This window comes from Camelina sativa, chromosome 3, assembly GCF_030686135.1.
Source record: "Camelina sativa cultivar CO46 ecotype springtype chromosome 3, ASM3068613v1".
Taxonomy (NCBI): Eukaryota; Viridiplantae; Streptophyta; class Magnoliopsida; order Brassicales; family Brassicaceae; genus Camelina; species Camelina sativa.
In genome coordinates this window covers 16,768,009-16,838,344 of record NC_141882.1, presented here as the reverse complement: position 1 = coordinate 16,838,344, position 70,336 = coordinate 16,768,009, and the positions used below count along the sequence as shown (strand labels likewise).

Here is a 70,336-nt window from a genome sequence, read left to right as displayed (position 1 = left end):
GGACATCGCGAAACGGTTCGCAGAGATGAGCAACAAGATCGACTCAGGATACAATGATTTGAATGCCAAGTACGAATCACTCAACACTAAGGTTATATACCTAGAAGGCCACCACAACAACCAACCAGCTCCAAAGATTAACCAACTCCCAGGTAAGGCTGTTGAAAACCCCAAAGATTATGCCACTGCTCAAACCATCTTCCTTGATGATGACTATGAGGACTACCTCACTGGGGACAGTGACGATCAAGATGGGGAGGATGTGGAACACCCGATGAAAAATGAGGCCAAGTACTATATATCCGAGTATGAATCCGAGCCTTCACTCGAGGAGCCTGATCGAGTTGATGATCGAGCACTGGTTCGAGGATCACAAACTGAAGAACAGCCCGAAGTGGAACCCGATGACCTACACGATGGTGGTGATCAGATTATGCATCGAGTAGATGTTGAGAACCGAGATCAGCCTCAACCACCTGCAACAACAGAAGAGGAGTTAGAGGAGAGATTCAATGCTGCACTTGACATCTAGCTGGAGGCGCTTGCAGAGCGAATGGCTAAGCGTAAAGCTCCACCACCTAAACTTTTGCCACCACACGAGCTTTAGGAGGAAGCTGCCAAGGAAGCAGCTCGATTGGAGAAAGAGGTTAAGGAAGCTGTCAAGGAAATTGGGTTTGAGATTCTCAGAAGTGGAGTGTGCCTGGATCCTGAGCTGCGAATTGAGAAAAAACTGGAAGATCCTCGCTCTTTCACCTTTTTGTGTTCGATAGGACTTCGGATCTTCAAGAACTGTTTGTGCGAACTTGGAGCTTCAGTTAGCATTATGCCGCTGTCAGTTGCCAACAAGATGGGATTCAATGATTTTAAACCAAGTAATCTATATTTGGTTCTGGCTGATAGAACAATGAGGCATCCAATTGGGATCCTGGAAAATTTGCCTCTCTGGATTGGAAGAGTGGAAGTCCCTACTGACTTCATGATCCTTGATATGGACAAGGAATCAGACGATCCAATGATTCTAGGGAGACCATTCTTGGCAACAGTTGGTTCTTTGATCGAGGTGAAACAAGGTAAGATCAGAATAGAACATGGTGAGCATTTCAAGATGGAGTTCAATGTGAAGAAAGGGATTAAGAGGCCAACCATTGATGGTCAAGCTTTTTCTACTAAGACCAAACAAAGGAAGGTGCAACATCTTGAAGAGGTCAACAACACATTTGCCTTAGAACATGGACAAAACCTGGAAAATCTGTTGAACCAGCCTGCTACAATGGAGAGGATTCCAGAACCTCTTCCACATGGACCCAATGCTTAAGGAGCATGAAGAGTCAAGTTTAGTGACTTTAAACAAGCTCACTTGGGAGGAAGTCCCAAAGGTATCTTTTGTTTTGTTTTAATTTTGATTTATTTGTTTTATCTTATTTTTCTATTTTTGAATTTTCATAAATAAAAAAATAAAAAATAAAATGGAAAAATTGAAAAGAGGAAATTGGGGAATCCGAGGGTCAATCCGACACCGTACTCTACGCGCCCGATCGTGTCCCTGCTCGGGTGGCGAGTGGAGTCCGAATTCCACAAGGAAGCCCACTCTCGGTGAAGCCCACCAACCAAACCCTACTCTATTTAAACGAGTCGAACCCTTCTCCCTCATTATCACCGATAAGTTGTCTCTAAACACTAGAGTTTCTTTAGTTTCCATACTTTCTATTCTCTCTACAACTCGAGTTTTATTCGATTTCTTTGGGACTAACCCTATTAACCTCGAGAGTTAGCCTTTTTCTTCTCAAGGAATTTAAACATGGAGCCAACCGCTAAAACCTACCAAAGGAAGGAAGAAAATCAACCTCCACCGCTGCTACAACCGGAGGTGATGCCGTCGAAGCTCGAGAGTCTCAAGGGATAGGAAACGTTCCACATTCCCAACCGCTGGCTGGACGTTATGCCTCCCCAACCCGATGTTCAACCCGATCCACCACCCGATCTGATTCTCGAGTAACCGATCGAGTGGGCCACCAAGTTCGGTCACCGAGTCCAATGGCGAGTGCTGTCCGCCGTTCTCCTCAACATAGGGACCTGTCTACGTCCGAAAGAACCGTAACCGACCCCATGGAGGTCTATTCTGATGCTGGAGGAGAAGAGCTAGGGTAGATCCAAATCTCTCGATCAAGGAGCAGAGCTGCGGTTGCAAGAGGGAAGAGACCAGCTTCAGAGAAGGGTGAGAAGGTAGCTGAGAGAGCAGCTGAGGAAGAGTATCAACAAGGTGAGGAGGAGAACCAAGAGAGAGAAGAGGAGCAGAGAGAGAGGACACGCCAAGCCTCGCGGAGGCTGAAGCAGATAGAGGTGGACACTCCGGCAGATAGAGTTGGTACCCGATACCCTCACCGTGAGACCATGAAGTAATTGGGCATTGCTAGGGATGTAGAGTTTCTGTTCGATATTTGCCACCTGGGCCATATGATGTGAGCTCGCCTTGAAGCATATGAGGAGGAGACGGTCCATTTCCTTTTGACCTTGAAGCTGCATTATTTCGAGAACCACCCGACCCGACTACCCGATGGGGGGATCGGGTACATCACCTTCTCCGTGAGGAACAAGGAGTACCAGCTCACTTTCAAGGAGATGGAGAAGCTATATGGCTTCAAAGCTGGTAGTGGAGAAGGAATGGAGGTTAGCAAGAATGCGATGAGGTCCCTATGGCTGACAATAGGAGACAAGCTCCCCTACAAGTCCACAAGCTCCAAATCCGCTCAAATAGGGAGCCCTGTTTTGAGGTATTTTCAGAAGTCCCTTGCATCCACTCTTTTTGCTAGAAAATAGACTGGGAATGTGAACGATCATGAGCTCCAGCTGTTAGACATTGCACTGTGTGGAGTTTTGGATAGCACTAGGGATGGCTCACCACTAGTAGGAGATGTTGCGGATACTAGTATGGTGTTTGTGCTACTCGATCAATTCCTCTATCTGAAATTGTGGGCCGTGAAAAGAAGAGAAGGAGGCGGAGAGATCTCCATTGGAGGACTGATTACACCGATCCTAGTGGCATGTGATGTGCCCTTGAAAGGAATTGTGCACGAACCAAGATGGCTGGATGCGGATTACCTCGTGTTGGCGAGATTTTTGGCCCATGAGAGGCCTAATAACATGATGCTGTTTAAGTTCGTCCATCCAACCGCAGGAGCTGTCCAAATGGTCTTACCTAATGTCATATGCACCAAGGTTCGGCTGGGAAACAACATTGATTTCGCACCACCTTTGGAGGAGTTGTACAACCCGGAGGAAGAGTCCGAAGCTGAGAAGAGAGAGGAGACCGGGCAGAGACAGGGAGATAGCTCGGAGGACTTTGATTTTGAAGAGTATGTTTGCTCTCAAAAGCAACCGGTTTGAGTAAGGGAAGCCCACAAGAGGATCGGATGGCTAAAGAGGATGAACAAGGTTTTGGTGAGAAAGGTCAAGGATCTTACCGGTTCGGTGAAGACAATGGGAGGTCAGATCAAGGAGCTGCAAGACAAGGCAAGCTGTGCCTCAGCTCCTACCTCGGCACAGGCACCAGCTTGGATGGGGAGAAGCGGACCGCTAGGAGGAACTCTAGGACTGCCACCTCCGGAACCTTACAGAGCATCATCATACGAACCCCCAAGCTGAGGAGAACATCACCCGACCTGAAGCATCTCGGAGAAGCCATTCAGACGCCTATCCGACGCCCAACCCGATGGGATACAACATGAACTACCCGATGCACCCATCGCGCACCCAATCGGGTGATTACTCGGGTATTTTCCCTCCGCCTTACCAGATGCCATACACGATGCCGTACACGATGCAACCTGCGAGTGGATACACGGGTGATCATTCTGGACCTCTTCCACCATTTCCGTTGTACTACCCGATACCCTACCCGATGAGCTACGCGATCCCACCCTCGATCAACCCCTCGGATGTTGGTCCGAGTAAGTCGTCCGTGCGCTGAGCTCTCTGACGAGCAAACATCGGCACCTGCTGAAGTCGGAGACGACCCAAGCTACACGTTGGCGAGTATGGAGGCTGCTGCAACCTCCTTCTTCACCAACCCATGAGGTACCACTTTCATATGATCCTTGTAAATAACATTGCATTTAGTTTATTTCATTTTGTGTGGTTCTTGGATTCTTTTTCCAACTTTTATTTACACAGAGACTGTGTAATTTAAGTTTGGGGGAGGGTCCTAGAATGTATTTAACATTGTGTTTTATTTTTTTAATTTTCTTATTTCTAATCTTTGCATGCTAGTTTTATTTATTTGAGTCTGCATCTATTTGCATTAAAAAACAAAAACAAAAATTTGAAAATTAAAAAAAAAAAAAAAAAAAAAAGAGTGTTCATGTAGTTGCATTTACATATTAGGATTGAGTCTAGTTAGTTTCATATAGGATTGTTGCATTTGCATCTTAGGGGACAATGATTAATACTACCTTGTTTAAAATCAAACCTTAGGATTGACGCTATAGCCCTTAGTCACAGTTCATTGTTGCTAGATCAATCTTTGGAAAAAATGAAAAATCTTTGCTAAGAACCTTGTGTCTTTTGAATGCTTCCTCTACTTGCTTGAACATTAGAACATCTCTATATTATTGGATTTAATTTGAACTTTAATTGTCTTGCTTATGGAACTTGAATACTTGCTCATGGTAACTCTAAACTCGGGTTAGCACTCCATTTTTACCAATCTTTTCGTTTAACCCGATTCATTTGTCCTACCCATGAACCCAAACTTTTCTTTCAAACCTTGTTGTGAATTATTGAGTGAGGCCTCTTTCATTGTGCTATAGGTTGTGAAACCTTGAGAGTATTGAGAACTACAAAGAACCGCCTCTTGATTTAGCTAAGTTAGAATTTGAACTAGCTAATAGATTCGATTTTGAAAGATAGGTGGTTAGAATGTTTATTTGGGGTTGGGCCATGGAATTAAAAAAAAAAGGAAGAAAAAGTCCCTAAGGTTAGAGTCAAGTAGTTCTAAGTCTCTAAAAAAAAAAGAGGAAAGCTCTTGCTATAGTCTCCTAGAAAGAAAGAAAGAAAGAAAAAAATATATATTCATATTAGGAGTTTAGCAAAGAAAGAAAAGAAAAGAAAAGAAAAAAAAAAAGAGAGAGAGCTAGAAGTTTAAAGTCTAAAAGTCTAAAATTTAGGGAATATAAAAATAAAAGTTAAAATCAAGGATGTGGGTAGTTTAATTCTAGGGGGTTTAATAAAAAAAAAGTGAATGAGAAAAGGGTAGATCATCAAGAGTTAAGCTTTGTATGTCCAAATTGTTCTCAGTCTTAGATAGTTTTCACAACTATCTAGCATTCCTTCTTTTGAGAGAAAACCACCCAAAGAATTTGTTTGAAACCACCTTACTAAAAAGCCTTACCCTTAAACCGATTGAGCTTGATTCACCTTCCATCTGCAAGAATTCGCCAAACACTTAATTGAATGTGAAAGAGATGTTCTTTATCTTTAGTTGGAGGTTGAACTAGATTGATGCATGGTAATAAGCATAGAAAAATATTTGTAAGTATGTTGATTGATCTTAGCACCATTAAACTATCTTTAAGGACAATAGCTTGAATCTTTCGCTTAGCATCTTAAGGTTATGAGTCCCCACTTTAAAACCGCACCCTCTTACTTCCTTGCTAGAGGACTAGCAAGATTTAAGTTTGGGGGTCTGATAACTCTCTAATTTATATGTTTTTAGCATCCTTTTTTGTCCATATTTTGCATTGTTCATACCTCTAACTTAGCATTTTTAGGCCATTAACTGTAGGAATTCACTTTTAGACCATTTAGGGTGTTGCATTTCTGCATTTGCATATTTTGGATGAAAACAGGTGCTAAAGAGCCAAAAATGGGGAAAAACAAGGACAATCTGAGCATGTACCCGAAGGAGCCATCGAGCTCCAAGAACAAGTCCGAACCCCAACACGATTGAGGAGGATCCGAGAGCATGAAGAACAACCAGAAGATCCACCTAAGGAGTAACCCGACTTCACCCTCGTGTACCCCATCGAGTAGACCATCGGGCAGGTCTGGGAAGCTAGGTCAAAAGGGTTTCTATATATAAACCCCCTCCTCTCCTAGCTCGCAAGGGAGCACGCCGCAGACCCTCAAACCAGAGAGCGAGAGCTTCTGTGAGAGAACTGAGCGACTCAAACATTTTTCTTTTCGTTTTGCATTTTTATTTCATAGTTTTTATAGTTTTCTTAGATTTCTATCTTGTACTCTTTCTACTCTACTCTATCTTTTAATACAATGCAAGTTTCATTCATTTTCGTTATTTTGTTCCTTGTTATCATGTCCGAGTAGTGTAGTAAAGTTTCTAGGGATGAGATAGATGATTTTGTGTTCTTGATCGGTTAGGATGCCTTAGTTTGATTGTAAATGATTGATAGATTTCCTTCTAGGTTGGTGTTCTTAATGTTGTCAACAGACCGAGAGGTTGAGATTAGATCTAGGGCGTTTCAACGACCGAGAGGTGTAGATGAGATGCATGAATTAGCCAATGCTAGAGGTTTACTTGACTCTGAGTAAGGGATCAGATGAGTTTGAGTTTACTGACAATAATGAATCGTTCTTAATGTCTGCTTGTTCATATTGCTATTGCGAGAGTGTGGTAAGTGATCAAGGTTGATTGTTGCTAGTGCGAGAGTGTGGTGACAAGGTTTTAGAGATTCATTGTCTAGGAAATAATTGCTTGAGGCATGTAAGGCATCTGTACTGGTCTAGAATACTTAGGATTCGATTACCCCATCCTTAGGAGCATTCGTATTTTATTTGTTTACATTTTCTTTACTTACTCGACCACTTACCCGATCAGGTACACGATAACCTGCATCGAGTAATACCTCGAGCTGTTCATATCTCATTTGCTTACTCGATCACCCCACTTGATCTTGTACTCGACTGCTTGCATCGAGTGCTTTGGTCGTGTGGTTTCTTTGTTTATATTCCTTTCTTTTATTTATTTTAGGACTGTTAGAACAAAAACCATATCTGCTTGGCTTGACTTGTATTGTCCTGATCATATCCTTCCTTCTAGCAATAAACAACCATTTGGATTGATAACCCTTTGTACTACAACTGCATAGGGAATTGATACTATGGGTGAAAACCCTATTATCAGCTACGTAATCTCCCTTGAAATATTTTCTCTTTACGAGCTGGATAGTCTTCCTCTATTTTGTTGTGACGCTCTCTAAAATTGTTCATGATATATTTCTCTTCAATTTCGACTGCCTTTTGTAAGCTTCAATATCAAAAGAAAATTCAGATGGATCCATTGATATTTTTTTAGTAAGATGAGATTTCTATTATTGAGTTTTCATTTGTAAGAAATTGAATGGTTGAAATCACCAGACTCCAAACAAACATTACATTTCTTATGAATATGGATTAAATTCTCTCATAAAACTTGAAAGTCATGGATTATATTGTTGGAGAAAGAGTCAAACACATAATATTAAAAAAAAACATATTATTAGAACAGAAAGAGACATAAATGCATTATTAAAGCATAAAGAGACAAAAACGCATTATTAAAAAAGACAAAAACATACACACAATTTTAAAGCAGAAAGAGACAGACACACATTATTAAAATAGAAAGAGACATACACACAATATTAATGCATAAAGAGACAAACATATTCCCAACCAATTGGCTCGTTTGAGCTGATCTTTTGTTGTCAAAAAAAAAAAAAAAAAAAAAAAAAAAAAAAAAAAGAGACAAACATATATTGTTAAAGTAGAAAAAAAATATTTAACCCAACTAGACAATTGACAATAATTAATTTCCAAATAGATTATGGCTCACTATCTCCAACCACTCTTTACTCGGTCATCGAGGTACTCTTTTTCACTTAGCTTCAGAAACACCTTCATCTTCTTAGCTTCATTTCTTTCTTTCATTAATTGGTTTGCCTCCTCTTGCCTCATGGTTATTTTGTCCAATTGTTCCAACTCTTGCTCTTTGAATTGTTTGAATTCATTCCACTCTTCGTTGACCATTTCCAAAGCTGCCCCCTTACCATTCTTTTTCCCTTTTTTAGTTGCATCTCTTCCCATTGGACAAGCATTAGATCTTACAGAATTGGAATCATTTGCATCACTCTCACGGGATCTCTAAAATCCACTACTTCTAGAGCCAATATTTCTACCTACCTAACTACCATAACGTGGTTGATCACGAACAGCGTGTCATTCTGACATTTAATTGAAATGGCCTTTTGTAGCACTTGAATATAATTCATGGGCTTTTGCCAATATATCATTGTCTGATCACCCGCTTTGTTGTATACGATTGGTGTTATCATAAGCGCCAATCCATTTTCCTAGTTTTTGGTTCATGTTGTTGTAACAATTTTTGTATGAAACTCCATTGTGGAGGAGATGAATTGAGCAATGTTCATTACAATAGTCATCAGTTTTACCCTAATAAGTTGATGACTATATTTAACACCGTTCATTACAATAGTGAACAGTCAACAGTTTTACCCTAATATGATATGTTCCATATTTAATTCACCCACTCAATAACACCATATTTTGTTTTGTGGTTCATTTGGATCTTTTTCGTTGAGTTAGAGTTGAATCCTTTGTATCTAGAGTGGCGTTATTATCACCGTTCGTTTCACCAAAAGCTATTTGTGTAAAAATCCAAAAAAGTCATTTACTCCAACATTTGAAACATTACCCATTGGAGTAGAAGATTTAGAAGGTGTTTCAGATGGATATAGCATCATTTATCCAAAATATAGAGGATAATTTGGAACAACTGACAGTATGAAAATTTTTGGTAAACCCGTAATTTGGTATATTTTGGGGTTGATGGTAGATTGATTTTGAAATTCATGATTGTAGGGATTTGGGTAGTTGAACAGATTACTAGAATAATTTTGGGTGTTAAAAAATTATTATTGGGATCCATTAAACAAAAAAACGGTTTAAATAAAAAAAAAGTTGATCATAGGATAATTGAAATGATATAGTGAAAAATGAAGTTTTTTTTCCTATGTCTAAATGAAACGAGACTAGTATCTATATATATATCTTAAAAAATGATGAGTTTTGGTATAAAGATCTTTTTAAAAAAATTGATTACTACAAAATAATTGAGCACAAATAACTAGGAGGAGATAAAAACACACACAAATCTGTATAACCAATAGACAAACAACAGATATCTAGTCACAGCTTGCCACTTGACATCAAAGGTCCCATTTCTTTTGTATTCAAGGTGTTAAATGTATTCATGTGGAGTTTTATATCATTAAATATTTTAGTTTGAAGCATATAAATCAAAATTTAAATTACATTTTCAACTTCCAATATGACACATGCATTATTTTTACTTTATTCTCTTTTCAAGAATTATCATACTTTTAGATTTTTGTACATGCCAAAATATTTTTTTTATGTAAACATAATATCTATGTGAAAAGAATAATGATGGGATATGTTAGAAAGGAAAAAAAATGACGTGATATAATGAATAGACAATTGATTAAATACAAAAGTTAAATAATTAATGTAATGGATGAAAGATTAATTTAAATAAAATAAAATAATATATTTCATTAATTTAAATAAAATAAAATAATATATTTCAAATAACACTTTTATAGTTTAAAATTTTTAAGAAGAAATCAGATTTCCATTTATAGTTTATACTTAATAAGGGTTTTAGCTTTGGCACATGAGCAATGAGTGACGTAATAGAGTTTTTGGCACATGAGCATTGAGGGCATCCTCATCGTAAATCATAATTTGAGTGTTTTTAAAAACAAAAAAAAAAATAGAAACAGTATAGATCTGTATAGATCTTGTGTCTTCTCAGCCACTTTTATGTCTTGGCAGAGATATTTTAGACCTTGGATCTATATTGTTCTCCCACTAAAACTAATTTTTGTCCTTATTTTTATTTATTTATTGTTTCAAGACCTTTTCACTTGTATAACCAATGAGAATGGTCTGAGAAGTGACTTAAGAAGATTTCTATAAGTCTAAGAGCATCTCTACTGGTCAGATATATTCAACCTATCTCAAATAAAGAAAAATATATTTATTTATTACATAATTTTGTTTAAGACCATCATTAGTGATCGTTACTCTCCCAGATTTCTTTTATTAACAATTAAAAAAAAAAAAAGAGAATGAGAGAGAACCGATACTTTAATTCTCGGGGTAGAAACGATTCTCACCTTGATTCTACACCTGTCAGCTTTCTATTAACTACAAAATAAAATATTAATTTTTTATTTTTAAGAAACAGGGAAGAATTCTCCGAGTAATGATGCTCTTAGGGCAAGGCCATCTGTGATCCTTTAAAAGTGGGATCTCAAATTTATTTTAATAATATTTTAATACAATAGTATTAATTAATTTTATTAGTTATTTGTGTTTTTAAATCGAATCAATCAAAACATGACACATAAGCCAGAGAGGGTCAGAAGAGTGTCTGGCTGAGTCTGCTCCGCGATCTTTTGTCTATTTTTTTGCTCAACTTTTTAATTTTTTTTTTGTTTTTTATTAAAAGACACTCATATTGAGATGTGTTTTGGCCATGCTCTTAATAACGTCTCTCGTTTTCTCTTCTCTCTTCCTTTTATTAATTTTAATAAGGGTATTTGCATTACATACTCTCAATGGAGGTGCAAAAGACCAATACAGAAACGGATTGAAATAAAGACAAGACCAGGGACAATTTTGTACATTCCTAATATTGAGGCTCTCTTGCCTATAAAATCCATTGATTGATCACTTCAAGAAAACATGGAATTGCCAACTACAAAAACAGTCGCAAATACCTAGTAACGACTGTTTGACGACTGAAAATCGTAGTCGCTAAACAGAACGTCGCTAAAATAATCAGTCGCTAAAGAGCCGGCAAATTTCTACGAATTGGCGACTGATAGTTTTGGTCGTTGTTCCCTCGCGAAACAGTCGCTAAAATGGCGACTGAGTTGCAACGCTTTAGTGACTGATTTGGTTACTCATTTGCGACTGTTTTGGTTACTGATCCGTGTATATTTTCGTGACTGTTTTACGACTGTTTAATTATCGATTTATCAGGTTTTTTCTTGTAAATCCGGTCCAATTGAATTATTTGATTTTATAATACCAAAACAGATTATGAAAAGGCATTCGGTTATTTCGGGTTATTCGGTTTTGGTTTATTCGAACCGAATTAGAACAAAATAATGATAATGGACCTTAAAAATTTACAATTACAACCCAATAAATCATGGGCCCTATACAATACACAAGCCCAAATTAGATAACAAAAACAAGTCCATAAAAATTTAGGGCTCATGGACTCCACAGCCCCCGGATCTGCAACGGTGATGATGGCATCCGATAGTAAGATCTCCCGGTGAAGAAATCTGCCATGTCGAGATCACCTAAAATCATCAAAAGAACATGCAATCCAGTAGATCTGAGAACATCTAAAACTGGAAAAAAAAATAGGAAAACAACAACAAACAAAAAATGAAAATCGAGTAGATCTGAGAACTTACCAACCGTGGGTGGGTGTGGTGATGAGGAAACTAGTTATAGAGAATCCAGAGACAAGGCCAACAACGTTTCAACTCTCTCTTGAAAAACACTAGCCATGGATGAGGACGAGTGAGAAATGATGTCGCGACGAAGGAGAAGAAAAAGATACATAAAAAGGTGGAATTTGGGGAGTTTCTTCTTCCTCCTCCTCTTTTCTTTACTCCAGCCATCAACAACAAAAGAGAAACAAGAACGGGATGAAGATTTAGGGTTCTCGATTGAGAGCAATTGAGATCTAGGGTTTTCTCGGGGAAGAAGAGAAATGAGGGATTAGGGTTTTCTCGGGATGAAGATGAGATCGATTTGGGTTTGGGCCGTTTTCTTACGGACCAAATTTGGTTTAAGGCCCAAATTAAATAAATCAGTCGCTAAATAGTAGCTGCTTAGTCGCAACGACTGGCGACTGAAAAATAGGTCGCCAAATTAGTCGCAAATTGGCGACTACAATGCGACATTATACATTAGTCTCGAATTAGTGTCTATTTGGCGACTGTTTTATTTGTGTAGCTATTGAGTAGCAAAACAATCACAATTCAGTCGCTAAATTTAGCGATTGTGTTTTAAGTCGCAAATTGCAGTCGGCAATTCCATGTTTTTGTTGTAGTGGATGTTTGAGTGAAAAAATCGACATGCAAAACACTCTCTCTCTCTCACTCTTCTCCGTTTGTGAAATCGCTTTTACTCTTTATTATGTTTTTTTAATGTTTGAAGAGAGTTCATGGATTCTGTAGGGTTTCATGGAGATATTAACTTGGGACGAGCTTCAGATCTTCCTGATGGGTTTCTTATGAGTCTTGAGACAAACTCATTTCTGAAGAATCAGCGTTACAACACAAGTAATGGTGAGGCACTGGATTTGTGTAAAAAGCTTAACAAAGTGGGTATCTCTTGTGACATGAGTATGTGGAGCAGACCCGAAGAACAGTTCCGGGTCGACCCGGGTGATTTTGTGTTTAGACCTAGAGCTGTTCATGAATTTTCTAGGTTCGACGACCAGAATCTGAGTGAAGCTTCCTCTGCTCGCCAAGGCTTTCCGCAAAACAAAAACTTTCATGGAGTCTCTTCTCAAGCAGAGCTTAGATTTCCTGGCTTTCAATAATCCTTTGAAGTTTCTCAAACCCTAGCCACTATGGAAGGTTCTACAGCATCCTATCCAGTGGAGAGTACTCTGTTTAACGGAAGGAGAAGACATTTAAAGGAAGATGAGCCAAAGATGACGACTGGTTTCCCTCCTAGTCTTGCGTCCATGGTTATGAGTTACGGATCTGTGTATTTAATGGCCAAGGATCAGATTGGTAGTCGAGTTCTTCAGAAATTGGCTGATCAAGGAGCGTTTCTTGATTGCCACGTTATTTTCCTTGAAAACATTGACCATGTCACTGAACTCTCTAAGGATCCATTTGGAAACTACTTCGTTCAGAAAATATTAGAAGTTTGTGATGAAGACCTTATTAGAACACTGATTGTGAGAGTGTTGACCTTAAAACCAGTGGAGTTCATCAAGATCTGTCTCAATACTTATGGGTACGTACGTTTACTTCTCTTTAGTCTATCACTGTTGCTAATATAGTAAATGTAACAGTCGTTTTATATGTCACAACTCTGGCTAATGCGTTTTTGAATTGAAACAGAATAAGGGTTATACAGAAGTTGATTGAAACTATGAAAACAAGACAGCAGATTGCATTAGTGAAGTCTGGTCTCAAACCGGGCTTCCTCCCCCTAGTTAAAGATCTGAATGGAAGCCATGTCATTCGGAGTTGTTTGCAATTTCTGGGCCCTAACGACAACAAGGTTTAATTTATCTCCATCTTCTGTTTCTAACTTAAACTCTGTTGAGTACGTAAAACATATGTCTGATGAATTCTTGTGAAATTTGGTGTCAGTTTGTGTTGGAAGCAGCTACAAACTATTGTGCTGAGATTGCAACTCATCTCCACGGATGCTGTGTGCTTCAGTGTTGCCTTTCAAACTCTGTTGGACCCCAACGTGAGAGACTCATCGCTGAGATATCAAGAGACTTACTTCATCTTTCACAGGATCAGTTTGGGTAAATTCAAATCTACTGTAGACTCAAAAAAGCCACTCATGATGAAATTGGTATGTTCTCTCTTTATGATTTTGTGGAAATGGGCAGGAACTATGTGGTACAATGCCTAATAGAGCAACAAGATTCTCCAGTGAAGTTGCTGGATCAGTTTAAAACGCATTACGACGAGCTAGCGACTCAGAAGTTTAGTAGCCATGTGATAGAGAAGTGTCTAACTAAGTATCCAGAGAGCCGAGCTGAGATTTTCAACGAGCTCCTCTCTTTTCCAAACTTTGAAGATCTTCTGCAAGATCCATATGGAAACTATGTGATCCAAAAAGCTCTCTCTGTAACCAAGGTAAATCCAATATCATACATATTTTATACAACCAAAAATCTTTCAAAAATAGAATTTGAAATGGGTTTTGGGGTTCATTGAAACAGGGAGCTGTACGAGCTAGATTGGTAGAGAAAGTTTATCGGTTTGGGAGACTAAAGTCGAGTCCTTATTGCATGAAGATATTCTCCAAAAACATTTTCAAGAAGTGACTTTGATTAGTAACAAAAAAAAACTGTTGTTGTTAATTTTGTATTACAAGATCCGAAACAAAGCTCGACACTGCCCTCTTCGTTTGTCGTCGTCGGTCTCTCTTTTTTTTTTTTTTTTGTAGTGCACGAGGAACAACTTTTGCTTAACCAGAACGTCGTACGTGTTAGTATGTGCTTTTATGCCATTATACTCTTTATGATATATATAACTTAAGACACAATGGTTCTCCCCTCTTTCTCTATATATGTTATATGGGTCCAATCAATTTCAATATCAAAGGAACGAGGACATGAGAAGCATTAAGACTAAATAAGAAGATCTGTAAATTCTAAAAAGTTTAGTGATACATTTAATTAGATGATATAGAGAGCTTAAATAGTAAGAAATCTATTGAAAATGATGTTTATTAAGTTGAGCTTGTTTTTTATTTATGGCTAGAAAAATGATGAAAATGTATATCAAAAGTCTTTTCATAGTCATCATTATGAAAAAAATAAGACTTAAATCAGCTTTTCAATTTCCAGTATAATTTATTTATTCTTCCAAAACTCATTATTACTTTAAATTTTTTTATACATAACTCATTATTGCACCATTCACTCAAATTCTAAAACTTACTCCATTATCATTCCACAATTCTTACACTACATTCGAGTCCTTATTGTAAGAAGATATTCTCCAAAAACATCTTCAAGAAGTGACTTTGATTAGTAAAAAAAAAAAAAAAAAACTGTTGTTGTTAGTTTTGTATGTCAAGTTCGGAAACAAAGCGACACTGCCCTCTTTGGAGCAATGACGAACAACTTTTCCTAAATCAGTACATCACGTAGTCGTACGTCTTAGTATATTTGCTTTATGCCATTACTCTTTATATATATTGTACTTAAGAGACCACAATGGTTCTCCCTCTTTCTCTTTTAACATTATTTGATATGATCATTAGATCAAGGAACGAGGACATAGAAATGAAACATTAGGACTAACTAAGAATATGGATTGCAAGTTCCAAAAAGTTGAATGATACATTTAAATAGATGATGATAGAGAAATTAAAGAAGAATAAATTCATTGGGAATGATGTCTATTAAATCCAGTTTGTTTTTTATTTTTATAGCAAGTCCAAAACATCATAAATAGTTGTTTTTCATTTATGACTAGATAAAATGACTAAATTGTTATAAAAAGTATTTTCAAAATCATCATTATAGGAAAAAGTAAGAGTTTAATCAACTTTTCAACCTCCAATAAGATTTAAACATTATTTTTAATTTATTGAATTTTTCAAAACTTATTATTGCTTTTAATTTTTATTCACATTAATATTTTTTTAATTCTAATACCAATTTTCAAAAATCATCCAACTTCTTTAACTAAATATATAATATCAGAATAAATAATAATAAAATGAAAAAACTATTTAATATGTTGAAAAGAAAAGAAAATATAAATGTTTTTAAAAAATTGATATGATGGATGAGAAAATAAATAATGATATCAAAAGAAAATAAATGAAACCAGATAAATATACAATACTGATGTGCTTAAACAGAAAAAAAAAAAATGTTTAATGTATTATATGAAATACTAGACTAAATTGTACTCCTTGTTTCATAATATATGGTATTTTAACTTGTAATATAAAGTTAATTATCTTTAATTAGTTTTAACCCTTTTTCTTCGTCAACCACACAATTGATTAAAAAAGTTTAATATTGATTTTGATCATTTATATTCTAAATATTATTATTATCATTGGTCAAATTATGTTTGAGTAGATAACAAATGAAGTTTTAGTTAAAAAACAAAAAAAAAAAAAACAAAAATCAAGTATACATTGTAAATCTCATTATTAGTTTGCCGATGTAATCATATTATAAGCATAAATGATTCAGTTAGCTTAGCTTCCCAAGAGTGACGTAAAAACCAAAAACTTGACTACGACTGATACAATATGTGTCAGTTGACTAAGATTATTATCATCTTCTCCGATTGAATAGACAAATTTCGTTTCATCTTCTCCGACTAATATCCCAGATTCGTGAATCGCTCATAGTTTTGAACCCCATCATGTGAATTGCTTCAACATCTTCATGTTTTCTTTGTTTACTTTTCCCTTGGGTTCACCGTTTACTAGTCTTCTTAGGGTTTAGTTTCCATTGCAAAGGAGGAAGACTAAGATTCACAATCCGTTTTAGTTTTCTTCCTTGGGTTCACACCATTTACTAGTTTTCTTAGGGTTTAGTTGCCATTAAAGTACACCTTGTATATAGTTTGTATATATGTCGTATTGTTGTGTGTGTTTACATATGTACTTCAAGTTTTATGTTGAAAATAGTTGGTTCTGAATTTTGTTGGACCACGAATAGAAACACAAGATGTTGAATCAAGGAGTATAAGTTTACATTTTATAATGACCTCCATAAACTATGCAGCTTTATTGATATAATATGCCTCTTTGTATCATTCTTGTGTTGATCCTACAGATGAGTGACCATGTTTGTTCGTGCTAGTTAGTAGGTTGATAGGTTTACTGGAGATATAAAGTGACCCACCATGTTGTTTAGGCGTGGATATATTAGCCTCCGTAGATAAAGTTTTGCTATGTTACTTAGTTTATACATATATCTTAGTTCTATATTGTGGATATGTATGCTTAGTATCAAGATACAGTTTTGCTATGTTGTTCAGCTGTCGATCTTGTGGATATAACTTCCTCTGTTATCCCTGGTAGTTACAGTTTTCCTCTTTCTATCTTTTTTTTTTTGTTCTTTATGTGTTATACTTGGGTTCCTTTGGTCCCATTTTTTTTAGGGTATAGTGTTGTATATAGTGTTCGTTTTATATGATTAGTTTGGGTGGGTTCCTTTGATTCTATTTATGTTATATGGTTGGGTTATTTTGGACCCATTTTTTCCTACCGTAGAGTGATGTTTGTTCAGTTTGTGTATTAAAATTGTATCTCCTTTTAACTTTCAAGTCGCTCAACCTTATTATTTTGCTTCTTTTGTAGGATTGTGGGGCATTCACCATTGCTCAAGCTCCAAAGGCCATTCAATATGTGGTCAAGTTTAGACATGTAATCGATTACTCTGTTTTTTGAAGTGAAGGTGGATTTTATTCATAGACGAAGCGCCAAAAAGCTCACACATTATATTAGCAGGGTACAACCGTCATTTTGCTTCATGGACAAAAATGCCTAATTTCTAATTTTTTATGGCATAAAGGCCCAATTAGACAATTGCCCCTTAGTTTAGTTGTTTTTCTAAGAACTCTTGTACCATTCAGTCAAATTTAAAGAAACTCTTGTACAGTATTAAAAGGATCTTACACGAGGAAAATATCCAAAAATCATGTTAAGTCTATGCTATTTTATGCCTAATCCAAGCTAAAAAAGAAATCCAAAACAGTTGTACATCAATTGTGGCAAACAAAATTGATGAAAAGTTTGGGAAACTACAGTCGAGTCCTTATTTATTCTCTAAGAACATCTTCGAGAAGTGACTTTGATTTGTAACAGAAAAAAGCTGCTGTTGGTGTTAATTTATTGTCGGCCTTATTTTTTCTGTACTGTGCAGGACTAACAACTTTTGTCAAACCAAAACACAACGGGTTAGCATGTGCTTTAGGCCATCTCTATAAAAATTTTATAAAATCTTATATAAACCTTATAAAACTTTTATAAAATCATTGTAAATGCCATATAAAATTTTTATAAAAACTTTATTAAAATCTTATAAAACCTATTTATAAGGTATAAATTTCAGAATTTTTGGCGAGAAAATCCAATTTCATAATTTTGGCGGGAATTTTTATATTTTTTTGAGGAAATTTTTTTTGATTTTTGGCAAAAAAAAATTGATTTTGACAGGAATTGTTTTTTTATTTTTTGGCGGGAAATTTTTTCGATTTTGGTGGCGCTACATTCTTACGATCACTCCAAAAATGTTAATTTGTTCATTTTATACATAAAAATAGGTAGTTTTGAAATTGGTCAAATGGAAAAGTATTTTTGAAAAGAAGTATAAAAAAAAAAAAGACATTTTTGATTGCAACGTTACATTCCTTGAAATCATTGATCATGTCACTGAATTCTCTAAGGATCCATTTGGAAATTACTTTGTTTAGAAGATATTAGAAGTTTGTGATGAAGACCTTAGAACACTGATTGTGAGAGTGTTGACCTCAAAACCATTGGAGTACATCAAAATCTGTCTCAACACTTATGGGTACGTACACTTACTTCTCTTTCTAGTCATCTTTAGTCTATTTTCGTTGCTAATATATAGTAAATGGTGACAGTTTTAACTTTTAAGTCCAAGAATAAATAATATTCTGATTTTTGGCTAATGTGTTTTTGAATGAAAACAGAACAAGGGTTGTACAGAAGATGATTGAAACCGTGAACACAAAACAGTAACTTACATTGGTGTCGGTGAAGTCAGGTCTCGGACCGGGCTTTCTGCTCTTGCTAAAGATCTGAATGGGAAACATGTGATAAAGAGTTGCTTGGAGTTCCTTGGTCCTAATGACGACAAGGTTAAGTTCGATGACCATTTCCTACTTAAGCTTTGATGAGTAAATCATATGTCTGAATTTTATGTGAAGTTTAGTGTCAGTTTGTCTTGGAAGCAGCCGCAAAGTATTGTGCTGAGATTGCAACTCATCCCCACGGATGCTGTGTGCTTCAATGTTTCCTTTCAAACTCTGTTGGACAGCAACGTGCGAGACTCGTCGCTGAGATATCGAGAGAGTACTTACTTCATCTTTCACAGGATCAGTTCAGGTAATTCACATCTCGACTGTAGACTCAAAAAAATTCTTATTATGAAACTGGTAAGTGGTAACTCTCTTTATGGTCTGTTGAAATGGCCAGGAAATATGTGATGCAGAGCCTAGCTAGTAGTAGTAAAGCAAGAAGTTTCTCCAGTGAAGTCGCTGGTTCAGTTTAGAACGCATTACGTCAAAGCTAGAGACTCACAAGTTTAGTAGCCATGTGACAGGTCGTCTAACTACGTATCTCTTTTCCAAACTTTGAAGATCTTCTGCAGGATCCATACGGAAGCTACGTGATCCAAAAAGCTTCCAAGAACAGAATTTGAAATGGACTTTTGAGTTGATTGAAACAGGGTACGAGCTAGATTGGTGGAGAAAGTTAATAATAGGTTTGGGAAAACTACATATTGATCAAGCCTAATAAAATAGAATACTGTCTTCTATTCTATATGCATGCATGGTAGAATAGATACGATCGTTTATTCTATATTGAAGCATGATAGTATTGGCCATGATAGAATTGAATACTATCGTCTATTTTATACATTTTGGTTGTGTTAAGATAGAATAGCTTCAGACTTGTTTACTTTTGTATTACGATAGATTCTCATTGTAAACCTAAAATGTTAAGAGAAGAGAAATATATCTCTCATCCTCTCCAATTCCAAATTCGTCACTGTTCATCATATCCTTCATTCTCCATATTTTTGTTGTTAATCTCTCAATTCTAAAACTTACTCCATTCTCATCCACAATTCTTACACTACAGTCGAGTCATTATTGCAAGAAGATATTCTCCAAAAACATCTTACTTTGATTAGTAACAAAAAAAAACTGTTGTTGTTTATTTTTGTATTTCAAGTTCGGAAACAAAGGGACACTGCCCTCTTTGTAGCATGATTAACAACTTTTGCTAAACCAGTACATTAGGTAATCGTACGTGTTAGACCATCTCGAATGGTTTCCTATTTTTTCCTCTATAATAGAGATCTTTATGATAGATGTGAGTTTTACTCCAATGGTACTCTATTCTCACCTTTATAATAGAGTTCCTCTATTTATAGAGGAACCCTTTGTAAATAAAGTTCCTCTATAGATAGAGGAAAAAATAGCAATCTCTATTTTAGAGGTGAAAATAGAGGACCATTGGAGTAAAATTCACCCCTATTATAGAGGATCTCTATTATAGAGAAAAAAAATAGAGGACCATTGGAGATGCTCTTAATATATTTGCTTTATGCCGTTACTCTTTATAAAATACTTTTAACTTAAGAGACCACAATGGTTCTCCCTCTTTCTCTTTTACATTATTTGATATGATCATGATGAAATCGAAGGACTGGGACATTAGAAATAAAACATTTAGACTAATCAAGAATATGTATTGCAAGTTTCAAAAAGTTGAATGATACATTTAATTAGATGGTATAGAGAAATTAAACAAGAAAAAATCTATTGGGAATGATATCTATTAAATCTAGTTTTTTTTTATATAGCAAGTTCAAAACATCATGAACAGTTGTTTTCATTTATGGTTAGAAAAAAGACGAAAATGTATATTAAAAGTCTTTTCAAAATCATCATTATGGGAAAAAGTAAGAGTTTAATCACCTTTACAACTTCCAATAAGATTTAAACATTATTTTTAATTAATATCTTCTTCTAAAACTTCTTATTGCTTTTAACTTTTATACACACTAATATTTATTTGATTCTAATAGCAATTTTCAAAAATCATCCAAATTCTTTAACTAAATATATAATATCATAATAATAAACAAACGAAAAAAAACTATTTAAAATGTTGAAAATAAAATAAATTACAATTAAAAAAACAAAAAATTGATATGGTGGATGATAAAATAAATAACGATATCAAAATAAAATAAATGAAACCAGATAAATATACAATACTGATGTGCTTAAACAGAAAAAAATGATAAATGTATTAGATGAAAGACTAGACTAAATTGTACTCCTTGTTTCATAATATATGGTATTTTTAACTTGTAATATTAAGTTAAATATCTTTTTTTGGTTTTGACCCTTTTTTTTTGTCAACAACACAATTGATTTAAAAAAATTTAATATTGATTTTGTCATTTATATTCTAAATATTATTTTTATCATTGGTCAAATTATGTTTGAGTAGATAACAAATGAAGCTTTAGTTAAAAAAAAAAAACAAAAATCAAATATACATTGTAAATCTCATTATTAGTTTGCCGATGTAATCATATTATAGCATAAATGATTCAGTTAGCTTAGCTTCCCAAGAGTGACGTAAAAATCAAAAACATGACAACGACTGATACAATATATTGCTGGTAGCTTTAGCTTTGTTGGTTTAGTTGTTTTTTTAAGAACTCTTTGTATCATTCATTCAAATCTAATGAAAGTCTTATGATGATACACCAGTAAATAAATGGATTTTTTTTTTGACAGGATTAAAAGGAGTTTACACAAGGAAAATATCCAAAAAATCATTAGGAATAAAACATATGTTAAGTCTATGCCATTTTTTTTTAAAGTCTGCCATTTTATGCCTAATGCAAGCTAAAAAAATATAGAAAAACAGTTGTATTTTAATTGTGGCAAACGAAAGTAACGAAAGGTTTGGGAAACTAAAGTCGAGTCGTTATTGCAAGAGGATATTTATATATGGGTAATATTAGTAGATACCACAAATATTGAGTAAAATAAAGAAAATACCACAACAACATTTTTTTATAGGAAAATACCATAGAACCCACGTTTTTTGGAGTAAAAAGACATAAATACCCTTTTTGTTTTTTAATGTTAAATAGAAAGAGTAGAAGATTTGGTGAAATTTTTTAAAATAGCATGTACTATTTATATTTTACATGTTATATTGAACTAAATAGCGTTAAGTTGTAAACCCAAACCAACATATAATTTTGTTCCAATTGTAAAATCGAAACCCTAACCATCTCATTTATGAACCCAAACCAACATATAATTTCGTTCTAATTGTAAAATCTAAACCCTAACCATCTCATTTGTGAATCCAAACCGACATATAATTTTGTTCTAATTGTAAAATCTAAATCATAATCATCTCATTTGTGAACCCAAACCGACATATAATTTCGTTCTAATTGTAAAATCTAAAACCTAACCATTTTATTTGTGAACCCAAACCGACATATAATTTTGTTTTATAATAAAATAACATGATATTTAAACAAAGAGAATCTAATTATAATATATGAAATGGGTATAAGTGTAATTGTATTTGAAAAGAGAGAATACTCTCTGACAACCACTGTACAATTATGGTATTTTCTTAATTATCTTTTGTTTTTGTGCTATACAATTATGGTATTTTTTTAATTATCTTTTGTTTTTGTGCTATCTAGTGCATATTCCATTTATATATTCTCTTAAAACATCTTCAAGAAGTGACTTTGATTAGTAACAGAAAAAGCTGTTGTTGTTGTTATATATCTTAGTATGTGCTTTAGGCCATTATTCTTTATAATCTAGTACTTTCTCAGTTTTATAAAGAATTCTTTCATAAAAAATTTTGTTTTGTGATTTTAATTTTGCATCAAAAAGTGTTGTTTTATATTTTTAATACAGTTTTTAAGACTAAATCTCCTTATTATCTCTGCTATTTCAAAAAGTATTATGTAGTGTGTATTAAGAATAAAATGAATTTTTTAAAAAAATTTGTGTGAAAAATGGTAGAATGAAACTCTTTGCAAAACATAACTTAAAAGCTGATTCTCCCTCTTTCTCTACATTATTGATATGATATGAATGGAATGAGCAACTTAGAAACATCATATATATAAAAGTAAGGTTTCACTTTCTCCTTATTGGTCCACTTAGTAATTCACCTTTAACACAAAAAAATATTTATATTAAATCACAAATTAAAACACATTTAATCTTCACATTTAACTAACATTTCATACAAAACTGAAATCATATAAATTATGCATTAACTTTATTTCTCAACTTTAACAAAAAAAAAATATTTATATTAAATCACAAATTAAAACACATTTAATCTTCACATTTAACTCACATTTTCATATAAAACTGAAATTATATAAATTATACATTAACTTTATTTCTCCATTCAATTGTATTTAAACAAATAATAAATGAGAATTGTAACTCCTATTGTTCTAAATGTAATTTTCTATCACTTGTCTTCCTATAAATACTCATTCTCTTATTCTCTTAGTCTCTCATTCTTTCATTCTCTCATCTTTTCCCACTATAACTCTTTTTCTTTTTTGTTTTTTTTTGTTATTGTTGTTGTATGAGTTAAAAAATTCAATTCAAATATCATTGAGTTTGTATGATATGTATAGCTTACATTGTTTACTTTTATGTTTTAAAAGGTTTATCTCTATTGTCTATATTAGATTAACATCTAATAAGTTATTATTTTTCATACTCTTCTACAATATTCACCACACAATAAGTCATGAAGTTGAAAAGATTCATCTCTAATTCTCTATTATTTACTCTGATTATCTCACATATTCATGTATCATTTTTAATAATTTGTAAAGATCAATATAATAATTTTTTTTTGGTGTGAATCAATATAATAATATTTAAAGATCAATAAAATTCTCAATTTATAAAGTCCATTTTGTTTAAAGTCTAAAAACTCTATTTATAAACTCTATTTTGTTTTGTGATCCAAGAGATAAATATGTAAAGATCAATATAATATTTATTTTATTTAAAATTTGAGGTTTTTGAAAACAAAAAGAACTTCAATTAAAAAAAATTGGTCTTTGTGATTTAAGAAAAATGAAAAAATTATCCCAAAAAGAATATAGAAAAAACAATATAATTTAACACCATTTAATTAAATCCTCCAAAGATGAAACCATTAGTATAAAATCTAGCACTATAAATTAAACTGATGGGTGAAAAACAAAAAGACAAAACCAAAAAGATAGAAGTTCTCCTCGGGGTTTTTAAAAATATTTGGATTGAAGTTCATAAAATTTTATAAGAAAACTAATTTAGTTTGTCACTTTAAAATTAATATTTTCAATTTGAAAATTATGTGTGATTGTTGAGTTTATATCAACAAAACAACCAAATCATGTGTAAGTTAAAATTTTGAGCCCCTTAGTATTCCTTTTCCTTAAATCAAAACAAATTAAAAAATTTATTTATATTAAATCACATATTAAAAAACATTTAATCTTGACATTTAACTCACATATTAATATAAAATTGAAATCATATAAATTATGCATTAACTATATTTCTCCACTCAATTGTATTAAAACAAATAATAAATTAGAATTGTAACTCTCATTTTTTTAAATATAATTTTTGAATCACTTCTCTTCATATAAATACTCATTCTCTTATTCTCTCATTCTTTCATTCTCTCATCCTTTTCCACTATATCTCAATTTTTTTTTGTGTGTTTTTTTGTTATTGTTGTTGTATAGGTTAAAAAAAAATTAATTCAAATATCATTGTAAACACGTAATTCTAAATTTTAGTTTTAATGTTTGTATGATATATATATCTTACATTGTGTGTATATATATATATATATATAAAGTTCCACTCTCTCCTTATTGGTTCATTTAGCATTTTATTTCTAAAAGAATCATATTTATTTTTTATTCAATAAAAATATAATAATGCACATTAATCTATACTTTAAATCCACACTTTACTACTAAATTGTAACTGAAATTACATAAATTATGAATTGACTATTTTTTTCATTCATTTTCATTCAAACATGCTAAAAATTATAATTAACTCTTCTATTTAATTATTTTCTAAATAATTTTAGAAATTTAACTTTCATCCCTTCAAATACTATAAATAACTATTCTCACATCATCATCCACCATATCTCACATTCTAAATATTTTCTTTGTTTTATTTATGTTCTTGCATTGGTTCAAAACTCATGGTAATAGTGATTATATATTTTGTAAGATTTATCTTATATTTTGTTCAACTTTATTTCTTTGTTTTTATGTATTTCTTCCTTCCTTCTTTTTCTTCTTATTATGTTCAATTTTCAGTTACATATATAATAAAATTTTGGTGGCTGTAAGAACATTTATCGATGCAGATTCAACAACACTAATTTTGATCAAAGCCCAATGAGGAAATTAAGCTAAAGAAATCATCTTCATTCATGTATATTTATTTTATTTTCTTAAAGTATTCAATATTTTAACAAAATAAACTATTATAATAGAATTATTAAATCAATTTTTTTAACTCTCTCTTGCCTCCAAAAAAAATTGTAGTACACTTTTTGGTATACTCATCATTATATTTAATTTTTGTGACCCAAAATATACTTATATAAAGATCATTATAATGTTTATGTAATTCAAAATTTTGTAATTTACTGATTTTCTATATAAATTTTTTTTTTGATATTCTATTTCCAAAAAGTTTTTACTACAAAGAGGAAATCATTAGAATTTAACCTAGCAATATAGCTTAAATTAAGGTGAATATAAAAGAGATTAAAAATTAAATTAATCTTTGGGATTTTTTATTGCATTTCATATAATTTTATAGGAAATATATTTAATTGATACTTTAAAAAATAATTATGCAACTTAATTATTAAATGTTTTAGGTAAATTTTGAATATCATAGTAAGTTTCTATTTGTATCATTAACAATATTTTTTAAATAGCTGGTATATTTTGATATTGTATAATTTGACTAAATAAAGTGTATTATTGACATTTAGAAAATTTATTTGTTATATATGTATTTTTAGGAAGAATTTCAAAAATACATCTTTTTCAATACCACTCAGAAATAGCATTCGAAAAAAACTTTATTAAAAAAATCTTCTCAGAAATTTTTCATAATTTTGGTGGTTTTGTTGAAGAGACTTTAAGTGCTTGGTTATATATATCAAAGACTTGATCTTTTTTTTTTGTTTTGTGTGTTTGTAGTTTCTTCATCTCTGATGATGAAGAGGGGCTACTCGTACCATGGTTGACATGATGAACTCCCGATCTCGCATAAGGTAAATTAAGCAAGCACTTAAGAATAAAAAAAATAAAAATAATAATAGAATCATCTCTACTAACCTAAAATGAATTAACATAACTAATATAACAACGTGCGCATATGCGCGAGATATTAAGACTAATCAAGAAGATGAATTCCATGTACCAAAAAAAAGTAATTATATATTTAACTAGATGATCATAGAAAAATTAAATGAAAAATAACTATTGGAAATGAAGTCTATTAAGTTCACTTAATTTTATGATTTATAACAAGCTCAAAACATCCAACAATTGTTTTTCATTTATGGCTAGAGAAATAGTGAAAACGTATATGAAATGTATGAAATGTCTTTTCAAAGTCATCAGAGAAAAAAAAAAAAAGTTGATTCAACTTTTCAACTCCCAACATTATGTCTAATTTTCTTTTAAAACTAATTTTTCTTTAAATATATATATTGATCAAATTAAAAACCCAAACATGACTAATCTCTTTAACTTATACTTCCTCAGTTCTTTAATTCATGATGTTTTAGTTTAGAAAAAAAAATTATTAATTGATTCTTCAATCTATATCTATATGCACAGATCTCACTATTAGTTGACGTAAGAGTGGGTCTTACTAAAGACTTATTTTTAGGTAAAAATTTTAAGCACCAATAAAAAAATCAAATTAAAAACCCAAACATGACTATCACTGAGTCGATATATCTCGGTTCAGCACTTAAGCTACATTGGTATTGTTGGTAGGTTTAGTCTTGGACCTCTTGGTTTAGTTATTTTTATAAAGAAGTGTGGTACGATTCATTCATATTTAACAAAAGTTTTCTCCTGATATTATATGACGAAAATGATTTCTTTTTTCATAGGATTAAAAGGATTTTGCATGAAAATAATCCATCAGAATTACAATATTTTAAGTTTATGCCATTTGATGCCTAATACAAGCTAAAGAAAATTGGGAAAAATGTCAAAAAAATCCCCAACTTTCAAATTTGGGACGAAAAAAGTATGAACTTTCGAGATGTCATTTTAATCCTAAAGTTTAGTTTGACTTTTTGATAAAATAATAAAGTTTCGTTGACTTAGCCATTTCAAGCACGCCGTTAAGTTTCTGTTAACGGAGTTAATTTTCCGTTAACAATCTCTGTTTACTCGACTAAACACAAGATATATAAAGTATGATTACTAAAGTTTATCGAAAGCATGTTGTGGTCCATCGGTTAATGTGGGAGTTTCGTATACACCTGCCCTCGGTTCGACTCGGACTAGACGAAGATTTTTGTTGAAGATTTTTTGTTTTTTAAAATAAAAGTTATTAGGTGGATTCGAACTCGAGACCTCGACGCCGCAAACATCAATGCGTAACAAACTACGCTAGGTTGATTTATTAACAACTATTGAAACAAAGATTGTTATATTGTGTAATTATATGTGTTTTTTAACTCCTTTCATGTCCAAACCATATCCCTCATAACTGTGACCTCGAGAGAACGTAGCCTCCTCTGTTAGATAAAGCTCCAGTGGAAATTAGATTTCGACAATAACTAGATTCCGTTTTCTGTTGGAGCAAGTTGCGGATAGTTATTGACGAATCTTTGCGGCGAAGAAGGGTTCTGATGCGGCGGATGTCGAGAATATATAATACACAACGTCGAGAAGTTAAAAAATTATCCATGTCTCGGCGGATGTCGAGAAGAAGGATATGGTTGGACAGGGAGGAAGTTAAGAACACACATATAACACAAAATATAAGAATATGTGTTTCATTGATCGTTAATAAATCTATCTAGCGTAGTTGGTTACGCTTTGATGTTTGCGGCTTCGAGGTCTCGATTTCGAATATTCCTATTAACTTTTATTTTAAAAAGCAAAAGAATCTTCGTCTAGAATGAGTCGAACTCGGGGCAGGTATATACGAAACTCCCACATTAACCAATGGACCACAACAAGCTTTCGACAAACATTAGTAATCAAACCTTATATAGCTTGTGTTTAGTCGAGTAAACAGAGATTGATAACGGAAAATTAACTTCGTTAACAAAAACTTAACGGCGTGCTTGAAATGGCCAAGTCAACGAAACTTTATTATTTTATCAAAAAGTCAAACTAAACTTTGGGATTAAAATGACATCTCGAAAGTTCATACTTTTTTAATCCCAAATTTAAAAATTGGGGATTTTTTTGACATTTTTTGCAAAGAAAATTTCAAAATAGTTGCATTTTAGTTATGGCAAACGGTCGAAAAGTGACGTAAATGAGCATCATTTTCTTTTCCTTTTTAAGTCAGTATAATAGAGAGAAATTTAAGAGTCATATCACATTTTCAACTTTCAATATAATCTTATTTAAACGTTATCTTTATTTCATTGCTCTTTTCACCCATTATTACCTAAACATTTCTATACAAGTTCATCTTTTCTTTCAATATTTTGAGAGAGATTATCCAACTTTACAGTGAAATGTTATTTTGTGAGTGATAAATATAAATAAAGAGAATAACAACAATTGATATATGTTGAAAAGATGATTAGAGTCTACAGTATTTCGGTTATATTTGCAGCACTGTTTATTATTGATTAATTTATAAAATTTATTTAGTTGTTGTATTTTCGTTGTATTTGGAACAAATAAGAGAACAAAAAACAGGACCAAAATAACAAAAAAAAAAAAAGGAACAAAATTGCAAAGCTTTAATATTTTATTAGCATGCAGGCATTATTGTAACCAAAAAATTATTGTTGTTATTTTGTATTTAAAGATCGGATAGGAGATTGCCCTTTTTGTTTTTGTTGTCGGTTCCCTTTTAACAACAACTTCTGTCAAACCAGAACAGTGACGTGTTAGTGTTTGTTTTAGGCTAATATGCTCTTTATATATAACTTTGATCACACACTGGTTCTATTAACAATCAAAGTTTGAGAATTTTCAAAAATACACTTTATTAGATTTTAACTTGCGGTACACCGTAGGCTTCTATTTTATTTATAATTAAATTTTATTTAAATTGATGTTATATGTTGTAGATTTTTATGATATAATTTTTCAAAATAACTAGAATACAGGTACATTTAACTTTTTTTGTCAACAGAATTCTGTACCTTTTATGGGTGTATATGCGGGTTAATCTGTATATTGAATATAAATTTAGTTAATATATAAGTCATCGCGGTGAATATTAGTGTATTGTGTGTAAAGTCTAGCCAATTATACAAATTAGAAGGCGGAGTGTAATAAAACTGAACGAAGATAAAAACACAAAATTTAAATTATTGTAATCAAAGGGATACACTAACACTTATAAAATAAAGTGAAACATATTTTTTACCTAAAATCACTTTACTCTTTGTGTTCATTTTCTTACAATTTTTTTTTTGTTGTTGTCTAGTTATGTAAACTTAGAAGATCTAAATTTAGTGTATATATAAGGAAATTAAAAAGGCAAGTGTGGTAGGTGTTTTATATTAAAAAATTATAACAACGTATGTTACAGATTGTTTGTTTGGATAAAAAAAAAAAAAAATTGTTTGTTTGGAAAATGTTTACGAACGTTAATATGTTTCAGAGTATTTCTAATGAACAATATAAGAAAATAGCAAGAGGATTAAAAAAAACAAAAAAATTGAAGAGGCAATCGGTTTTTGTTCATCAGTTGTTTATACCCGGATATCTCATACCGATTCACGATTTGTGATCTAGCAATATTAACCCCGATGAAATATGAAGGTATGTCAGATTTCAATTAGTTAATTCTCTTCTTTGATCCTTCGTCATCAATGACTTCATGTGGGATTTAGGTTCGCAAGATAATTTTTTTGGAACTTCCGCTTCCGTCTAATTTCTTATGAATATGGATGAATTCATGTATGAGTTTGGGCTGATTTTATTAAAATCGAAATTCCCAATTTCTACAAAACAAATCTGATATAGTGATTCGTAGTATTGGTCTGATTACTTCTTTCCATATATGACTCATATCCTTAATTGACGACTTTTTTTTTGTTTTTTTGATTCATAACGGAGACGATGTTGCTGGTCATGTACGGAAACTATGAAGCCAAGGGTGAACTACGGTTGATTATTGTCGACAAAAGATAAGAGACTAACATTACTGTTCCTTTTTTTGGCTGGTTTTATCTTCCACACAACTGACGCAGTTCAACATTTTCTCTTGCAGTTTACTTTGTGTTGTTTTCATCTTCACGGGTTAATAAGAAACATCAATATATGATTCATGAACAGATAAAAATCCTGATATCACCTCTCATCTCTCAACTCGGAAGTTGACTTGTTGTTAACTTCAAGCAGCTCCATTTCACCAATGTTCACAACTTGTCCAACCACATCTATAAGTTTATTTCAGGGATTGTTTAGGACATAACGAAATAGTCATTGCTAAAAAGGTATGTATATTGACGCAGTATGTGTTGTATATATTACTTACCAATCAACATGTTGGTCTTTACATCATCTCTGTTAATCTGCTCAAACTTAACCAAGCTTAAAAAGTTGGAGTTAGATTTAGGATCACTGACTTGCATGTGTTAGAGAAAATGTCTCTATGAACCTCCATTCACCAATAGGTAGATGGTTAACATACCTATTAACCAAATCTTTTTTGAGTGATGCGTGGATTTTCATTCCCTGAAATGATTAAAGTAGATAATAGTAAGATTCATGTGAGTAAGAAATTAAAATTATGAAAATTTACAGTTTCGTCAGCCAAGATCAGCTCCAGGGTTTCTGAAGTGTTGCTTGTGTATTGACGCCACAAGTGAATGACTTTCACTTGCACTCTCCATGTCGTCTTGTAAGGGCGGACATCTCTCACAAAAACAAATGTTGTAGCCATTTCTCTCAATGTGTTTAGCTATGAGGATGTAAGTTTTGGTTGTGGGTGTTGTGTTTCTCTTTTGAAGTTGATATTTATACTTGAATAAATGTTTGTTGAGCAAGGAGTCAAACGATCCTTAGCAATAAACACAAGATTTTTCTGCATGCCTATTTGAGTTGTCTGAATATTGCAGAACAATATTCAGTTTCTAAAGGAGATATATACAGAAATAAATGTATTTCTTACTTACAAAGTTATATAATTGCTAAAATTTGATTTTCTTAATTTGGGTTATCGTGTTTATGAACGTTATCTTCGTCATAAGTATAATTGAGAATGTAATCTTTTGTTTCTCAAAGTCCACCGATTTATTTGCCGCATTTATTATCGATCTCTTAAATGATGGTGTCATGATGTGTATGAAAATAAGCGTAAATAAATTTTAACTTCTAATATAGTTCCATTAATTGAGTTAAGTAGAACTGTTTATTTTAGGAAAATTTGTAGAGGTTTATTAAGTAGAAATATTATTTTAGGAAAATCTATAGGGTTAATGTTGCAAATAAACAAATTCAATAATATAAACTTCAAGGACATAAACCAAAATGTATTTCAAAAATGTTAATATAGATTCTATGTAACTTTCCAAAAATATCACCTAATAAATCAAAGAATTAATTTAATATATTATAATTATGTAAAAGAGATTAAAAATAAAAATGTTCAAAAAAAAGTATTTTTGAAAAGAAGTATCTCAAAAAAGTTATTTATAACAAATTCTCATAAAGAGTTTTGGTTTGGCAATATAAATTTTGAAACTCATCGAAAATAGATAAGTAAACAAAAGTTTCAATGTTTCCGACTTAGCTCTTTTCGATGTTGATGATCAATTTGATGTAAGATCAAACCAATTTCAATGTGAGAGAAACATTAGAAGTATTATGACTCATCAAAACGATGAACTGCAAGTACTAAAAAGTAAAAGTAATTCTAACAACACATTCAGCGGGATGATTAATTAAGTAAATTTTGAATAAGGATAGCAACTGAGTTAATGTTACAATCAAAGAAGTGACTTTGATTAGTAATGTATTTAAAGATCAAAGAAGTGACTTTGATTAGTAACCAACAACAAGTCATCGTTTAGTAATCGTTTGGTAACATCGTTTAGAAGAGCTTACCCATTTGTTTTTTTTGTTGTTGGTTCCCTTTTTGATTGTAAATTCGTTCGTTTTGATGTGGAATTTACAATCAAAATAAAAGAAAAGGGACAAAATTGTAAATTCATAAGAAATCCTAGGCAGGCTGCAAAAAGTAGTGTTTTTGAGGCTCTGTTGCATATTAATGGCGAAAAAAACGACAAAAGGAGACAAACTCAGCCTTGGACGTGAAGGCCTCTGCCTCTCCCTCCGTACGTACACTCACCAACACAACATTCTCTCTCCCCCACAAAACCATTTCCTGTTATATATCACCAACCAAAACCTCTCTCTCCGTATTGTTTCCTTGGCTTTACTCTCTTTTTTCTCTCTCCTCTTCTTCTTCTTCTTCTTCGTTTCTACACACTTTTACTCTGTTTTTGATCTGATGTTTGGAGAAAGATTCATGGGTTTTGGTGGGTTTCAAGGAGATTTTAACTTGGGACGAGCTCTTCCTCTTCCTCCTCCCGATTTTGGTTCTGATGGGTTTCTTACAAAGAGTCTAGACTCAAACCCGTTTCTGAAGAATCAGTGTTACAACAACAAAACTGGTGAGGCTCTGGATTTGTGTAGAAAGCTTAACAAAATGGGTATCTCTTGTGACATGAGCATTTGGACCAAACCTGAAGAAGAACCTTTCCGGGTCGACCCGGGTGATTTTGGGTCTAGAGCTAGGACTCTTCATGGGTCTTCTGTTCAGGATCTGACTGGAGGAGCTGCTTCTCAGATTCATCATGATGGGTTTCGAAACTTTTCCTCTGTTCGTCTGCAAAACAACAACTTTCATGGAGCTTCTTCTCCGGAAGAGCTTAGATTGCTTGGCTTTCAAGGTTCCTTTAATTCAAATGAGTATGAAGAGACGATGGCTTCTAAGACTCACAGAGATTTCCTCTTCGACCATATCCATCAACCCATAAAGCGTTCTCCTTGTCTCAGAGCCAACAACGGTGCTTTCAAGGGTTCGTTGATGTTTGAGGGATTTAGGGTTTCTCAAACCCTAGCCGCCATGGAAGGTTCTGGAGCTTATTATCCAGAAGATAGTTCTCTGATGAGGAGGTATCCAGAGGATTGTGGTTTGGCTCTGAGTTTAGCCGCCATGAAAGCTTCTGGAGAGCTTGGAGGTTCGTATCCAGAGGATACTCTGATCGGTCAAGGCTCTTATGATAGGATGAGTCCAAAGAGCAGTATTGATTTGCCTTTACCTCTGAGTCTCGTCTCCATGGTTGATATATACGGATCTGTGATCTTAATGGCCAAAGATCAGACTGGTTGTCGAGTTCTGCAGAAATTAGTTGATGAAGGAACGTTTCTTGAGACTAATGTTATATTCCTTGAGATTATTGACCATATCGTTGAACTCTCCATGGATCCTTTTGGGAACTACATTGTCCAGAAGCTTATAGATGCCTGTGATGAGGAACAGAGAACGTTGATTGTGAGTGTGCTGACATCAAAACCAAGGGAACTTATCAAAATCTGCCTCAACACTTATGGGTAAGCTCTTCTCTTTCTATCAACTTTAGTAAAAATTTAAAAAACCCTTGATTCATTAATTTTTAGTCAACGAGTTCAATGGAGATGGAGACATTTCATCTTTTGAGGATTAAGATGAAATCTTTCTTGTTTTTTTTTTTTTGAGATAGATGAAGACTTTTCTGTTTATGGAAATATTTGATATCTCTTCATACTTTGGTATAAGGTTTAGCCATCGCTATCATTAAAAGAAGGCACTATTTGGTGGAGAAGTATGAATTTTGGTTTTTACTTTTTGCTGTTTTTGGACAAACCAAAAACTGCAAGCTTTATAGGAAGAAAATAAAAATAAAGCTGAGACCATTGACAAAACCCTATAAATCCGCTTACATACTTCTGATTTCAAAAGATGAAAACTTTTTGGCCACAGCTTAGAAATTTGCTATACGTTTTTGAAATTCTCATTTGTGGCTAATGGGTTTATGTATTAAAAACAGGACAAGAGTTGTACAGAAGATGATTGAAACAGTGAGAACAAAACATCAGATGGCATTGGTCAAGTCAGGTATCAAACCAGGCATTCTCGCTCTTGTTAAAGATTTGAATGGCAACCATGTGATTCAAAGCTGCCTTCAGTCCCTTGGCCCTAATGACAACAAGGTTTAATTTATGTCACATCTTTTGTTTCGTACTTAAGCTTTGATGAACGTTGTGAAATTGGGTGTTGGAAACAGCTACAAAAGTCATGTGCTGAATTGTTGTCAGATAGTAATCTTCATCATGTGTTTCTTACTTAAGCTCTGATGAATGATTTGATTTTGGTGTCAGTTTGTGTTAGAAGCTGCTACAAAGCACTGTGCTGAGATTGCACTTCATCGCCACGGATGCTGTGTTATTCAATGCTGCGTTGCAAACTCTGTTGGACCGCAACATGAGAGACTCGTTGCTGAGATATCAAGAAACGCACTTCGCCTTTCACAGGATCCTTTTGGGTAAACATTATCTCCACTGTAGACTCAAAAGATTTTTTTCTTATGATGATTTGGTATCGTTTGAAAAGCTTTCCTTATGGTTAATGAATTTTGGCAGGAACTATGTGGTGCAGTACTTAATCGAGCAAAAAGTGTCTGCAGTGAAGTTGCTAGTTCAGTTTAGAAATCACTACGCCGAGCTAGCGACTCAGAAGTTTAGTAGCCATGTGATTGAGAAGTGTCTAAGGGAGTATCCAGAGAGTCGATCTGAGATTGTCCGCGAGCTCCTCTCTAGTCCGGACTTTGAATATCTTCTGCAGGATCCTTATGCGAACTATGTGATCCAAACCGCACTCGCTGTAACCAAAGTAAGTCCAAATAGATGAATCTTTTATAAGCTTTTCAAAAACCGAACTTGATGACATGGCTTTTGGGGTTAACGCAGGGAGCTGTTCGTGCTAAACTGTTGGAGAAGGTTTACAGGTTCGGGAAACTACGGTCGAGCCCTTACTGCAAGAAGATTTTCTCCAAGACTATCTTGAAGAAGTGACCTTAATTAGTAACTAAAAGCTGTTGTTGTCCTTATTTTGAGTTTCAAGATCATATAGGGTTATAGAGAAAACACTGCCCTGCCCTTAATGTCTTTGTTGTTGGTCTCCCTTTTTGTAGTGACAACAACTTTTGTCAAACCAGAACTACTTGTTAGTCTGTGTTTTAGGCCATTTAATCTTTAATCTTTACTTATATATATATAACTTAAAGAGACCACACTGGTTCTCTCTGTCTCTCTTTTGCATTATTTGGGAACTCAAAAACACAACAGAAACAACAACCAAGGTTTTGGAAGAACAGAATCAAAAGATTTGAAACTCATCAAAGAGAAATAGAGAGAGAGAGAGAGAGGGAGAGAATAGAAAACAGAAGCTAGAGCAGCAGCTTTTGTTTCTCTGTGGATGATTTATTGATTAAGCATCATCTTCACCAAGAAGTGCGACAAGCATCTTCTCGTAATCACCACGAGTGTCTTTGGTGATGGCTTTCTCCAACGGAATGCTGTTCCTGCGCTGGTACTCCTCTCCTATGACCTTCAAGTCAATCTCAGCTCTTGTGGTCACAATTCTAGTGAGAGCTCCTTCGTCCGTTCCAGTTTTGTTGATTGCTGAGCGAAGCACATCCACAAAGTAAAGCTCTGGTCTTGTCAAGCACTGGATGGTTGACCTCAACAGTGAAAGGAACTTGTCATCATCATCTCCTTCCTCAAGGCTCTTGAGAATTTCCTCGCCATGATCATCTTGGTAGCGATTGAAAGTAGCATTGATCTGTGCTTTGCTCCTTGTGGACAAGATTCTAATGACATCCTCATCGGTGTAGTGCTTGTCCTTGATTTTCTCATGGATCAGCTTAGCCTCTTGCTTTGCCAATGTCATGTTCACTTCATCCCCTTCGTACCTGTATGAGGTAACAAGAGGAACCAAAAGCTTCCTGAAGTCACCGGTAGTGTGGTGAGCAACGTCCTCTTCAAGGGACTTCTTGTAACGAGCATGGTAAGCTTGCCTAGCGTGAAGCAGCTGCGTTGAGGTCCTTGTGCAAGCTACTTCCATAAGCACTTGGTTGCTTGAAGTCCATCTTTTGGTTGCTTCGTTAGTCAATAAGGCATCACGCTCAGCGGGTTCAAGAGTCCACAACAAGATAGCCCTCTGTTCCATGGCCAAAACCAATTAGGATACAATGACTTAACAGATTTTAAAAAGTCAATACTTCAAAATCTGAAATCGTACCTCGAAGTCGTTTGAGAGTTCCTTGTCAAGAGTCTTGAGAAGGTCTTCGCCGTAGGTTTCATGGTATGATTGCCTGATCTGTTTCCTCTGTTCAGCACTTCTGTGACCCAAGATTGATATGATCAAATCCTCGTTGGTACCCCATCCTGAAAAAACACGAATAAGATTCACTTTATATAAGCATCAAAGTCAAATGGCAGATCCAAGAAAGCCACAGATCCATAACAACAAAAGGTATCAAAGTATAATCTCAATCAAGATCTTGGACGTTAAACAAATCAGCACAACACATCATAACAACATTTCAGATCTAGTATAAGAAGACAGATCTGTGAGTTTGAGAATCAAAACAACCAATCAAGATGTCGTGTAAAATTGTTATCATTGTCAGTGTCAACATGATCATACAATACTGATCAGAACAAAAAAAAAAAGGATCAAACCATTACAAGAACAAAAGAATGGTCTCGATCCAACAAAGAAACGAGATCACTGGGGACTGATCCGATCCATGAAAGAACAAGCTCGATCTACAACATCAATACCATCATCAAAACAGATGATCATATAATAAAACACTACCGACACAACATCCATAATAAGATCGGACCAAAACCAAGTTCGATCCAAATCAAAAACCATCTAAACGAATGATCATACAATCATCGACCAAACCAAAAAACAACAGATACTGATGATAAGGTACACAAGAAGATAAACAAGATCAACAAAAACAGAGAACAAGAAGAAGCATAAAACTATACCTTCAAAAGCAGTTCTCAATTGCTCAGCATCTTCAGATGGAGCAGGAACAGAGTCAGAAACCTTAAGAGTCGCCATTTTTTTTTTCCTTCTTTGCAAGTTCTTTGTTTCTTCTCCACTCAGTGGTATATGTTGAGAGTCGAAACCGACGCAAGATTGACTTATAAAGGAGAAAGGAAGGCTAAGAGGTTTTTAGGACACGACGTGGCCTGTCCGCATATACCAAAATATCCTTGAGCAATTATTTATTTGATCTGCCACGTGTTCCATAGTACACTTTATGAATTATTATCTTTTTGTTTTGTTTTTTTTTTTCAATTCGCATCTGCTTAACTTTATTCGCAGGTCATGATTTCACCGAAAACAATCGTAATCTCCACTTTAACGGTTTGATTGGTTGTCACAAGATTTTATACGCGTTTTCTTTTTAAGTTTTCTAATCCATTTTGTATAATATTAAGACATTACAAAGTACTAGATCAGCGTTTGTTGTCCTCACTCTCTATGATTTTTTTATGTTTTTAAAACCATTTTGTATGTGTGTGACTTATAATATGTGATCTGAGTTATCCGTTCCCACTGACTCTGATATATATGATAAACACGTATTATCATATAATTGAGTTGTTATAATCAATTTATAAAAACAACTGACAAATAACATTTATGTTGTAGATGTTGCAATATGTCTTATTAAGTAAATTTAATTTAAATTTAATAAAAAATTAGAAATAATAAATAATATTAGATCACAAAGTTTGTTAATTTTTTCGAATAAATAAATAGTTCTGGAACGAAACTGTATATCCCTTTAACTGGTCTCGTCCTAAGAATCAATCAACCCAACAATCTCTAGGTTTTTGTCAATAATTATTACCAGTTGGAATTTCAAAAATACCATTTTCTAATACCATGTTTCAAAAATACCTCTTTCAAACTTTACCAAAAAAATCCACTAAAAATTTATAAATTTTCTAATTTTTGTATGTAAACTTATAAATATATACACAAATTACCTTTATATGTGTGTAATTTTTATTTATATATTTTATAAATACCTTTTAAAAACTGTTTAACAATCTTTTAAAAGTCTTGTAAACTTTTTAAAAACCTTGTAAAAACTTTTTAAAATGTTTTAAAACTTCATAAATATTTCGATCGAGTCTAGAGATAGTAGTTATTATCTAAAAATACCTTGTGAACCATATAAAATTTCATAATTTTTCATATTTTAAAAGTGGTATTTTTGAAAATTAATAGGAAAAATATATTTTTAAAAAAGATACACCAAAAACGGTATTTATCAAAAATTATCTTGATATTACGTTAAGAGGTTTCCGTGTTTTCAATTATTTTTACCTTCTGTATTAATTACAGATATTTTTTTTTTGTGCAAAGTAATTATAGAGTAATATTAAGAAGTTAATTACATGTAAGATCCAATCAGTTTTAAGTAGACGTGAGTACGTGACAGGGTGTTTTGTTTGTAGTGTGAGTCCTTCGGATTTTTCTTATAAATTGTTTATACATGAGGAGATTTTAAATGATTTAGTACCTGACAAATTGTAAAATTATTTAACCGGCGCTGATAAAACAAAAGAAAAAACAAATCTTACTTATATCAAATGTAAACGTGGTGTCCACTAGAACTTATTAGAAAGAAAACGAAAATTATTTGTTTCTGTGCATAAGAAAATCTCTCATATAGACAGAATTACACATATTAGAATTTTAATATAATAATATACAACACATTTTAGCGAATAAAATATCAGATTCTGAAAAGTTCAGCCATTCTTTTTTTGGTGGAAAAAATATACAATGTGTATACCAAGTATATATTTGTTTAAGAAGTGTTTGGACACATGTTATAAAGTTATATACAATATTTTAGAGAGAAACAACTATATCGACCTACTTTTGTCTACATAATTTTTTTTTTTCCAATTTACATAAATATTTTTTTAAAAATTTATATTAGCCAGATAGCCAGACAGAAGTTAGGAGGGTCAATTGATCGGGTTAAAATGTTTACATAAAGTTTTTTTTTGCATATAAAATGCTGAAGTTCTAGCAACGAAATTGGTATTTCTAGTCTTGGGCATTCGCCTATTCGAGTCAGGTTTAGGTATAAATTGATCGAGTTCAGATCTTTCATTAAGAGAAGTTTATGATCCAATAGGGTAAATAGAAAATATTGGTTTGGGTTCGGTTCAGGTTTTACTTGGTTCAGGTTGGTTCGGGTTTAAAATTTCAGAACCTATAAATATCCCGAAAAAATCGGGTATCATTGCGGTTCAGGTGTTTTGTACACAATTACCAAAATTTTATTCGTTTACCCAAAATATCTGACTTTTATCTGATTATCCCAAAATTTTCATGCTTAATATTAAGAGAAAAAACTTTTAAAAAATTTATATTTAAAGTTTTGGTTAAATTTTTGAATATATAGCTAAACATTCAATATAATTTTGGTTACTTTGGATGTAGAAAAAATTAATATTTTTGAATTTTAAGCTATAGTTTTTAATAACTATGTTATAAAGAAACAAATTATAACTAATATTATATGTATACTATTTTATTTCGGGTATGTCAGGTACCCATTCAGTTCTCGGTTTGGTCCCGGTTTCTGTTTTAAGTTTTCGGGTTTAGGAGATTAGGACCCAATAGGATATTTTACCGGTTCAGGGTTCAAATTCGGGTCCATCGGGTCGGCCCCGGTTCGGATTTTTGGTTTCAGTTTTTTTGCCTAAGCCTAGGTATTTTCTTAATATTTTGAAACCCCAAACTCAAGTTTGATCCTTCCACACTACACCAAATCCAATAGTCTCTTATCTTATATTTAATATATTTAATTAGCTTAAAAAATCAAAATTGACTCAGGTAATGGGTCCGCCATTGATACTGAGTATCAACAACAACGTGAATGGTTGGTTAGTACGTTCTAGACCGGACTAAATTGGACCGATCCGCTATTTTCGACCATTCACACACTTGTTTGATATATTCCATATTAACTCTGGACAAAATCTAGACCAATAAAATACATGATAGTTAGAGTGAACAATAATTTCATACAAAAATATAATTATCTTCCGCATTCTTTTGTTTGCTTAATGATGTTCCATACTTGAGTATGAAGTTCAACATACCAAATTATTAATATGCAATGTTTAGTATCGAGTGTATGGACTAACCATTCAAAATCAGCAATAAAATAACGAAACAAATTTCTTAAATATTTGGACTGTCCGTCTGTCCCATAGAGAATCACACAAACTATTGTATGACCATGGAAACCTATGGCAACCAAATTATATGAAAACTTTTTTTTTTTAAGATTGAGATTATATAGAAAACTAGAGTTAGGATAAATTGCCAAACCGTCTGTCCCATAGAGAATCACACAAACTATTCTATGACCATGAACCAATCCAATAATTTGTGGGTAATTGTTGTTGAAAGAACTATATTATATAAAAATAGATAGTTTTTCATTAAAGATAAATCGGTTTTCACAAATATTGTATCTGAATATAATTTGGAATCCCAAATTTAACCAAATGACTGATTTAATCAGAACTAAAAGATATTTGGTTAATTGTTGCTTTGACAGTAAGAACTAATTAACGAAAAATCCAATCAATTCGAACTAAATTTATTTTCGGTATTTTTGGCATCTTTCTAATTTTGTTTCGGTTAACTAATAATCGAACTAACCGATTCAAACTAACCCGTAAAATCAAAGTAGCAGTCTCCTAGTTATGAAAACTGTAAAGAAAATGTTAAACTACTAAATTTATAAGTTTATAATAATAAGGGTAAATTACATAGAATAACAATTGTTCATGTTTTTTATTCATCTTCTCGCAAAGTCAAACACAACTTTCATAGAATAGCCACAAAGTATTTTTTAGACCAAAATATCCATGTAACTAAACTAGATGATACAGTAATTATATATAGGTAGTTAGTTTTTTTCGTCAGCTACAAAGAAAATATAAATAAAAAATATGAAATATTAGATAATATAAATTTATTATTATTTCTTCAACCTCTTTTATTTTCACATTTTTTCTCTTTCTAGCGTTATAACTATTTTTTATATTTGTACTTTTAATTACAATTCATTTTTTTCTATCTTTTAAGACCCATTTTCATAACTTTTTTTTTAATTTGAATTGTACCGTTAAAAATGATTCGAGATTAATATTAACATGTGCATATATGTTATGTGTACGTACATGGTAATAAATTATATACTTTTGTATACATAAATATTAAATTGATTTGTATAATTATGTGTACGTATATGGTAATAATTAGTACGTACATGATAATAATTTTTGTACAAGATTGTGTATATATATGAAAATACAAGGATGGAGTGTTTCTACAAAAAAAAACATATATAAAGAGGAAGTGTATATAATAGTACACAATTTTGTACATGTACCCTAAATCACTATACTAAATACATATATACGATATACGCCACATTTTACACTAAACATATACTACTTAGTGCAATATTACATTCTAAATTCAAATTTTATTTCAAACTTTTCTATCTCACATACATTTTTTCTCTTCCATTCTTACACTTATGATTACAAATTGCAATTACATTTTCACATAGATTTCAACACTTAGGATCAGTTCCTTCTTTATCTGAGATCCCCTTCTAATGAACCAAAAATAACCCCCTTGAAGCTTATTGCGGCTCAAGCAGCGGTTTATACAATTTGCCATGAGAGAAATGCTTGCATTTTCACCGGCAATCGTACCCCAATTGCAGGTTTGAAGCTAACTAATGAAACATAAAAAAAATCAACAATGTCGACAACTACATTGACATTTGAAATCATGTCCTACAATACCTCACTAGTGATCACAAGTTATTTTAATGTACGTACATATATATGTGTATGTACATATGAACGTGTACGTACATATGAACACACAAGTTGTTTACAAACAAAACATTCAAAACATGTACGTACACCAGTTATTTTAATGTAACATTCAAAACATGTACTTATGTGAGAAATGCGATGGCAATCATCATAAAACGAACTATGTCATTCAATATTGTTTGAGACTAATTAGGGAGAGAAGTGAAACAATCACACATAAAGATATGTATAACTGAAGCAATAACACATTCTCTCACTGTATTCTCACAATTACAAATAAACTCACCGTTGAATATAGTTATAGAGGTGTCAAACCCATCGTTGAACATAGTTATAGAGGTGTAAAAAATATAAGCTATGTATGTTGCAGTTTGGTGTACGTACATAACGTTCTTTTATTTAGTGTATGTTGCAGTTTGGTGTACGTACATAACGTTCTTTTGCATAGTGTACGTCCACAAATTCGTTTTAATGAAGGATATTATTGTAATTTTGTAGTCATCTTCAACATATCTTCTTCTACAACCCTAGCTAATATTGTCGTTGTTGTTCACCAGAAATTTTCTCTTTTTCTTCTTCTCGCCAGAGTTCTACACACCCATACACTTCAGAAATTTCCTCCCCTTCTTCTCACCGGAGTTCTACACACCAAAACTCACCGAAATTTTCCTCCACTTCTTCTTATCGCTGGAATTATACACACCCAAACTCATTAAATCTTCTAACACATCCAAACACGCTGGAATTATACACATAATAGTTTGGTGTACATAATATTTTGTTTAATGTACGTAATAGCTTGGTGTACGTCCATTATGTTATTTTGTTTAATGTGTACGTCCATAAAACTGTTTTTAATAGAGGATAAAATTGTATTTTTGCACTCTTCTTCAACATTGGTATCTTCTGCAACCCTAATATTGCAGCCATGTTCACAGCTCCTCTTGAACCTTGTTTTTCTTTACCGTTTAATGTAATTTACACCTAAACCTTGTAAATCTAACATATAGTAGCATATTTTAAATTCAAAAAACTAAAATTTTTGAGTTTTTAAAGTGTTTGAACCAATGAAGCAAATGAGAATCATTTTTCTTTTCTTCTCCTCGCCGGAGTTCTACACAGCAAATCAAAATATTTCTCCTCCTCTTCTTCTTCTTCTTCTTCTTCCTGGAGTGCTAAACACAATTTTGTTTCATCGGAATTTCTTACTATTGTTCTCTCAGTTTCTTATTTTTTTTGCGAAGGAAGAAGAACCAAATAATTAAGATAACTTTCAATTTATATTTTTATTTTTTAATTAACCGAACAGAACACCTTTGAGTAATGACACCAAACTATAATTTTCTAGTTACAGGATATTTTTGTCTCTTTTTTTAGGGTAGCTATTGTGTGAAAAGTGAAATTGACTTTGTCAAATTGATAAGAGAAAATGTTTTTTTGGTGTGATTTGTGAAAATTTCTTTAATAATAATAGATATAAAAAAAAGGAATCAAAAGTGTTCAGTCTAAAAAAGTGATGGTGGAGAGTTCTAAGAAAATGCTGTGGAAATTGATAACATTGTTGGCCGAGATTGTGGATCTGCTTGTAAGCACGATAAAGCCACTTCCACCATCTTCACGAGCTTCTCTCTAACCTCTACCTCTGGTTCCGGTAAACGTTCATCGAAAATGCTCCTCGGCGACAGAGTTTCTCCCGGAGGCGAAGACAAAATCGAAACCAAATCTCCCGGATGTTTCCCCTAACGTCAGAACTCCGAAGCTATACACATCACATTTCTCCGTCATCTTCATCGCGTAAGTCAATTCTGTTGAGAAAATTTCCAGAAACTATTCTGTCAAATTTTAACTTCGAATTTAGGGATTTTAGTTTCATTGATTTTAGATTTACCTGGAGCGACGTAGCCGTAGGTTCCGGCAACGGCGGACCAGTTGGAGGAATCTATTTTGAGAAGCTTCGCTGTGCCAAAATCGGAGATCTTAGCTTCGTAATCGTTATCCAGAAGGATGTTGTCGCTGCTAATATCATGGTGGACGATTAGAGTTGAGCTGTCATGGTGCATATACGGTAACGCATAAGCCACACCTTTCACGATGTTGATCCTTTTGGTCCAGTTGAGATGCTTCGCTTCTATGTCGTCAGCTAAATTTTTTTTAAAACTTCCTTTTTCCATGTACTCATAAATCAGGAAAGTGTGGCGGCGGTGGGCCCAGAAGCCGAAGAGCTTCACTACGTTGGGGTGACGGATCTCTGTTAACGCTCTTACCTCGTTTAGGAACTCTTGATTCACCACTGGCTTTGACATCTCTTCGTCCATCGTCTGGTGTAGCTTTTTAACGGCTACGATTGCACTTGGGAGGTTTGCTTTGTAGACATTGCCGTATCCTCCGATTCCGATCAGGTATCTTGGATCAAATCCGTTTGTGGATTGGATGATATCTTGGTATTTGATTTTGCCATCATAGCAAAAGATGGACAAAGTCTCTCCAGTTTCAGCATCTGAGTTGTTCTTTCTATTTTTCTGTTTTTGTTTCCGAAGGCAGTAGGTAAATATCCCTGCGCATATAGAGAGAATGACGAGTGCTCCTAGGATTGGCACTAGTATCCAAAACACAAGGAAGCATTGTGTTCCTAGGATTGACGAGTGCTCCTAGGATTGACGAGTGCTCCTAGAATGACGAGTGCTCCTAGGGTTCTACGTTGAACAATCTCTTGAGTAATTTGCAAGTCATTGTGTTCTGGAAGATACTAGTGAATATTGGTCTAGAAGACTTGTGAGTCCGTGACATGTGGGATATGATAAAACTTGGATTGGTTGGTTAATGGATTATTATTCATCCTAGACAAAAAAATAGATTGAATGAAGCTCATTAACTATTATTCGTTTTTATTTGCCCACAATTCGCTTGGCTTATGTTTCATATAGTCTTCCTCTTTTGTATCAATCTGCAGTTTTTTAAAGGACTTTCATAGCTGAAATTGTGTAAATTTTTTTAATGTTTTATACTTAGAATGATACTGGTATTTAAGTTTATTCAAACATGTAAATTATGCATTTATGCACAATCCAAATTATTCAATTTTTAATATATTTTCATATAAATTATGCATTAAATTAGATCAGATATTTGTAAATCTTGCTTTAATTTATTTTAGTTTTTCTGTTATTCGTTTTGATTTATTTCATATTGAACTCTAGTGATATTCAAAATTGAGTTTTGTTTTTTGAAAGAAAAAAATACTTCTAGCTTATGTGCCTCACATATTTCTAACGAAAAATAAATATGATAGATTTTTTTATTGGGGTTTAAAAAACAACAAAGATGTTTATTGGAAAGACATTTGAAAATTAGAATTTTTGTTCATTTGACCGAAATTATATTTCGGTCAAATGTAGTGACGCCTTTTTGTATGAACACAAATATCTATTTTAGCTATCCAAAAGTTACGTATATTTAGAAATCCAACAAAAAAAACAAACATATAGATTATTTAAAAAAAAATACGTTTTACAATTCTCCCTGCGTCAAAATTATGTTTTATTTCACATATTATATAAGAAATTATCTCTTATAACATTTCTTGTTTTTCAAATATTTTTTCTGTGAAACAAATACAAATATATAAAACATTACTTAATTTAGACGGAAAGAATTAAGTACTCATCAAACCGAATACCGATTATACTGACTCAATGGGTGGAAATGGTTGCATAAGAGATGAATGAGTTGAAAAAATATGAGTTGAACAAAATTGGTTATATAGCATTCAACTCATTCATCCAGTAAATAGGAGATAAAAGAGATGAACAAATTTCTTTTATAATTTGTTCATTTCTCCTGTTTTTTTTGTTGAATGGGTTTCCAACTTATTCATCTCAAATGGAAAAAAATTGGATGAATGATCATTCAACCTCCTTAACCTTTTAATTTAAATAATCCATTTTCACCCAATGTTTTGCTATGATCCAATATTCATTTTTCGATTCAACTATTTTGTTATTTTGTTATTTTGTAGAGAACAAAAATCTAAACGGAGAATGTCACAAAAAGCGAAACGGATAAATATGATAGGAATCAGTTGATGGTCAATAATTAAGATATGAAATAAGAAAACAACTATTTAAGTTTTAATCAAGCTTCGAGTTTGTTTGCATGAGTATTCTTGTTTCGATTCAAATATTTTATATTCACTTTGAGGAGAACGAAAAATCTAAACGAAGAATGTGACTTTTATTTATAATCTATGAGAAGTACACAATAATATATCAAAGGAAACAGTTCGATGGCTAATAAATAGGAGATATATGACGAAAACAACTATATATATATATATTTGAGTTCTTATATTTAAGCATATTGTTCGGTCCATTTTCGAGCTGCCTGATCAAATTTTAATCTATCATTCTTAAACTGCACTCCAATCTCAGGTACAAGAGGATCATCTGGGTTTGGGGCCGCCAATAGTGCACTTATGGATAGGAGCGCCTGTTGTTTATATATTAACAAAATTAACATAAATAATACTTAAATGATGAAAAACAATGAAAGATAACGAGAAAGCACAAAGTGAACAATATAAAACAAAATATTTGAGTCGAGTTTTTGAACCTTTTCAACGGTGGTAGAAGGAGTCCACTTGTCTTTAAGAATGTCAAGACAAATCGATCCATTGGAATTGATATTTGGATGGTAAATCCGAGTTCCGAAAGTAAACTATAAAAAAAACAACAAAAACAAAAGTAAAACATATTTACTTTTGTAGTTAAAAACAAAAGTTAACCTCTATCAAAATTTAATATTTTTATTAGTATATAAACAACCTTGGGTGGTTTAAAAGGATAGTCTTCAGGAAACTCAATGTTGATGCGAAAGATGCCACCAACATAGGGAGTACCCTGGGGTCCGTAAATCGTCGCATGCCATTTGAATGCGTCGTCTACACCTATATTGATACATTTCACCAACAAACAATATTACTATAGTTGACACCAAGAAAAATTCTAATAGTTTACGTATTTAGTGTGGTTGTGACTTGTGATTACATTCAGAAATGTGATACAAAAAAAAAAAAAAAAAATGTGATACAAACTTTTTATATAATGCACAGAAAAAGAAAAAAAAAATTACTAACCAACACTATACACAGACGTATTGGAAGCCATGTCCTTCTGTTCCTTATTAATTCGCTGTATTGCTCTAGCCTTCACCGACATTTTTTTCAATTACTCAACAAACTATATGTATATACCTTTGCATAAAATGAAATAATGAAGTTGTTAGTATAAATTGTGACGTAGAAATTATTACAATATATCAAATTGTTAAAATAGATAAAAATGAATCGCTTACTAGGAAGATGTTAGTATGGATTGTGTTGTAATAAAATGAAAGGGTATCGGGCTATATATAGTTTCAGAAAATTGACACAATAAATGTCTTCATAATTATATAATCACTAATAATAATATAATATCTTTTTATAGTATCTCTGCTTTTAAGTATTGTCTACATGCACGCATGATAAAAACAAATCTTGCGTATATAAACTGAATTTTTAACCATTAATGGTATATGATTAATTCTTTTTATTATTTTAAAGGAAAAATAAATAAATCTATGTACTATTAGTTAAAAAAAACCAGCGTGCAAAATTTATCAGATTTCATTAGCTAACAACAAAAAAAATACTTTATCCAGAAAAAGGGGCTAAATTGTTAATACTACTGCTTTCAAGACTAATAGTCTAATATACTGTATTATGTTTTCAAAAAGGCAAAAGAAAATATTATGAAAATTTCTGAAATTTAAGTGGAAAAAACAATCTAAGATCACACACTAAAGACTGATTAACTAATTTTTAATTAAATCATGGCGATTTCGAAGGCGATTGTTTTCAAGTTTTGAATGATTGATCCCGACGGGTTTGGGGGGCGAGGAGAGGATCTCCTTCGATCTCTGCTGGTTAATGATGATTGGATTCAGATCGGAAGTCTGATTCTTTTTGGGCAAAGTTTGATTCTGCTGGTTGCAGATCTTGGGATTGTGGGGGGCTTTAATGGGTTCTCTGATCTTTATGATTCGGCCGGGTGGAGTTTGTATATTCTTATAAGGGGGATTGGAAATGTCGAGATGGTGGTCTTGATGATGGTATCTGATGGAGATTCGTGGATGGTTCCAACGCTTACAATCAGGGGTTTGGATGTTCTGCTTTCAAGTCTCAATATCTGTATTTGGAGGGGATTCATTTCTCTGGATTTGGGCAGGTTTTGTTATTCTTTGCTAGTATCGGATTTCAATAAGGGAAATATTGTCTTCTGTGGTGTTAATCTCGGGATTTCGACGGATTTGGAGTGGGAGGGAATCCGGATTGTCGACTCCTATGGGTTTGTGTATTGGTCTCTGTGGTTTACTTTATGGGATTCATATCTGATTTGGTTGGGGATTCTGCTTGAGATCTCTTTATCCTGGTTTGGAAGGTGGATATCTTTGATTTTTCCTTATGATAATTTCCAGGCTTTTTCGATGGTTTTGATGGTACGATTGGGGATAATCTGGATAGTAATGGGAGAATATATGATTCGATACGGTCTGCTCTTGGGAGAAGGGGTTAGTGTTGAGGTATATAAACGAAGGCTTGCGGTTTGCTTATGCATCATCTCTCTCTGGTTTTGTTATTCGCTCCTTCTTGCTTTTCTTTTCATCTTCAGTTTTTTCTGGGTTTTTCTTGCGGGTGGCTATATTTCTTTTCTGCGAATCATGGCTCAATTGGTTTTCAGCAAGAAGAATGCAACACTGGTTCGTACTGAAACTGTGTCCATCTCCAGTTTGGTTTTGGCTCAGAGAATTCAGCAGTTCTCGATGACCCTTATTGGTAGGCTCATGAATCCGGTGTGTCAGAATATGGAGTCCTTGATAGCTAATTTCCCAAAAATTTGGAAGTTAGAAGAGAGGGTGGTTGGTGCCGATTTAGGTCAGGGGGTTTTTCAGTTTAATTTTGAGGATGAGGAAGATATTTTGTCAGTTTTGCAAAATGGTCCATACCATTTTGATGGTTGGATGGTCTCACTGGTTCGATGGGAGCCAGTCATCTCTTCCTCCTACCCTTCAGCTGTCAACTTCTGGGTTAAAGTGTTAGGGATTCCAATGCATTTGTGGGAGGTGGCTACTTTTGAGGCTGTTGGTAAGAAGCTTGGGAGGATTCAAGAGGTTGATGAGGAAACGGGTAGTCTATGTGTGTCAGTTAATGGGTTCAATCCGCTGATCTTCAAGATGGTGGTGCCTTTTGCAACTGGGGACGAGATTGTGGTCTCACTAGAGTATGAGAAATTAAATGGGGTTTGTGAGCATTGTTCCCGGATCACCCATGATTCCAAGGTCTGTCCAGAGGTTCTTAAGGGGGCTACTGTCCAAGGTGCGGATTTGCAGAGGGATAGTTGAGGTAGTCAAAGGCAATTTCCAGCTGTGAAGCAAGAACAGCATCTTAATGCTGGGGGTTGGGAAAAGCCTAGAAAGCATGCTAAGAGGGCCCTGGATTTTCAGTCTGCGGATTCTAGCGAATTTGGATATTTTCCCCAGCAACGTTTTGGAGGTCAGAGTTCTAACGGTAATGGTTCTCACCGTCCTCGTCAACAAGAGCATCTACAGGGTCACGCTTGGGGTCAGAAGAGGAGTTTCGGTGAGGTCACTGGTCGAGAGGAAGGTTCTCATCGCGGTACACATTCAGGGAATGGAGAGGGTTCGGGTAAGGTCCCCGGTTATGTTCTTAACCGAAAGAGTGCTGGTACGGCTTGGCCTAAACCTCTTTTTAAGGTCAAACAGGCGGCTGTTGTGGAGCATAGTTCGATGCGAATTGATAATATTGTGGGAGACCCCAGCTCTAGTGATCCACCAGCGGACAAGGAGGCTGAGGGGAGTGTTGTTAAGGGAGATGCCGGGGCTGATCTGGCTATGGATTTTGAGGTTGACAATGATGACTTGCTTGAGGATGGTGAATTTGATGATATGGGTAAGTCTGATCTTAACGGTGTCCAGGAGGGGGCTGTTTCTCCAACTCAGGGTGTGGGGGGTCATACGGATCAAGGGTCTGAGGTTCAAGTGGATCAGGTTACTGATTCCCAGGGTGATTATGACTGTATTCCGAAAGGTACACCCTCTTCTCATGTATCGGTTGAGTTAGATGTGGGGATTGTTAATAATGCTATGGCAGCATTTACTTTAGATGCGACAGGTGGGCATAAAAAGAAGAATTTTAATTCTTATGTTAGGAAGAGTGCTAGCGGTTCTAGGATGCCTTCTTTGGCTTTAGCTTCTCCAGGGAAACGTTTACTTGCTAAGGCTTTGTCTAAACCTGCAGGTGAAGGGAATAAACAGAAGCTGATGGGGAAACTGGGTAATAATACAGTGGGCACTAAACCTTCGGATGGGGGGCGTCAAGGAAAGAAAGGGATGGGGGCTCTCCCGAAACCGCCGGCTAGAACGTGAAGATTCTGAGTTGGAACTGTCAGGGCATAAGGGTGGATCTGACAGAAGGATATTTGGGAGATTTGTGGAAGCAGCATCGGCCAGACATCTTATTTTTATCAGAAACTAAAAAGTGATTTTCTTATTTACAAAAATTTCAAAAAAAGTTTGGTTATAATAATTTGTACACTGTTGATCCCCATGGTTCTAGTGGAGGGTTAGCTTTATTTTTCATGGATGAAATAAAACTTTCTATTTTATATGATAGTAATCGAATTATTGATGTTAAAGCTTCATTTGGTCAACAATTGGTTTCTTTGTCTTTTGTTTATGGGGATCCAATTCTGCAGAATCGTGCAAAGGTATGGGAGAAGTTAATGGATATTGGTTCTTTCCGGATAGATCCTTGGTTTTTGATTGGAGATTTCAATGAACTTGTTGGGAATCATGAGAAAAGGGGTGGGGCCTTACGGCCTGCTTCCTCTTTTGTGCCCTTTCAAACAATGATTCGGCACTGTGGTATGCTTGAATTCCCGTGTTATGGAGAGCAATTATCCTGGCGAGGTAATCGCTGTAATAACCAGGTGGTTCGGTGTCGCTTAGATCGTGCTCTAGGTAATGAAGATTGGCATAGTTTTTTCCCAAATTCGAGGGTGGATTATTTGGAGATGGTCGGATCTGATCATTGTCCCATTCTGGCTACTTGTCTGAAAACAGCCTCTCGCCGGTATAGGCAGTTTCGTTTTGATAAACGTTGGTTGGGAAAGGACGGACTTTTAGGTGCGGTAGAGTCCGGATGGGCGCGCACAAACAATTTTCGGGTACCGGCTTTTGTGGATAAAATTAGGAACTGTCGAAATTCGATTTCGTGGTGGCGGAAAAATAACGTGACTTCTGGCCCGTCCCTTATCTCTTCACTGAAGGCTGCCTTACAGGAGGCCAAGATGGATGACTTGATTTCTCAGGATGAGATTCGAGACATTGAGAGAAAATTAAAAGAGGCTTATCGGGATGAGGAGTTGTATTGGCAACAGAAGAGCCGGAAATTCTGGTTACGGGTGGGAGATAAAAATACAAAATATTTTCATGCTTCGACTAAGCAAAGGAGGGTCCGGAATAGGATTGTTGGGTTATTTGGCCCGGATAACGTTTGGGATGAGTCACCTTTGGGAATGGAGAATATAGCTTCCAAATATTTTGAGGATTTGTTTAAACGGTCTGATGTAACTGGTATATCAGAAATACTACAGGAGATTTCACCTATTATTACAGATCATATGAATCGAAGTCTAATAAGGGAAATTACGGAGGCGGAGGTTCGGAAAGCTTTATTTGCTATGCATCCAGAGAAATCTCCAGGCCCTGACGGTATGACAGCTTTATTCTTTCAACGGTTCTGGCCTTCATTAAAAGGAGATCTGGTGGCTCCGGTTAAAAATTTCTTTAGGACGGGTGGCTTTGATCCTCGCTTTAATGAGACTAATATTTGTCTCATCCCTAAGGTGGATCACCCACAACGTATGACAGAGTTTCGGCCTATAAGTCTGTGTAACGTGAGTTATAAGATTATTTCAAAAGTTTTATGTCTTCGGCTTAAGCGTTTTTTACCGTCTCTGGTTTCTGAAACACAATCGGCATTTGTGTCGGGCAGGTTGATTACTGATAATATCCTAGTTGCCCAGGAAATGTTTCACGGGTTAAATACTAACCCACACTGTAAGTCGGAGTTTCTGGCATTCAAAACGGATATGAGTAAAGCGTATGACCGGGTTGAATGGGATTTTTTGGAAGCGGTGATGGTTAAATTAGGTTTTGATAGGCGGTGGATTACTTGGATTATGTGGTGTGTTTCTTCGGTTTCGTATCAAGTTCTTCTTAATGGTCAACCTCGGGGATCTATTTTACCAAAGCGGGGTTTACGTCAGGGTGATCCTCTTTCTCCCTATCTGTTTATTCTTTGTACAGAGGTTTTAATAGCAAATATTAAAAAGGCAGAACGAGAAAAGAAACTTACGGGAATTTCTATTGCTCTGGCTTGTCCCTCGATTTCACATCTTTTGTTTGCGGATGATAGTCTGTTCTTTTGTAAGGCAGAGGAATCTGAATGTAGAGTGGTCATGGATATTATAGGTAATTATGGGAAAGCCTCGGGCCAGGAGGTCAATTTGGAGAAATCGTCCATTATGTTCGGCAAGAAAGTCCCGCCTGATGTAAGATCTCGGATTAAAAATGTTATTGGTATTTCTAGAGAGGGTGGAATGGGTTCCTATTTGGGCATTCCTGAAAATCTCCAGGGCTCGAAGACTGAAGTTTTTAGTTATGTTAATGATCGTTTAGATGAGCGAGTTAATGGCTGGTCGGCGAAGATTTTATCAAAAGGGGGTAAAGAGATTATGATCAAATCAGTTGCGTTAGCTCTTCCGACTCATGTCATGTCATGTTATAAATTAACTCAAGAGTTAACGTCCAAACTTACGAGTGCTATTTCAAAATTTTGGTGGAAGTCTAATGATAAGGCCAGAGGTCTACATTGGGTAGCTTGGGATAAGCTCTGTGAGGATAAATGCGATGGGGGTTTGGGATTCCGTGCTCTGGAAGAATTTAATGATGCAATGCTGGCTAAGCAGTTTTGGAGGTTGATTCACTACCCAAATTCTCTAATGGCGCGGGTGATGCGCGGTCGATATTTCAGGAGAAAACATCCTTTACTGGCGACTAAACCCTATTCCCCATCCTTTGCATGGAGGAGTATTTTTTTGACAAAGGGTTTAGTAGAAAGAGGGGCGAGGTGGCTCGTCGGGACGGGACATAATATTTCCGTTTGGAGAGACCCGTGGATCCCGGATCATCAGCCAAGACCGGCGAATGGCAGGGGTAGAGTTCTCCATCCTAATCTGATGGTCAATCACCTAATTAATCCCCTTACTTTGGATTGGCATTTGCCTACTCTGGAAGAGTTTTTGGATCCTGCGGACATTCAGTTTGTACGGAGTTTGGCGGTCAGTAAGTCATTGACTCCGGATAAATTGATTTGGCATTATACTAAATCCGGCAAGTATTCAGTGAAATCTGGTTATAGGTTAGCACGGGAATTTCATAAGCCTCTCGTTTACGGGCCGACATGCACAGTTTTACGGGCACAAGCTTGGAAGCTTGATGTTCCCTCAAAGGTCCAACATTTTTTCTGGCAGGTGGCGTCTGGGTCCCTTCCCGTGAAAGAACGGCTTGCTCACCGGGGTGTCCGTTGCGTCGATACGTGTCCGCGGTGCGGTTTAGCGGTGGAGACTATCAACCACGCTCTTTTTGAGTGTGTTCGCTCGCTTTTGGTGTGGGAGCTATCTCCGATCCAGTTGTCTTCGACTGGTTTTCCTTTTGGATCCGTGTATTCGAACCTAGATTTTCTTTATTCCAAGACTTTTTCAAATTCTGGGAGACCTAGCATTGGCTATAGGTTGCCTTGGATATTGTGGACAATTTGGAAAGATAGGAATAATAGGGTGTTTCAAGGAATAGAAGCAGAGCCCATTGATATTTTAAATCAGGCGTTAAACGATAAACTTTATTGGGAGGAGGCCAAGTCTGGCCCGGAGACTTATGTGGTTTCCCAGTCTTCCCTGGAGGGTAGGGATTCTTCGATTCGTTGCCAGGTTGATGGTTCCTGGAAAGGTACGGATTCTTTGGAAGGCTTGGGTTGGTGGTTTGGTAACGATGATAGGACGGTACTTATGGGAGCCCGCAGTTTGCGTCGTAGTCCCTCTCCCCTTCATACGGAGTTTGAAGCTTTGATTTGGGCTATGGAGTCTCTTCGGTCGGCGGGGATAGATTGCTCCAACTTTGAGTCTGATAGTTCCGAGCTGGTGGCGATGGTGCAGGCTCCCGACGATTGGCCAGCCTTCTCGTATTTGTTGGAAGACTTCCAAGCGCTAAGATCATCCTTCTCCACCTTCACTCTGACGAAAATACCGAGGACGTCTAACGTGAGAGCTGATTGTCTGGCGCGCTCTTCTAGATCTCTAGTTTCTGAACTTTGTTTTGTAAACTCTTTCCCTCCAAATTGGGCAACCAATTCTGGAATCACCTTTTAATTTATTTAATTGTTTGGTTGAAAAAAAAAAAAAAAAAAAAAAAAAAAAAAAAAAAAACAATCTAAGATCATACTGGAATCATTCCTCCTATTAATGGTAAACACAATTATAAAACATACATTAATTTTGTAAGAAATTATAAGGATATGCCGAGTTAAAACAAAATCAATCATTAATGAGAGTGTTAAAATAGTCATTACAACTTTTAATAATTAGATAAACTCGCGGGTTATCGGGTCGGATCTAACTTTTTATTTATTTTTTCCACCTTTTCGGTAGAAATGACACTTTGTGAAAAGGTCTAGTTTCGGAATAATTCCTTTAAAAGAGAATACAATATAGTTTCAGAAACTGGTTGTCTTTAAATCAAAGTTCTGAATTGATTTTTTGTTGGATAATTCCAACTTGTGTTTGAAGTTATCTCATTAAGAAGGTACTTAAGGAGATCAGAGATAAGGATGCACAAACAAGGTTTAGATAAGGAGGAGCTTATTAGATAAGGCTTTTATGTTGTAATCCTATTAGAATTAGGAGTTGTCTAATTCATTATAAATAGAGAGGTCAATAGAGAGGTTTAGTTTTTGAGAAGTTTTCTAAATCATAAGAAAAAGTGTTCTTACTTTCAAGTTTTCAATCCTATATTTGGTATCAGAGCAAGGTTGTGTTGCTGATCTAAAAATCGGTGGAGAAGATTCAAGATAAACATGGTGGCCGAACCAAATCCACCGTTACGAACAAAGGACCTTGGAGCACCATCAATCCAATGTCCTTTACTCACACCAACTAATTACACAGTCTGTTAGATGAGGCTGAAGATCATACTTCGAGTCAGGGAAGTGTGGGATGTAATCGAACCTGGAGCCACAGATGAAAAGAAGAATGATATTGCGACTGCCCTTCTATTTCAGTCTGTTCCAGAGTCACTTATTTTGCAAATAGGAGAGCAAGATTCAGCCAAATCACTTTGGTGTGCCATTCGATCACGTCACCAAGGAGCGGAACGTGTAAAGGAGGCAAGACTTCAAACCTTGTTAGCAGAACTAGAGCGTTTAAAGATGAGTGAATCAGATTCGGTATATGACTTTTGCTGGGAAGATCTCAGGGATTGCATCGTAGTCAGCTTCTTTGGGAGAGACCATCGAAGAACCGAAACTTGTAAAGAAGTTTCTCACAGGATTGCCTAGAGCAAAGTTTATCCATATGGTAGCTTCTCTAGAACAAGTCCTTGATTTAAACACAACAACGTTTGTGGATATTGTGGGAAGACTAAAAGCTTATGAGGAACGAATTGGTGAAGTTAGTCCAGTCGAAGATCAAGGGAAGTTGATGTTTACTAATACCTCTAATAATCGTGGAGGATATGGCGGTTTTAGAGGAGGATCCAGAGGTAGAGGCAACTATGGTAGAGGAAGCTACGGTAGAGGTAATTTTGGCAGAGGTGGTTTCGGTAGAGGCAGGGGTCGAGGGAGATTCAACAACCAAAACCAAGGAGGAGAAACCACATAAGAGAACCAAAAACAACTGAAGAAAGATCTATCTAAAGTAATTTGTTGGAGATGCGACAAACCTGGTCATTATGCGACGACTTGCACCAACAAACCGAAACAGAGTAATAACCAGAACCAAGAATCAAATCTCAATGAGACACATGAAGCAGATGGACTCTATATGCATGAAGTTGTTTTCCTCAATGAAGACAAGGTGATTCCAGAAAATTACGATATCAACAAAGGCAATGCAAGTGTTTGGTATTTAGATAATGGAGCAAGTAATCACATGTCAGGAAACATAGAATTCTTTTGCAGTTTGGACGAGAGGATTAAGGGAAAAGTGAGGTTTGGTGATGGCTTATATGTTGATATTGTTGGGAAGGGAACTATTAACTTTGTTTGCAAAACAGGCAAAATAAGAGCACTCAAAGAAATCTACTATATACCCGAACTGAAGCACAACATATTGAGTTTAGGACAAGCAACAGAAGGAGGGTGTGAGGTGAACATGAAAACGGGTTTTCTAACACTTCTAGACCCATGTGGAAGGCTGCTTGTAAGAGTTACCAGGTCATCAAACCGTTTGCACAAGAATCTGATGGAGATTAGTTTACCAATGTGTCTGCAGATCGAAAAAGATGAGGCTACATGGCGTTGGCATGCTCAGCTTGGGCATGTAAGTTTCACTGTCATGAAGAATATGGTTCAACAGGATATGGTTGTAGGAATGCCACACATGATTCATGAGAAGGATATGTGTGATGTGTGTCTAGCAGGGAAGCAAACGAGAGGTTCTTTCCCGGTTAAAACTAGTTTTTGTGCATCGCAACCATTGGAATTGGTTCACGGAGACTTATGTGGTCCTATTTCACCACAAACACCAACCAACAACCGCTATGTTTTTGTGCTAATTGATGATTTCTCTAGGTACATGTGGACGATGTTGCTAAGGGAAAAGAGCGAAGCCTTTGAACGCTTTAAACGATTTAAAGACTTTGTTGAAAAACAGAGTGGGTTGGCTATTAAGACTTTTCGAACCGATAGAGGAGGAGAGTTCACTTCAGGTGAGTTCAATCAGTTCTGCGAGGAGAATGACATTACTAGACACTTGACTGCACCATATAGACCACAACAAAACGGTGTGGTAGAGAGAAGAAACCGAACTTTGATGGAGATGACAATAAGTTTGATGAAGGGGATGATGATCCCGAATGATATGTGGGGAGAAGCTGTATGTCATTCGACTTACCTCATTAATCGAGTGATCACAAAAGCACTGAACGGTCAAACCCCATATGAGTGTTTTATGTCCAAGAAACCGAACATTGAACACTTGAGAGTGTTCGGGTGTGTTGCGTATGCAAAGGTCAATGGACCACAGTTGAAAAAGCTAGATGATAGATCAAGGAAAGTGATCAATCTCGGCACAGAACCTGGTTCTAAAGTTTATAGACTCTATGATCCGATTGCCAAGAGAGTAGTGGTTAGTAGAGATGTTATTTTTGATGAATTTAAGGCTTGGGACTGGTCATCTACGGCAGTTGAGTCAGAAGGTGAACCAGGAGCATTTAAACTCTTTCAAGACGGTTTTATAGAAGATGGTGGTGGACACGACAATGATCAAGACAACGATCAGCAAAATGCAGACCAAGAAGCTATAAATCATGATAACAAGGAGGAGCAAGAAAACGGAGAAGACAATGTGGGTGATGAGATTGTCGAAAACCAAGTTCAAGGTCAACAAGTCGCGGTACAACCCTTGGTAACTAGGTCTGGTCGTGTGGTAACAAAACCAGTTTATCTCAATGACTATATCTTATTTGCAGAAGCAGAGAGTTGCAGTTTGTTCCTAAAAATAGATGGAGAACCAGAAAACTATTTTGAAGCTGGAAAGATAAAAAAATGGATTGATGCTATGAAGGTTGAAATAGATTCGATCATTAGGAACAACACATGGGAGCTTGTAGACAGACCAGTCAGAGTTAAACCTATAGGAGTTAGGTGGATCTATAAACTCAAACAAAAGGCTGATGGTTTGGTGAATAAGTTTAAGGCGAGGTTAGTTGCAAAAGGATATGTGAAACAACAAGGCATAGACTTCGATGAGGTGTTTGCTCCGGTAGCAAGAGTCGAAACTATAAGGCTACTGATAGCACTTGCGGAAACAAGAGGTTGGGAGATTCACCACTTAGATGTGAAGACAGCTTTTCTTAATGGTGAGCTAAAGGAATTGGTCTATGTTACTTAACCTGAGGGGTTCGAGAATAAGGGAGAAGAGGATCGAGTGTATAAGCTTCATAAAGCCTTGTACGGACTTCGTGAAGCTCCTAGAGCGTGGAATTTAAAGCTTGATCAAGTTCTTAAGAAAATGAAATTCAAGAAGTGTGTGAAGGAACCAACAATTTATCGCAAGAAAGAGGAGAAGGAGTTCTTGATTGTAGCTATCTATGTTGATGATCTGTTCATCACAGGAACCACACTCAGTATCATTAGACGGTTCAAGGAGGATATGTCAAGAAGATTTGAGATGTCGGATCTAGGAAAATTAATGTATTATCTTGGCATAGAAGTCATTCAAGGAACATATAGAATAAGGATAAAACAAGAGGGATACGCTCAAGGAATCCTTACTGATGCAGGGATGGGTTCCTGCAACTCGACTCATGAACCGATGGAGCCGAGACTGAGTTTGTCGAAAGCAGAGAAAGAGAAAGAGATCGATGCAACTAGATACAGAAGAACTATAGGATGTTTGCGATATCTTCTTCATACAAGACCAGATTTGTCTTTTGCAGTTGGAGTTCTTAGCCGCTATATGCAGAGTCCAAGAGTGTCTCACGGGCAAGCTATCAAACATGTTCTAAGGTATCTAAAGGGAACTACAGGTTACGGTTTGTTTTTCAAGAAGGATGGATCAAGAAGGATCACCGGATACAGTGACAGCAGTCACAACATTGACATCGACGATGGAAGGAGCACCACAGGACATGTTTTCTACTACGGCTCATCACCTATTACGTGGACAACACAGAAACAACCAACTGTGGCATTGTCATCGTGCGAAGCAGAATTCATGGCCGCTACGGAAGCTGCCAAACAAGCAATATGGCTTAAAGAATTATTGAGTGAAATACTAAGTTTTCAAGGAGAGAAGATCCTACTTAGAGTTGATAATAAAGCAGCCATAGCTCTAACCAAGAACCCAGTTTTTTATGGGAGGACGAAGCATATGCTTGCCAAGTACCATTTCATTCGAGAGTGTGTAGAGAATGATCAAATTGAAGTTGATCATGTGCCAGGAGAGGAGCAGAAAGCGGACATACTTACAAAACCTTTAGGTCGGATTAAATTCAAGGAAATGAGGAGTTTACTCAGAGTTGAGGAGATTAAGCTTCCCGGAGTTCATGTTGGAATTACGGGGAAGAATGTTGGATAATTCCAACTTATGTTTGAAGTTATCTCATTAAAAAGGTGCTTAAGGAGATCAGAGATAAGGATGCACAAACAAAGTTTAGATAAGGAGGAGCTTATTAGAAAAGACTTTTATGTTGTAATCTTATTAGAATTAGGAGTTCTCTAATTCATTATAAATAGAGAAGTTTATAGAGAGGTGTTCTGTGTGACTTGAGAGAGATTTAGTTTTTGAGAAATTTTCTAAATCAATAAGAAAAGGTGTTCTTACTTTCAAGTTTTCAATCCTATATTTTTAACATAGATTATTTTTTTGGAGTTCCAGTACTCAATAGCAATAAATTGATTTTTTCTTTTCGGACTTAGCACACATGGAAGTGAGCGAAACAAGTGAATGTTGTGGTCGACTTGGTTTTATTGAAATTGTGATGAAAAGATGTGTATTTCTCTTTCAGTGATAAATCTTATTTGACTAATTTTTGTTGTCGCAATTAGAGAACAATTCTTGTGGTTAATAGTAAACTAACCACTTGAGGGAATCAAGGATACAAAAGAATGGGAGGTAATTACGTTCAATTGTGAATTTTACTCTCTATGACTTCATTCAATTTTTGTTTTGTTTGATGATCATTTGAATTTTTCACTTTGTTGCAGGAAACAATCTAATGAAGCAATGACGCTGGCTCCCCTTATAAAAGAGATTGTCGATCATTATATTGGTTCTGATCGATTACTTCAGCAATATTGAGTCCTCCGGGTTGAAAACTGCTAGAATGGAAGAGTCAAAATGAGATTGTCAATATATGACAGTTACTTCAGTGGAAAGATAAAATTGGTCATTGGTGGTTGGAGTATGTGTTTTTTACTAATGCGTGTGCTGATATGTCCTCTCATTGCTCCTTGGCATGTCAAACATTGATGTTTATGATGTTGTCCATTGTATTAGGGGTTCAATTTTTAATTGTTTTTTTTTTGTATCTTCGTAATTATATTTATAAACTACAAGTGAAAAAATTATGAGCTTATGAGTTCAAAAAAATATTTATTTTTGACATTAAAAATTAATTAATATTTTATATAAATAACTCCACGGCATTATATACTTATAAATTATTTTATATAAATACAGTAACAATTTTAGTAAATATGATTTAGAGTATTATTGGTAATATTATGTTATGATCACAAGTACTTTTTCGAGACAGGATAAATACATGTAACGGGAATTAGTGCTCTCTCTTATACAACTAAAAAATAGAACCCTAAATCAATTTAAAACTTGAAGAGAGGGTGATATTATAGTAGATTTGATGGAATTTTAATATTTTAGAACTTTGAGAGATTTGAGTGTATTTATAGAACATTTAGTTATTTTGTTAGAGATTTTAAATGATTTGATGAGAAAATGATTTGAGATTTGAAGAAATTTGATTACTGAATTTTAGGTGATTTTAAGATATTCAAAAAAAAAAAAAAATTGGATTTCAACGTTGTCACTTGGTTATCCTCAAGATTTGATTTTCAGAGATCGGTCAAGGAGATAAAAAGCCATATGAATAAGCATAAAAACACAGCAAATGTGACGTCAACAGTAATGTCAATAAATCTTTGTCACAACTTTAGTCTGCTTCTTCAATGTTCATTGACATAAACAGTAATGTCAATAAATATTTGTCACTACTTAACCTTAAAACAAACAAAAACCAACAACAACAACACATTGAATCAAGTTGATGTAGTCAATTAATGGGTATTACTTTATCTTCACTATTAGCAATACCAGCTTCCTTATCTATCATTAATGAAAACTGTGAGAAATATTTTGATTAGTTTCAAAAAATATACATATATATCACTTAACATTTTCAACAAAAGACGGAAAAATATTATGCTATGTGCTATAGCAGCTCATATAAAATATTACCCTATCTCATAACATCTCTATATTTATAGAACAAGTTCTCTACTTTAGAATAATTATTTGAAAATTTTAAGAAATGTTAATTTTTTTAATGACATGTAAATGATTTTATTTAAAAATATATATATATATATATATGATCTTATAGGAAAGAATGAGTAACAAGCGAGAACGGAGAATTCAAACTTTCAAGTATAAAAAATATGGATACGATACAGGAACATGTTGTATCCCGAGATAGTAGTTAGACGATATTAAGAATCTTAGTGATTATTGGATCGTTGTGTATTGTATTGCCTATACAAATATATATATATATATATATATATATATATTTTTAAATGATTGATTATGCGACATGTAATCAGCTACTTTGGAACAAACACTTTAAATTTTTTGGATATTTTTGAAAACAATTAAATAGTTTTTGATAATTATATTTTTTTGGATAATTTCAACTAACTAAATAAAAAATAAGTATTCAAAGGGGAATTCGAGTATCGAGCTAAACGAAATACGGAAAAAAATATTCTTTCATGTGCTATAGCATCTCATATAAAATTAATATATTCCTTTGTCATACCATCTCTATATTTATAGAGTAAAATCTCTACTTTAGCATAATTATTTGAAAATTTTAGGAAAACTAGTATTTAACGAGGAATTCGAGTATGCGTCTAAATTTTTTTTTTCTCTAATCTCTATTAATAAACATCGTGTAACGAGTAATTATTTAAAAGATTACAAAAACTTGATGGATACAAAACACGGGAACATATGGAATGGGACAGTACAGGATTGGACGGGAGGGATGTGTTTCATCTTCTAAAGTAAATATATTTAGATTATATACGCACAATAATTCAAACTAAAATCAACTGAAATCCAATATTTAGACTTAATACCAATATTGTACAAACACTTAATTTAAGTATTTAAAATAATAAAATTTTGATTCACTTTTACTAAATAAAAAAATATTTTCGGTGTTGTAGCACGGGTTACTACCTAATTATATATAGTTATGTATAAATTGACTAAACCTAAATTTTTGTGTGTTTTCATTACCTTTGGTTTTGTTGCACTAAACTTTTTTCAGAAAAAAAAATTGTGGGAACTCGGACCATAACATAATCTACCACAAAAGTGAGAAGGTGACTTGTTCTCGATGTTGTCACTGCCACTTTGGACCGTGTGCGGATGAACTGCGAATGCATTTATGAATTAGGGGAGCCTTGGACACACTGCTAAAAATTTGACGGGACAGCTTATTCTAAAGGTGACTTGTTATCGTTGTGGTCCTTGCGGACAAACGGGGCACCATGTCATGTCTTGTCCTAGGATTCGTCAATTATCTCCTCCTCATGATCACCCTGTAGTTATACTTCCATCTAAATGCCAAGCTCAAACTGCTACAGGATCAATGCATTGGATGCACCAACATTTAGTGGTGGAAACAACGACTCTATCTCTGGTAAAGTAGGTTTGCTTTTAGAATAAGAAGAAAACCAACAAAGATGAGGAATATGACTTCAGCCGATTCCAAAATGAGAACGTTTATAATACATTAGGTGTTTGTGGACGGATAAAGATTATCGATGGACGACGGATAACAAGTCTGTTTCCGAATTGAATAACACATTTGGGCGACTACAAAAAAAAAAAAAACACTTTTTTTGAACAGGGGGTGTTGCTAAAGTGAAAAAACCAGAGATAAATGTGTTAGACGTTGATTCCATATCGACGCATAACTCATAAAATATATTCTAGATGAATAGATGAGCGATGCTGATGTTTCGTTACACTAACTTAGAATTTGTGATCTAAGAATGGCAAAAAGCAGTATACGTTGATCATAAAGGGATCTCAACAGAAATGAAATAATCTGGTTCTTACAAAATTACATAGAGAAGAAGATCAGAAAACTTTTTAACATTCAAGAAGCAGACAGATCCTATACTTTCACAATAGTATTAAACCGCAACATTGGGCGCCGCTGGATACTCTTCATACCCTGTGATCCCTGTGATTCTAATCCTTGTATTTGGCTGCAAAATCAAGTCAGAAAATCACAATGTAAATGTCGTTCTCTGAAGCTTTTTCGGATTGTAACACTACATAGTTCGACTTTCAAAGAAGATGACTTTCAGCAGATTTATTAACAATGTACCTGCCGGTGACCAATATTTCTTCGGTACTTCTTCTTAGGCTTGTACTTGAAGACAACCACCTTATCATCCAGACCCTGCAAACAACAAAAGACATTCCAGTTATTCCAGTTTAGAGGCAACAATACAGTCGGAAAAAAAAAAAACACTAATTAGAAATTGAAGGAAGCATTTCTATTGATTTACCTGATTTTCCACTACGGCATGTACAGTGGCATTGGTCACAACTGGTTTGCCGATGTAAGTGTGTGTCTTTGTGCCAACAAGCAACACTTTATTAAGAACAATCTGCAGAAAAGAAACCAAAAGAGCAAGATAGATCAGGTTAACAGATGTTAATAACATAGACAAAAGAAAAGATAGAACTTCTACACTAGCCACACAGTTTACTCAATCTTCCATGGTTACACAATCATTTCATTTCACAGAAATTAACAAAGAAAAAAACCCATTGACTAAAACTAAAAGTAATGTGCATATTACCTGATCATCGACATTTGCATCTTTCAGCCTCTGAGTGTAAAGATATCTCCCTGGAAACACTATGTATTGACGTCCACCAACCTATCCAACCAAAGAGAACAACACTAAATTCAATAAGATATAACAAAGGAGAGAAGCAAAATTCATAAAAACAAAGGTAAATTCTAAATCTTGAGAGTGATATCCCACAAGAACACAGTCTCTAAATTAACCAAAATGAAGTCATAAAAAACAACCAAAACTACTTGCATTATTCAGTCTCTCACTAAGGAGGATTCATCATTCATTAGGCCACAAAACACAGTCTCTAATTTATAAAATCTCTAAAACAGATTCAAAGCAAAATCATCAAAATCAACCAAAACTAGTTGGCGAAATTCCAAAATCGAGAATTTGAACTTCTGTATTAGATTTCTAGAAGCTAACCATAACAACGGCGAAAATCTCTTCTCGTTTAGGTTTATCCTCAGTAACCTCCGAAACATCGGAAACGACCACAGCTTCGATATCGGTAGTCTCAGGTTCAGCTTCGACGACTGATTCAGCGAATTTAGGAGCGACGGGGGATGCGGTTCGAGACGTCGACGCAGTGGAAGGAGCGAGAAAGCCAGACACAGTTTTTGCCAAATTCAGCGAAGGTTTAGAGAGAGAACAAGTGATAGTGCTCGAACGGCGTGAGTTGACATTGCAGTGAGAAGCGAAAGCTGAGCATAGAGAGAGCGTGGCTGAAGAAGACGCCATCGTTTTCGCAGAGCTCTTAGCTCAGAACTTTGAAGCTCGACGGAGAATAAATCCGCAGTGTTATCCTATCCACTCAACTCTACAAACTACCAATATACCCCTGTTGTCTTCAAATTGGTTCACTTTTCCAGGCTTGCAATTTCGGTTAAGTTCGGTTTAGGTCGGTTAAGGTCGGTTTAGGTTTTGGGTTATCCGATTTTGTAATATAGTAGATCCCAATTCCGGTTTTGTTTGTGACCAAAATTTACTTAATGATACTAACTCTGACTCTTGGTTAACCCGGTTATTCAGTTCGGTTTCACAAAATTTGGATTTATAATAAAATTCGATTTTGAATTGATGTAATCTGGATTTAATTCGGTTCTGTTTCTTTTCTTTGGAATTGAAGAAAGTTTATATGAAGCAAAATTATCCATTACTTGGACAAAAATTTAGAGAGTTGCTCATCTAGAAGAATAACAAGGAGGAAAGCAATAAAGAAACCAGAAACTTTTTTCTGTATAGTCTTTAGTTTCAAAATATATGTGAAAGAAATAAGAAAAAATTGAAACTGAGGATCGATGATGGGGTTAGTCATCAGATTTTTGACCATCGACTCCAAAAGCATCAGCTATGTTGAAGTTCAAGTTTTTCATCATGGTTCTGCTTCTCCCAACTCCATCTCCTTTCCTCATCATTGCCGTAAACTCCGAGAAATCGATCTTCCCGTCCTACCAAATTCAAAAGCTCAGTCGGTTATAATGTTGAAGGAGAAGGGAAACAAATAGAAGAAGAAGAGTGGTTACATTGTCGAGATCAATTTCCTTGATCATGTCATCCAGAGGTGTATCGCATAGACCAAACTCTGTGCAAGCTGACTGAAGCTCATCAATCGTGATATAACCGCTTCCGTCTTTGTCAAAGTAAGAAAACGCAGCCACCAGATTCTCCTCTCTCTCCATCTTGTTCATGTGTAATGTTGCTGCTAGGAATTCTCCGTAGTCTATTGTACCGCTGTTGTCGATATCAGCCTGTGACCACAACACACAGAGGATGTTTAAACAAAAACGAAATTTTGAAAAGAGAAAGAGAGACTAGTTGGTTTTGGTGTTACCGCGTCCATAAGAGACTTGATTTCTGATTCCATCAGTTCAGATCCGACTCTCTTCAAACCCGCTTTAAGCTCTTCAAATGTAATCGTTCCACTGTTGTCTGTGTCTATCATCTTGAATAATTCCTTCAGACCTCCGATTTCTTCCTCTGACAGTCTCTCAGCAATTACCTGTTGGAAAATATCACTTGTGTTCAGAGAAAACAGCAAATGGATTGGACATAACGATAAGGTGAATTCTACATTACACAAATTTATACCCGTAAGGCCATTTTCTTAATCTTATTCATTTGAGAAAACTGCTTTAGTCGCGACAAGACTGCTGGATCAAGAGGCTTGTCTGGTGCTGCTTGTTCATCGACAATCCATGGGTGACCTATAACATTCAGAGAAAACTCACTACTCACTACTTACCACAAAATTAAACAATTAAGAGCAGTTGATTCCAAATAAAAACCAAAAATAGACATACACAAGGCTTCATGGGCAGAAATGCGTTTCTTGGGGCTCCTTTCAAGCATTTTGTAGATCAAATCTTTAGCAGCTTCGGAGATACTAGGCCACGGGTCAGATTTGAAATCTAACTTCCCTTGCAATATCTGTCTGAAGATTCCAGACTCGGTTTCTGCAAGCCCCAAAAGAAAAGACTGCATCGTTCAAAGTTCAGAAAAAAATCAAAACTTGCAAGAAGAAAAGGCTGTACATTCTAGTAGACTAACCTGCCCAGAAGGGAGGAACACCGCTGAGTAAGATGTAGAGGATAACACCGGCACTCCACACATCTATTTCAGGTCCATAACATTTCTTTAGGACCTCTGGCGCAACATAGTAAGGGCTTCCAACTACGTCATATAAATATTGTCCTGAAGAGTAAACAAAAACCAATGAGACAATGAATCGGCTTTGGCCATACCAATCAATGCATGAAGTTTCAGAGACATAATGAAGAACATCTTTACAAAGCAAAGTTCCCTCTAACCAAGAAACAATCCTCAAGCAGCAAAATGTAAATTCAACCAAAAATCTTACCTTGTTGATTTTCAATTCATATAAAACACAACAAACCTGCTTCTATCAGGAAATTCCAATCCACACATTCAGAGACTCCTCAATGAAGAATAAAACTATACCAAGCAAGTTCCCTAACTACATCTTATAGACATTGTCCTGAAGACTAAACAAAAACCAATTAGGGAATGAACCAGCAGCATTGGCCATACACATCGGGTTTCCAAAGAATCACGCCAAGACACAAATGCAGATTGATTTCAATGAACACATAAAAGTTCCAGAGAGTCAATAATTCTATACAAAGCAAAGGTCCCCTAAACAAAGAAACAATGGTAAAGCAGCAAACTTTGAATTCAACAAAAACAAATCATCATCAAAATAAACACATACGAAAACCAGTTTCTATCAAGAAAGAAACCAAACAAACATGAAAGAGAAAAAAACGAACCTGGCTTGTAGAAGACAGACAAACCAAAATCTGTAGCCTTAAGCTTAGCATCTTCTTTAGGGCTATCAAACAAGAAATTCTCAGGTTTGAGATCTCTATGCATAACACCAAGAGAATGACAAGCCTCAACAACGCCAAGAATCGTCTTAATAAGCTTCACGGCCTCACGCTCACTAAAATGGCCTTTAGAAACAATCCGATCGAAAAGCTCACCGCCTTCACAAACCTCCATAACGATATGAACAAAAACCGAATCCTCATAAGTGCCCTTGATCCGAACAACATTGGGGTGCTCGGAGAGATGATGCATGATCTGAATCTCGCGCCACACATCCTCGTAATCCTCGCGGCAGACGAGCTTCCGCTTGGGAATCGATTTGCAGGCGTAATTAGCGGAGGTTGATTTCTCCGTGCAGAGGTAGGTTGTTCCGAATTGGCCTTGGCCTAGCTTTTTGCCGAGGAGGTAGTGGTCTCTCAATCGAGGTGTTTGATATGGAAGAACAGTGTTTGAAGGACGTCTAGGGTTTGGTTTCGACTCCATCACTTTTTCTTTTTGTTTTTTTCGATCTCGATTTCAAGATTTGTTGTGAGGAAGAAGAAGACGATGAAGATGATAACGGACTTTTTCTTTGTTTCCTAAGAAGCAAATCGCTCCATTTTTTTTACTCTCTCTTTATATCATTTTAATCATATTTTGTTTTTAATTATTATTTTTGTTATTTTTTTTTATATAACATTTAGGTATAAACTTATCATTACAGATTTCATAATAGCAAGCTCATCTTCTATATATACATTTTTTTTAAAATATATTTTGGGTTCAATCCTTTTAATTTTGCCTATTTAAAATTTTAGTCTCTACAAAATTGCACTAAAAGCAAAAAGTAAAATACGGTAAATTGACAAAATTAATTTTTTTTATAGAAACTAATTAATTCTACTTAAATTCCTTATTAATAGCAAATTTCTTTTCTATATATGTATTCCAAAATTAAAAAAAAATAGAAAAATCAATCATTAATCTGTATACACTGAAAAATAAACAATCAATTAAATTAAATAATTATATATCAAACATATAGTATTATTTTAAATAAATAAAACAGTTAATTACTCTGATTAAATATACATTATACAAACAATTATAATTCATAATTTTAGTGTTTTTCATGACAAAATTATAATACTTTAAGAATAATTATATCACTAAAATTCTTTTGTGTTAAATTTATGTAAAATTCTAAGTTCAGAAACATTAAACGAATTGTTTTTATAAAGCTGTATAATATTTTTTGTCTAATGTGGAATGTAGGATAAGTAGATATATTGGAAGACACATGTGTTAATTGTTTTGTTCATGTAAATACATATTCCCTCTGTTTCATATTAAGTGTTATTTTAGACTTAAAATTTTGTTTCAAAATAAGTGTCATTTTATATTTTCAATATAGATGGTTGATAAATTTTTCATTTTTATTCTTATTAATTTAATATAAAAACAATTCGTTTTCTTGTGTTTTTACAATAAAATAATAAAAAAAAATTAATGATTATCTTAATTTGTGTGAGAAAACTTTAAACAACACTTATACTGAAATAGAGAGAATTTGAGTTAAATAAGTTAAATATAAATATATTTTTGCAAAACTAGTGGTGCAATCAAATTGTAAATAAGATAGTTTTTTTTGGAATGTGTTTTATATACTTTTTTTTTGCTATTTGTTTAAAAACATGATAAATTAATATTTTCTTATTTTATTATAGATTATATTTTTTCTCATAATTTAGCTATTTAGAGCATCTAAATCTGCCTTATAATTAAAATGATTTTTGTTTTGTATAAAACTTGTTCTATTCTACTTTTTTCGTTTTAAAATATATGATGTTTTAACTAAAAGTACGCATAATAAGATGTATCTACTTTTTAAAAAGTTTAATTAATCATAAACAAAATTTCATAATATAAATATTTATAAAATATTAAACTAATCTAAAAGTTGTATAGAAATGTGAAAATATCTTATATTATGAAACAAGAAAAATATTTTAGAACATCTTATATTGTGAAGGGATGAAGTATAATTCTATATTTCTATCTAATTCAATTTGTGGCGATGCAACGTAGAGGAATAGTGTTAATAAATAAATAGAGCAACCAAAAGAGACTAATATTATTAACATAGTGTTCTTAGAATCAAAACATGAAAATAAAAGAAATTAAACTAGTAGCCATTTAGATCGGCATAATCTCGTTTGACAAATGTTATTATTTTGATTGATTGGTGTAGGTAGATGTGGGTCGTACTTACAAAGACAAAGACTGACTAGTGGATAATGGACAACACGTTTACATGACTTGGACCCACTTTATCTGCACGTCTCTCATTCTAATTTTGCAATTCATTATGGGGGAGACTTGTGTGATTCTTTTGTACCCACTTGTATTATTTTGTCTCTATCTAATTTTATTATTACCAACGCCAACTAGTATAACGAGTTAACGACTATACCATGCATATATTTAAGAAGAAACAATAGCATTATAAAAATTTAGGAACACGTTTTCATATCGTGAGAGGATTATACTACTAGGAAGGTTCCATTTTGATACTATACTACGTTTTGAGAGGATTATATACGTTGTCTGCGTCTACTTTTCATGTTTGAAATCAAGTCCCATGTATTCCTTATTCTTTGTTTTGTCGCATAAAACTGTCTTGTATATTTGTTATTATAATTTGCTTGTTTGGTCAACTACTCAAGTCTATTTCATATTCGAACAACCAGTTAAATTAAAGAGTTTTCTAATAATTCTACCACGTTAAAAAATATTTTTTTATTAACTCTACCATATTTTTAATAACTGCTTTCTAGAATTACCATAAGTATAATTTAAAAAAACTAAAATAACCATCCTCTTCTTCATTCTTTTAATCTTTTTAAAAAAAATTATTTTTCTAAATTTTATTTTTTTGTCAAGTCTTTTCTATAGAAAATTGAGATTGTTTTAGAATCCAAAATTATAAAGTATAACTCATTTTATTAGCTTAAAAACACAATCTCAATAACTCAAGTTCTCAATTTCTCTTTCTCACAAAACCTACTAAGTTATGTCACACCTCAATGTAACTTTGTATATAACTTCGCTAATCCTAATCCTAATAG

The 70,336-nt window shown here is 34.3% G+C and overlaps 8 protein-coding genes, 1 long non-coding RNA gene and 1 pseudogene across 9 annotated transcripts; 5 read left to right on the top strand and 5 right to left on the bottom strand.

Moving 5' to 3' along the window:
- The first annotated feature begins 12,697 nt into the window (after window positions 1–12,697).
- On the top strand, window positions 12,698–14,146 carry LOC104779106 (pumilio homolog 9-like). The gene is made up of 5 exons (XM_010503500.1): window positions 12,698–13,092; window positions 13,200–13,362; window positions 13,455–13,618; window positions 13,706–13,955; window positions 14,042–14,146. The coding sequence occupies exons 1-5, from the start codon at window positions 12,698–12,700 to the stop codon at window positions 14,144–14,146; spliced, it is 1,077 nt and encodes a 358-aa protein (XP_010501802.1).
- Window positions 14,147–29,428: 15,282 nt separating this feature from the next.
- LOC147947032 (uncharacterized) lies at window positions 29,429–30,925 on the top strand. The gene is made up of 3 exons (XR_015593845.1): window positions 29,429–29,653; window positions 29,951–30,330; window positions 30,641–30,925. It is a non-coding gene; the product is annotated as an uncharacterized LOC147947032 (long non-coding RNA).
- Window positions 30,926–32,121: 1,196 nt separating this feature from the next.
- LOC104777485 (pumilio homolog 9-like) lies at window positions 32,122–35,165 on the top strand. Its single transcript, XM_010501749.3, has 5 exons — window positions 32,122–33,454; window positions 33,931–34,093; window positions 34,262–34,425; window positions 34,523–34,772; window positions 34,850–35,165. The coding sequence occupies exons 1-5, from the start codon at window positions 32,349–32,351 to the stop codon at window positions 34,952–34,954; spliced, it is 1,788 nt and encodes a 595-aa protein (XP_010500051.3). The 5' UTR covers window positions 32,122–32,348; the 3' UTR covers window positions 34,955–35,165.
- On the bottom strand, window positions 35,127–37,265 carry LOC104777486 (annexin D1). Its single transcript, XM_010501750.2, has 3 exons — window positions 36,947–37,265; window positions 36,183–36,328; window positions 35,127–36,101 (listed from the first exon to the last, which is right to left on the bottom strand). Exons 1-3 carry the CDS (start codon window positions 37,020–37,022, stop codon window positions 35,370–35,372), a joined length of 954 nt encoding a protein of 317 aa, XP_010500052.1. The 5' UTR covers window positions 37,023–37,265; the 3' UTR covers window positions 35,127–35,369.
- Window positions 37,266–43,295: 6,030 nt separating this feature from the next.
- Window positions 43,296–44,593, bottom strand: LOC109130626 (putative leucine-rich repeat receptor-like protein kinase At1g35710 pseudogene; annotated as a pseudogene).
- A 1,478-nt stretch (window positions 44,594–46,071) lies between these two features.
- LOC147947031 (putative ubiquitin-conjugating enzyme E2 31) lies at window positions 46,072–47,241 on the bottom strand. The gene is made up of 5 exons (XM_087495918.1): window positions 47,213–47,241; window positions 46,995–47,111; window positions 46,684–46,805; window positions 46,472–46,576; window positions 46,072–46,348 (listed from the first exon to the last, which is right to left on the bottom strand). The coding sequence occupies exons 2-5, from the start codon at window positions 47,074–47,076 to the stop codon at window positions 46,211–46,213; spliced, it is 447 nt and encodes a 148-aa protein (XP_087352044.1). The 5' UTR covers window positions 47,077–47,111; window positions 47,213–47,241; the 3' UTR covers window positions 46,072–46,210.
- Window positions 47,242–49,433: 2,192 nt separating this feature from the next.
- Window positions 49,434–50,591, top strand: LOC147947030 (uncharacterized). Its single transcript, XM_087506248.1, has 2 exons — window positions 49,434–50,006; window positions 50,217–50,591. Exons 1-2 carry the CDS (start codon window positions 49,706–49,708, stop codon window positions 50,342–50,344), a joined length of 429 nt encoding a protein of 142 aa, XP_087362374.1. The 5' UTR covers window positions 49,434–49,705; the 3' UTR covers window positions 50,345–50,591.
- A 2,629-nt stretch (window positions 50,592–53,220) lies between these two features.
- LOC147947029 (uncharacterized) lies at window positions 53,221–54,408 on the top strand. Its single transcript, XM_087507331.1, has one exon. The coding sequence runs from the start codon at window positions 53,221–53,223 to the stop codon at window positions 54,406–54,408; it is 1,188 nt and encodes a 395-aa protein (XP_087363457.1).
- Window positions 54,409–63,060: 8,652 nt separating this feature from the next.
- On the bottom strand, window positions 63,061–64,722 carry LOC104777481 (large ribosomal subunit protein bL21c). The gene is made up of 5 exons (XM_010501747.3): window positions 64,308–64,722; window positions 63,882–63,962; window positions 63,585–63,686; window positions 63,401–63,475; window positions 63,061–63,278 (listed from the first exon to the last, which is right to left on the bottom strand). The coding sequence occupies exons 1-5, from the start codon at window positions 64,620–64,622 to the stop codon at window positions 63,204–63,206; spliced, it is 648 nt and encodes a 215-aa protein (XP_010500049.1). The 5' UTR covers window positions 64,623–64,722; the 3' UTR covers window positions 63,061–63,203.
- A 292-nt stretch (window positions 64,723–65,014) lies between these two features.
- On the bottom strand, window positions 65,015–67,936 carry LOC104777480 (calcium-dependent protein kinase 11). The gene is made up of 7 exons (XM_087506245.1): window positions 67,172–67,936; window positions 66,432–66,575; window positions 66,185–66,337; window positions 65,973–66,088; window positions 65,716–65,883; window positions 65,408–65,632; window positions 65,015–65,332 (listed from the first exon to the last, which is right to left on the bottom strand). The coding sequence occupies exons 1-7, from the start codon at window positions 67,710–67,712 to the stop codon at window positions 65,192–65,194; spliced, it is 1,488 nt and encodes a 495-aa protein (XP_087362371.1). The 5' UTR covers window positions 67,713–67,936; the 3' UTR covers window positions 65,015–65,191.
- Window positions 67,937–70,336: the final 2,400 nt, after the last annotated feature.

Excerpts from the sequence above, each read along its gene's own strand:
- LOC104779106 (XM_010503500.1), top strand. The coding sequence starts at position 12,698 with ATGGAAGGTTCTACAGCATCCTATCCAGTGGAGAGTACTCTGTTTAAC. Across the intron at positions 13,363-13,454 it reads TGGGCCCTAACGACAACAAG|TTTGTGTTGGAAGCAGCTAC; the intron begins GTTTAATTTATC and ends ATTTGGTGTCAG. Across the intron at positions 13,619-13,705 it reads CTTTCACAGGATCAGTTTGG|GAACTATGTGGTACAATGCC; the intron begins GTAAATTCAAAT and ends GGAAATGGGCAG.
- LOC104777485 (XM_010501749.3), top strand. The coding sequence starts at position 32,349 with ATGTTTGGAGAAAGATTCATGGGTTTTGGTGGGTTTCAAGGAGATTTT. Across the intron at positions 34,094-34,261 it reads TTGGCCCTAATGACAACAAG|TTTGTGTTAGAAGCTGCTAC; the intron begins GTTTAATTTATG and ends TTTTGGTGTCAG. Across the intron at positions 34,773-34,849 it reads CCGCACTCGCTGTAACCAAA|GGAGCTGTTCGTGCTAAACT; the intron begins GTAAGTCCAAAT and ends GGGTTAACGCAG.
- LOC104777486 (XM_010501750.2), bottom strand. The coding sequence starts at position 37,022 with ATGGCGACTCTTAAGGTTTCTGACTCTGTTCCTGCTCCATCTGAAGAT. Across the intron at positions 36,329-36,946 it reads ATTGAGAACTGCTTTTGAAG|GATGGGGTACCAACGAGGAT; the intron begins GTATAGTTTTAT and ends GTGTTTTTTCAG. Across the intron at positions 36,102-36,182 it reads AACTCTCAAACGACTTCGAG|AGGGCTATCTTGTTGTGGAC; the intron begins GTACGATTTCAG and ends GCCATGGAACAG.
- LOC147947031 (XM_087495918.1), bottom strand. The coding sequence starts at position 47,076 with ATGTCGGTGAAGGCTAGAGCAATACAGCGAATTAATAAGGAACAGAAG. Across the intron at positions 46,806-46,994 it reads TACGTCTGTGTATAGTGTTG|GTGTAGACGACGCATTCAAA; the intron begins GTTAGTAATTTT and ends GTATCAATATAG. Across the intron at positions 46,577-46,683 it reads ATCCTTTTAAACCACCCAAG|TTTACTTTCGGAACTCGGAT; the intron begins GTTGTTTATATA and ends TTTTTTTTATAG.
- LOC147947030 (XM_087506248.1), top strand. The coding sequence starts at position 49,706 with ATGCGAATTGATAATATTGTGGGAGACCCCAGCTCTAGTGATCCACCA. Across the intron at positions 50,007-50,216 it reads TTATGACTGTATTCCGAAAG|GTGAAGGGAATAAACAGAAG; the intron begins GTACACCCTCTT and ends CTAAACCTGCAG.
- LOC147947029 (XM_087507331.1), top strand. The coding sequence starts at position 53,221 with ATGGTCAATCACCTAATTAATCCCCTTACTTTGGATTGGCATTTGCCT.
- LOC104777481 (XM_010501747.3), bottom strand. The coding sequence starts at position 64,622 with ATGGCGTCTTCTTCAGCCACGCTCTCTCTATGCTCAGCTTTCGCTTCT. Across the intron at positions 63,687-63,881 it reads ATGCAAATGTCGATGATCAG|ATTGTTCTTAATAAAGTGTT; the intron begins GTAATATGCACA and ends TCTTTTCTGCAG. Across the intron at positions 63,476-63,584 it reads ATGCCGTAGTGGAAAATCAG|GGTCTGGATGATAAGGTGGT; the intron begins GTAAATCAATAG and ends TGTTGTTTGCAG.
- LOC104777480 (XM_087506245.1), bottom strand. The coding sequence starts at position 67,712 with ATGGAGTCGAAACCAAACCCTAGACGTCCTTCAAACACTGTTCTTCCA. Across the intron at positions 66,338-66,431 it reads TGTTCCTCCCTTCTGGGCAG|AAACCGAGTCTGGAATCTTC; the intron begins GTTAGTCTACTA and ends TGGGGCTTGCAG. Across the intron at positions 65,333-65,407 it reads AGGAAATTGATCTCGACAAT|GACGGGAAGATCGATTTCTC; the intron begins GTAACCACTCTT and ends TGAATTTGGTAG.